The 72,089-nt window shown below is 36.4% G+C and overlaps 3 protein-coding genes and 1 pseudogene across 3 annotated transcripts; 3 read left to right on the top strand and 1 right to left on the bottom strand.

Moving 5' to 3' along the window:
* Positions 1 to 26,650: 26,650 nt before the first annotated feature.
* Positions 26,651 to 33,562, top strand: LOC125841330 (ankyrin repeat-containing protein At5g02620-like; annotated as a pseudogene).
* Positions 33,563 to 33,760: 198 nt separating this feature from the next.
* Positions 33,761 to 36,784, bottom strand: LOC125841329 (ankyrin repeat-containing protein NPR4-like). Its single transcript, XM_049520439.1, has 3 exons — positions 36,301 to 36,784; positions 35,137 to 35,558; positions 33,761 to 34,745 (listed from the first exon to the last, which is right to left on the bottom strand). The coding sequence occupies exons 1-3, from the start codon at positions 36,758 to 36,760 to the stop codon at positions 33,777 to 33,779; spliced, it is 1,851 nt and encodes a 616-aa protein (XP_049376396.1). The 5' UTR covers positions 36,761 to 36,784; the 3' UTR covers positions 33,761 to 33,776.
* A 26,834-nt stretch (positions 36,785 to 63,618) lies between these two features.
* On the top strand, positions 63,619 to 68,099 carry LOC125842103 (uncharacterized). The gene is made up of 8 exons (XM_049521308.1): positions 63,619 to 63,864; positions 65,170 to 65,314; positions 65,395 to 65,563; positions 65,794 to 66,064; positions 66,401 to 66,666; positions 66,770 to 66,985; positions 67,112 to 67,214; positions 67,650 to 68,099. Exons 1-8 carry the CDS (start codon positions 63,714 to 63,716, stop codon positions 67,709 to 67,711), a joined length of 1,383 nt encoding a protein of 460 aa, XP_049377265.1. The 5' UTR covers positions 63,619 to 63,713; the 3' UTR covers positions 67,712 to 68,099.
* A 2,630-nt stretch (positions 68,100 to 70,729) lies between these two features.
* On the top strand, positions 70,730 to 71,647 carry LOC125842629 (stellacyanin). The gene is made up of 2 exons (XM_049521949.1): positions 70,730 to 71,008; positions 71,124 to 71,647. Exons 1-2 carry the CDS (start codon positions 70,807 to 70,809, stop codon positions 71,522 to 71,524), a joined length of 603 nt encoding a protein of 200 aa, XP_049377906.1. The 5' UTR covers positions 70,730 to 70,806; the 3' UTR covers positions 71,525 to 71,647.
* Positions 71,648 to 72,089: the final 442 nt, after the last annotated feature.

The following is a 72,089-nucleotide window of genomic DNA, read 5'->3' as shown; positions in this document are numbered from 1 at the left end:
CCGTAGAGTCCTCACGGGGAGCTTGCACGCTGTTCTGGACATTCACCGGTTGTTCAACCTTCATAAGTGTGACTAGATGGCTCGAGACCCAGGGACATATAGCGAGGAAATTATGCGGGAATTCTACGCCTCCTATGTTGTCACTCTCAGAGGTTCAATTTACAAGCGATCAAAGCCCCTAGCTCACGATCCTCTCACTTCCACTTTGGTTCGAGGTTGTCCGGTGGACATATCACCTGCCACGATCAGTCGTTTTCTCTATGGTCCTACCACGGGTCACTCTTGGTCTCTCAACATAGCAGAGTTTGATTACAGATGGGACATTGTGCAGAGTGGCGCTTTCCAAAGGAACGCTGAGCAGCGAAAGGTTGATCTACTATGGTTGGCCAGGTACATTGCTGCAGATGGCGAGCGTGCGGAATGGGTCGCCGCTCCACGGTTGGGCATCTGAAAGGCCACATTAAATTTTGTGGCCAAGTTCTTCTGGCTGCTAGTACGGAACAGAGTATCGCCTACAAAAGCTGACAACCAAGTCACATGGGACATAGCGGTCATGGTTGCGACATTGGTAGCAAGAGTGAAGATTGACTTTGCCCGCATGCTGTTGGCAAAGATTCACGAGAGGGCATTCAAGACCTCCACTACTTACCCCTTACCATGCCTAATTTTTCAATTGTGTAGGGACTCTGGAGTGCCGATCTGGCATTGTGACAAGTTAGTCCACCCTACAGAGGCATTGGACATAGGCCTCATTCGAGATGAGGCAAATGTGGCAGCACCTCGCACAGAGCCTCAGGTTGAGGTACCTCTCATGGGTGCCGATCTTGCAGACACAGTGGGGTAGGTACAGGGCGGTGACCCCAACACCCCATATCATACCGATACTGTCCTGGGCTCCTCATCTTAGGCAGCTAGTATGGCTCTTAGCTCTTCCCGGTCCACACCACAGTTAGGAGCTACCGTTGTCCGTTGTCCCATTGGCCAGAGTACAGAAATTAGAGGCTCAGATGGCCACACTACTGCATCACATCCAGCTGTGGATGCAAAAGTCTATAGCCGAGTCCAAGGCTACAATGGAGCGCAGGATGGAGGGGATGATGGACCGGAAGGTCCAGGCTATTAATAATAGTCTTGATGCATTTAAATTGCGAGTCCTCGAGCGATCTACCCCGACCATAGATCTATTTGCTTTGCAGGCTGACTTAGCCAACCTCCGGACCGATGTTAATGTCATTCTTGCCGCCTCTTCAGTTGAGCATTAGGTTGCACCTACTGCACTGGCTGATGATACAGTGCTGGATGCTTTATTTAGTGGGACCACCGAGGAGGGGTTGCGCCTACACATGCCAAAGGCAAGCGACACCGTTCTCATCGCACTGAGGAGGAGAAAGCTCAAAAGAGACAGCGTAGGCAGGAGAAGGAGGCAAGGAGGGCTTCGATTTTAGACGAAGAGTAGCGCCAGCAAAGGGTACATAAGAGAGTTGCAGGGGCATCGAGCTCTGCCCCAGTTGTAGAGGTCCAACCTGTTTTGGGGGATATTGTGAGCACCACTGATGGTGCGGTGAGATTGATAGAGAGCACTACTGAGGGTGCTATGATTGCTGATGTAGGCACTACTGAGGGTGCCCCCACTATTGTTCCAGCGGGCTCCGAGAAACCGGACCCCCCTGTTTGTTGATGATTCACCGGCGCTTTGCGCCACAGGTTTGCTTTACCCATTCCATTTTTTTTACTGTTTCTGTATGCATTGGGGACAATCACATCTATTTTTGTTAGGGGTAGGGTAAATGGATTGTGAGTGATAGGGTGAAGTCTGAATAACCCAACTCATAAATCCTCTCTTGAGGTTTTCTTGCCTGTGTTCTTTTTCCTCAAGAGACTGTTTAATTTTTTTGTTGAACCGGCATGTCTTAGGATCGTATGTGTAGAAGCATGATAAACAAAGAAGCATGATGGCTTATGAAAAATGATACCCATCAGATTTTGGGATGTATGCTAGAATTTGTAGGCTACGATTAGTTGAAAGTGTTGGCTCTGAGTATGACATAATAACGAATCAATTCGATGGCATTACTTAAGCTGAAACTTGAACTGGGTAATCTGATAATCTGATAGTGAAACTATGTTCCAAGAGTGGGTGAGAATCGTTGAGTGTTCAAATAGTTTTTGTGCAAAACTAGAACTTGTCCGGTTAGTCCTGCTAAGACAATTCAATCTAGAGGTTAGGAAGTGATTATAGGTCATTGTTCTGAAAAGTCTGCAAATTGCCTAAAAGAAGGATCCAACCAAATGAAATAAATGCTCCCTTTGATCCAAAAACTTTGAGCCTAAAAATTAAACCATTTCTTTCTAAACCCCGAACTCACTTTCCCATAATCTACTATGTTGGCCCCCGGTCCTTCCTTGGACATGTGCACTTCGACTTAGGCGAAAAGCCTAAGTTGAGGGTGGCTAATGTAAAAAATAACTTCAATCTTGACCCTGACTCGACATCGGGTATTGTGAACCTCAACTAATTGAAAATCCATATGTTGAGAGTGGCTATGAAAGAAGAAACGGAAAGAAAAAATGGGCATAAAAAGCGTGATGTTGAAAAAAGCGTGATGGGGGTCTAAACGGCGGTATAGATCGCAATCGCCGACCTGGTCGGTGACTCGTCAATAATTTCCTAGTCTCGCCGAGTTTTACAGACTCTACTTTGAAATAGTCTTGAGTCCAACGACGGTCTGTGTCAGGGTCACCGACTTCTTCGACGATGCACTGACTTCTTCGACGATGCACCGACTAGACAATTTGCTCGCCAACCTATACTTTTCAATCACTTTCTGCACTTTGTCCTGCACAATCAATACACCATTATTTACCAAAACAAAATTAAAGCAATAAGGGTCTTGGGTTGCCTCTCAAGCAACGCCTTAGTTAACGTCATGGCATGACAGAAGTCCACCTTTAAACTTCATTCTTGGGGTTGACCATAGTGTCACTAGGCAACCCCCATTGCTGTCTCGGGTTTAGGTGAGACGAGATATGACCCATTTGGGTCTCCAACTGCTTGATCGACACTTAATGTGAGGTAACGGTCTGGCTAAGGGTCGACACGTCTTCTTTCATTTCTTTCAAGATCTTGTCTGACCTCTCAACTTTGTTGAGGATACGAGAAAGCATATCCTCAGACCTACAACTTTCTGAATCTTTCGGTTTTTGGTGCTTGTAGGGAAGCACATACCTATCTTTCTCCGCATCCTTCTAATTTGGATTACGGTCCCTCCATTCACGATCTCGATCTTTCCAACCTTCTTTCATACTCCAACATTGGTTACCAACCTGCCTCGGGTATTATGAACAATAACCACCCTCTTGGTTGGTTAGGAAATTCACCTCTTCATTATACAAGGCCTCAAACTTGGACTCATCCGGATTAGCACACCCGACACCCACGACATTGACACTTCGAGCACCAGCTCCCATGACATTTTTAGATAAAATGTCAAGTTATGTCATGTACTTGGCTATGTTCTGGTCCCTCTCTTGGTCCTTCTCCATCTGTTCCTTCGTCAACTTGAACGTGAGAGGGGAGACCTGGTCACAAGTGTACCACACCCTGTTTATGGTAGTCATGGCATCCAAGAGCTGAGCCGCTATCACATAAGGTTGCTGCATCAAACCTCTCGGAGAAAGTTAGTCAACAACACCCTAATTTACCGAGTCGAAACTCCGGTAAAAGTACTGCAGCAACACGTTATCAGGCAAGCCATGGGTTAGGCATTGAAGCACCAACTTTTTAAATCACAACCAAGTTTCATGAATGGGCTTGCCTTCTAGACTCTTGAAGCTCTGAATATTGTCCCAAAGAGTCATCATCTTCGAAGGAGAGAAAAATCGCACATTAAATGCGGTAACCAACTCCTCCGACAAAATAATTGATTCACGTGGAAATTCAGCTAGCCATTTGCATGTTTCTCCCATCAAAGCGAATAGGAACAACCTTAACCAGACCGATTCTTGGGAGATATTCTTGAAGGAGAATGGTCCGTACACATCCATGAAGTTTCTTATGTGCTCGTGAGGGTCCTTATGAGCCAAACCACTAAAAATCCCCTTTAGTTGCAAGAGTTGCAACATAGTACTCGTGATGTGAAACACGGCATTCCCTTCGGCTGGAGGCAAGCAAATGGCACCAATACTGCCCATGAGATGGGGGTCATTAGCATGAGGCTCGTTGACATCGTTGAGGTTTCCGATGTCATCTTGATGGCTTATTTGGTTGCCATTGTTGTTGTTCACGCTCATACTTCTTGTTTTAACACACAAACACACAAAACAAAACTAAAAATCAAGTAAGTACAACTATGACTGACAAGAACAAAAATTCAACGTAACTAAAAATTCTCAAGTAACACCACTCCCTGGCAACAATGCCATTTTGATAGAACGCTATCAAAGATGCTTCATCCAATACTAAGCATCAGCAATCATTCAGTAGTAATATAACTCAACTAGTGAGTTGGGGTCGAGTCCCGAGGGAGTGATTCGTAATTGAGAATCAATAGGCAAGTAAGAATATGCTCTAATCAATCATTACTAAAAACATTTACAAGGAAAAACATGGTTTAAATCATAGGTGACACAAGTGTCAAATATCAAAAGGGGTTTTGTATTCGATTATCAACTAAAATAGTAAATAACACAAAGATACGAATATAGAGACGAGATTCTTGGAATGTGATTTGATTATAGTCTAAGTTAAACATTCAGGTAATTGCAATTAATAGTAAACAACTGCAAATTAGTGAATAAGCTAGACTTTATTGGGGGTAAACTTTCTCTCAAACAATTTATCCCGAATCAAATTGGTTTCTCTTGAATACCAATAAGCAGCACTGAAGCACAACCTTCGGTTTAGTCCATTTACTCTCTCGAGCTAAATTTGTGGAAAAAGGTTTAGGATTCACTCTCTCGAGCTGAACCCATGACAACCCGATACCCACAAACCATCGATTCAGTAATCTTGGTTTTCAAACCTCTCTTTCGAGCAAGCCAAAAACACGAAGTTAAGACTGTATTGGCAACTACAACCTATTAAATTCAACCACAATTACTGAACGAAATCACTTTCAAACAACAAATACACTATCGATTATCAATACCCAGCAGTTAAATCAACCCATAATCACATAATCATACCCCAAAAATTGGGGTTTTAGCTAGACAGAGTATAAAGGTAAAAATCGTTACCAAGTTGTGTTTCCATCAACTAGGTAGAATTGATATAGTCTTTACAAAGGTCTAAGGTGAAGAATCTTCAACACCCACTTCCAATTTCTTAGAAATGGAAATCTTCAAATCTTCAAATCTTCAAAGCTAAGGAAAAATTGTCTCTCTGTTCAATTCTAAGCTTCTTACTAAAAAAATTGATACTAAAATTAATAGATTGAAAATTTCATACTAAACTAAAAATTCAAACATGTATTTATAGTTGTTAAAAAATGTGATGCGAAGGACCATTCGGCGCAATAAGTTGGGATCGCCGATCCACTCGGCGATATGCCCTTTGATCATTCCTATCGCCTTTTCGCTTTGGCCTTTAGCACTTCAAGCTCTGTAACTTTGGGCAATATGACACTGCATTGCAGAACCATTCGGCGACTCCCCGACTGCTCCTTTCTTTCGCCGACTTGATTTTCTCCTTCATGGCCTGGCACACTAGAACATTAGGCGAGACCAAGGCCATTCGGCAACTCACCCAATGGTTTAGGCGATCATCAGGCCTTCTTTTCTTCGTTCTTTAAGCTGCCTCGTTCCTTTTTGCTCAATAGCGTCCATGCTTTGTCTCTAAGTCCAAATACCTGAAATTCAAGGATTTACATCAGTTATTGAGACAAAATATGCATTCGAGGATACTAAATGTATTTAAAAAAAGCCCTAAATGAGTCCAAATAGTGGACTCATCATACGACCCTAAGTGACAATTATCATACTTTATGTGCATCATTTGAAGGATAAATATGCCAATTATGTGGACCTATTACTCTCTATAGATAGAAATTTATTAAAGAAATAAAAACTAACATTTTCTTGCAGGTAACTATAAGATTTTTTGATTGGTGGTTAACATGCCAAGGCGATAAAGAAGATTAGTGAAAAAAAAAACTAAATAACTTTGTACTTATTTCATTTTCAACATGTAATAGGAAATTTCAATGTATACATTTTATTTTCCATTTTATTGTAAAAGCTTAAGTTATGGAGAGTTTGAAATGATACATAAAAGACATGGTTGTCCTTCAAATATTCGTTAGGCCTACCTCTGGCTCAAAGAGGTCCCCTTGCATATAAAACACAATAATATGTTTATTCTATGTGTTACAACATGTTTATTTTGCAACATTATATCTTTATCACATACTAACTTGTGTTGATTTTTCTCTTTTCTTTTTTTCTTCTTTTTCATTTTTGTTATTTAAAAATATATTTTTCAAAATAAAAAAGGTTGACTTGTGCTAAAAGGGGAACTGGCGAAGCATTCATACTTCACACTATCCAAAGTCAAGAAATCAGTTGCAGACTCACTACTTATCACCTAGGCAACAAAAAGGATTCGTTCTAAACTGGAGCAAAATTTGACTAATGCAACCACTTCATCTGAGCCAATTCTTACTTTACCCATCACAGTGATCCCGCCACTTCAAAAGAATCAGAAACAACCCCAAATATCATTTCTCGTTTAGAGCAAAGAATTGTTGAATTGAGTCGTATGGTGATTTAGAAAAAGTCATTGTCTCAAACTCCACTAGTTATGACTCCATCTCCTGGTGTTCGTCAGAGTATGCCAATGCCACCTCTATTTCCAAATTTGGATGAGCTTAACCAAGTGAATTATTTTACCATTTCTCAACCCGTACAAAACACACCACCCATCCACCAAGTTACTCAAAATGCTCCTTATCTGTTCATTGTCGCTCCTTCAAAGGCTCAATACATATCGATGGCACATGATGCTACTAATCCACAACAAGTTCCACCGGTATATACTTATGCCGCAGCTCCACCTATGACACAGATTCATGAACTATGTCTTCCAGATGTTGATCATTATGTTGAAGCTGAAAAGAAGGCAAGGTCAGTTAGTGATGAATTGATAAACAAGAAGCTCAAGAATTTGGAAGATGCTATGAGAAGTTTGCGCGGGCTTGGTAGTAATCAAAGTGTAAGATATGAAGAGTTATGTGCTTTTCCTGAGGTGGAGTAGCCACCGGGTTACAAGATTCCCAAATTTGAAAAGTTTGATGGATCTGGAAATCCTTTCTTTCACTTGAAAGTCTATTTTGAAAAAGTTGATTGGTGTTGGGAAGAATGAAGGGATTAGGATTAAATTGTTCAATCAAAGCTTGAGTGGGAAAGCTTTAGAGTGGTACTCTAATTAAGATACAACAAAATGGCTTACTTGGGATGATTTGGAAAATTCTTTTGTGGATCAATATAGGGTTCATGTTGAGATTGCTCCTGACAGAATTTCAATCACAAAATTGAAGAAGAAATCAACTGAATTATTTTGAGAATATGCCATACGGTGGAGGGAAGAAGCATTTAGGGTACACCCACCCATGGAGGAAGTAGAAAAGATCACTTTTTTCATTCAGCCACAAGAACCAGAGTATTATGAACAAATCCTCGCAATGAGTGGAAAATCTTTTGCTGAAGTGATCAAAGCCGGTGACATGATCGAAGATGGCATCAACAGTGGAAGAATTACAAGTCTAGCAAGCATTACAGTTTACCAGTAAGGCCCTCCAAACTGGTGCTCTTGAAAGTGGAAAGAAAAAAGAGAAAGAAGTTATTACGGTAATGGCTCTGGGAGGTACTTCATATCACCATTAGCAACCTTCACAACATCAACATCGTGCTCCCCATTCACAACACCTCCAATATCTGCACCACATTCAAATAACCTTCCTGTAATTTTACACCATTAGGGGAACCACTGAGTGTTGTGTTTGCAAGGTTGCAAGCATCAGGCTTATTGTATCCCGTGGACGGTAGAATTCCAGATTGATTACCCAGAAGTTTTGATCCCTCTAAAACATGTGCATACCATTCGGGGGCTAAAGGACACTCTACTGATTGTTGTTATGCATTGAAGCACAGGGTTGAGGATTTCATTGAGACGAAGCAAATCACATTACGGAAACCGACACCAAATGTGAACAATAATCCACTCCCGAACCATAATGGTGCCTCGGTGAATATGATTGGAGTAGGTGACGGTGATGATGATCCAACAAAGTTTATAGTGTATGTGGAGAGCGTATAAAATTATACTGTTGTGGTTGTTACTTCTGCTGCTATAACGGTAAGAGGTTTAGTACCTATTAAGATATTAGGAGCACCAAGTTAGTCGTCTGTGTATAATACCATGGAATTATCAACAAGTTGTGATGGAATCTTGAGGAAAGGAAGCGGTCCCTGATAAGACTAAGACTTCAGGAATATGACAAAGTCTAGAGGTGATATACGCCTAAGGAACTCATTAGACTAAGGCAAAGTAAAGAGACCAACATGCCTCCCAAAAGAGTTGTGACAGAAGTTGAGGCAGAAGATTTTTAAGAAAAATTAAGGCAAGTGAATACTCAGTTGTGGTTCAATTAAATAAGACCAATGCCCAGGTCCCAATTCTCTCTTTGTTGTTGATCAGATGTACACAGAAATGCACTACTGCAGATTTTGAGTGGAGCATATGTTCCAAGTGAAACAACGAGTGAGGCGTTAGCTAGAATGATTGAGTGCGTGCTTGACAGTCATCGAATCAGCTTTGATAATAAAGAACTACCACCAGAAGGATATGCTCACAACAAAGCACTACATATAACTGTCAAATGTTGCAACATGTTTGTATCTAAAGTGTTGATTGATAGAGGCTCTGGACTTAATATTTGTCCCTTGTCAACTTTGAAGAAGCTAAGATACAATACCAATGAGCTCAAGACAAGTGATATAAATATTTGAGTTCAACATGACCTTCATATAAAAGTGTGGTTGAAATGTGGTGGAAGTCGATCCTCAACTTGATTCCAAAAAGTTCCACGTTGTGTTGTGTCCTTGTTGACATAGTCCACACCTATAGCTTAATTGAGAATTCATCCTCTTGGATGTTCTGAAAAAAAAAACAAAAATTAAACTCATTAGTAAAAAAGAACAAAGGTAGCATCTCTTACGATACGACGAATGAAGATGATCCATCGGGGTGGATATAAATGCATGTCCATTGGTAGGACGAATGAAGATGATCCATCGATAGGATCTGAATGTATGTCCTTCAACGCCAGCCTCCTCTTACTTCAACGTGAATAGACAAAGATGCACATCCTTCACCTCCGAATAGATGCGACTTAAATGCAAATATCTTTCAACGCAAGTCTCCTCCGACTTGAACATGGAATAGATATGGTGCACATCATTCACCTACGAATAGATGCGACTTAAATGTAAATATCTTCCAATGCAAGTCTCCTCCGACTTGAACGTGGAATAGATATGGTGCACATCTTTCACCTCCAATTAGATGCGACTTAAATGCAAATATTTTTCAACACAAGTCTCCTCCGACTTGAACGTGGAATAGACAGGGTGCACATACTTCACATTCGAATAGATGCGACTTAATTGCAACTATCTTTCAACGCAAGTTTCCACCGACTTGAACGCGGAATAGATAAGGTGCACATCTTTCACCTCCGAATAGATGCGACTTAAATGTAAATATCTTTCAACGCAAGTTCCTCCAACTTGAACGTGGAATAGATAAGATGCACATCCTTTACCTCCGAATAGATGCGACTTAAATGCAAATATCTTTTAATGCAAGTCTCTTCCGACTTGAACGTGGAATAGATATGGTGCATATCCTTCACCTCCGAATAGATGCGACTTAAATACAAGTATCTTTCAATACAAGTCTCCTTCGACTTGAACGTGAATAGATAGGTGCACACCATTCACCTACGAATAGATGCGACTTAAATGCAAATATCTTTCAACGCAAGTCTCCACCGACTTGAACGCGGAATAGATAAGGTGCACATCCTTCACCTCCGAATATATGCGACCTAAATGTAAATATCTTTCAATGCAAGTCTCCAACGACTTGAACGCAGTATAGATATAGTGCGCATCTTTCACCTCAGATTAGATGCGCTTAAATGCAAATATCTTTCAACGCAAGTCTGCACCGACTTGAACGTGGAATAGATAGGGTGCGCATTCTTCACCTACGAATATATGCGACTTAAATACAAATATCTTCCAACGCAAGTCTCCACTGACTTGAACGCGGAATAAATAGGGTTCGCATCTTTCACCTCCTAATTTATGTGACTTAAATGCAAATATCTTTCAATGCAAGTCTCTACCAACTTAAATGTGGATTAGATAGGATGCACATCCTTCACCTCCGAATAGATGCGACTTAAATGCAAATATCTTTCAAGGTAAGTCTCCACCGACTTGAACATGAAATAGATAGGGTGCACATCCTTCACCTCCGAATAGATGAGACTTAGATGCAAATATCTTTCAACGCAAGTCTCCACCGACTTGAACGTGAAATAGATAGGGTGCACATCATTCACCTCCAAATAGATGCGACTTAAATGCCAATATCTTTCAACGCAAGTCTCCACCGACTTGAACGTGGAATAGATAGGGTGCACATCCTTCTCCTTCGAATAAATGTGACTTAAATGCCAATATATTTCAATGCAAGTCTCCACCGACTTGAACGCGGAATAGATAAGGTGCACATCATTCAACTCCGAATAGATGCGACTTAAATGCCAATATCTTTCAACGCAAGTCTCCACCGACTTGAACATGGAATAGATAGGGTGCACACCATTCACCTCCAAATAGATATGACTTCAATGCAATGGCCTTTCGGCGAATGAAAATGCAATGGCCCTCTTTGGAAAATGAAAAATGCAATGTCTTTCTCGGCAAATGAAAAATGCAATGTCCCTCTCGGTAAATAAAAAAAATGCAATGGCCCTCTTGGTAAATGAAAAATGCAAATGATAGATGACTCCATGATTTTTCACTGTAACGAGGTGGAGGACTCGGTGATTGTCCAACTATAATGAGGTGGATTGCTCGATGATTGTCCACTGTAACGAGGTGGATGACTCGATTTGTCCACTGTAACGAGGAGGGTGACTCAATTTTCCAACTATAACGAGGTGGATGGCTCGGTGATTGTCCACTGTAACGAGGTAGATGGCTCGGTGATTGTCCAATGTAACGAGGTGGATGGCTCGATGATTTGTCTTGAAAGTGTCATCGCCTCAATTCTTCAACCTTTTCCTGTACTTAAAAAGGAACAATTAGTAGACACAATGTCGCCTTAGCTAGCGACTTAGTCAAGAAACCTTGAGAAAAGATACTTTAAAAGAGAATGTGTACAAAATGCCTGATCACTTTGATACATGTGAGCAAACAACATTTTACTCTTGACCTTTTTGTGTTTATTATGATTCATGTCTTATTGGAGATTTGTACGAGGAGTTGCTGGCTCACCATGACAATACTGGAGATTTGCAAGTTGACTTTGAACTACAAGCGATGATAGATCATTTGAAGTTGACTATCAAGCTTTTGACAGTACTTGTTGGAATTTTTTAGGTCTTCCTCAAAAATTCTATCCTAGTTAGAACTTTTGGCAAATCTCAAAATGATCTCCAACATTGACTTGCTGAAGTAGCACCTTTATTGTGAATTTTTGAGATATTCTGAAAAATTTTGCTCCAGTTTTTATTACAAGGAGAAAAGAAAATCACACTGGATAAATGACTGAGCTGTCGTGGCGCCTTCATATCCTGTTGAGCCAGGAATCCGGTCAAATGTAGTTCCAATCCTGTAGATGATGAATGCTGTAAAGAATCTGAGACAACATCATCAGTAGAAAATGTACAATATGAACATGATGAAATAGGAAAATGATATTTCTTGTGATATTCAAAGCCTAGAGATAAAACACATGTCACCTTTTTTAGACGGACAACCCAATGAAGTAAAATAGGCATCTCACACTTACGAGGTTAGCCTAATGTCATGATTTACAACGGACAACCCAAAAAGAAAATGGAATTTTTTTAATGGAATGAATCTAAAAAAAATAATGTTTTGGAAAATATTAAATAATGGATGCTTGCTCACCTTTTGTTTTCTTTTTTAGAAATAAAGAATGTGATGAGACAGTCAAATCTTGACTACAATTAGTACCAATAATTAAGATTGCAGGTAACTCTCTCTTTCTTATTTATTTTTTCTTTTCTAGCTACGATTGAATTCAAGGTAATTCATACAGCTTCAAGTGGTACCTCAAACATACTTCAGGATCAAGGAGATATGTTCGTCTTGCTTCAAACAAAGGTTTTGAAGTGTACCAATCCTCATGTTTCAATTGCCCTCTCATCAAGAAAAGTCATATTTCACACATATTTGAAGCATATTATTTGAGGACATTTTTCAAATTGCACTTACACTCACAAGAATGTTCAATGCATGCAATTGTGATTCCATATGCTTGACTCTTATGTAAATCTCCACTAATGTGAGAACATTTGGAATGAGATCATGTAGGGTTTGTCACTAGCATGTAATGTAAGCTTATGGGTGGGTATGATATATATTTGGGATAAGAGTGACTTAATTCCTTCTTGAGCATCACAGTGAATTTGTGAATTTGTGGTTTTGACGCTTGATACAACTTCGACGTCTGATCCTCTTCATTGTCTCCCTTTTTTCGACGTCTTTTGAATTCTAATTTTTTAGAGCTTTTCCTTTTTTCTCCCTTTGTTTCGACTTCTTCCAAGTCCTTATTTCTTGGAGCTTTTCTTTTATTTCACCCTTTATTTTGAATTGTTCTCCTCTTTTATTGGAGTATTTTCCTTCTCGTCTTTCATTGGCTTTGTAGGGGTGTTTTTATCTTTCTTTATTTCTTTCTTTCTTTTTTATTCTTTCACTAGAAGTCATTTTTGTTTCCTTGAATTTGGGAAACTTGATATATTTTGCCTTTGGCAACTTCAAACATGGATCTTCTCTTATAATTTGCATACTTTTAGTGCACTCAAGAATGTTAGGCCAAGAGAGGGATAGTGCATGTAAGCACTCAAAAGGGGTAGCGGCTAAGATATGGTAGTCCAAAGAAAGGCTTCAGGCTCAAAGTGGGAAAACTAGATATCAATGTCATTTGGTAGGTTTGAAAGGCGAAATTGGGTCAAAGAAGGCCTACAATCCTTTCCCAAATCAAGCATTACTCAGGATTTTGCTTCGATACCATTCAAACCAAGTTCTAGATCAACAGTGCAATGCAATTGAATTTTGATCTAAAAACTCACCACACAATGCACATGAAATATGAGGTTGGTTTTATTCTTACCTTGAATGCATGTTATCGAAGACCTTGACACAATCATCAGGAAAAATCTTTTCTCACATAACCATGATAACATCCTAAATCAACACTCGCTAAAATTAGAGGTGAACGGAACCAACCAACACACACTTATAATACCTAAACAATAAAAATTCTTATCAACATCTCCATCTCACAACATAAATTTCCATGAGCTTAAGTTATAAAATTTGATCTGTAGACAGCAAATACTCATCGAGGGATATGTCCAAGCATACAAACCCTCTAACAACACTATCGAAATGCTAGATTAGTAATTGTGATGGTAGATTACCCTTAAGAACAGTAGAATTGGACCCAATGATCCCCACATTCAGCCACACATAATCAATGCATGACCTCGATGACTAGATGAATAATAAGATTGTCGGACAACCATAAATACGCATGGTAGCTCTTCTATAAATTCTCACAAGTAAGGTGGTACATGTAGAACCACTGGAATACTTTAACAACTCCAAGACAACACCAATTGTGTCATCTGAATTAACCAAAGTGTTCCCAATCATCTCACTCAACCAAGAGAACATTGCAAGATCGATACATCTGATCCACCACTAGCCCACCCAGAGTTAAAACATACGTGAGCATAGCTAGTTAATCATACTCACCACCATGTACAAAATGAAATAGATGGTCACAAAATAATTACGAAATAAAGATCGAATAACATTAAAGGTTTTCCTCTGAAGAGTTGATACTAGCCACTTCCATTCAATTGACTCCACATAGTCTTCACATCATTTCAGTGATCCCACACTCTCAATACTAACCACCATCAAAAACACTCGGACCATTTACTTTACTCTAAACCAACACTTTTTAAATGAAAACCCTTCTTAGGTATTTCAACAATCAAAAGTAATAAACTTTACGACTCAAACCAGGTGTAAGTCCTTTCACATGCTCAATATCTGATACAATTGATCATTTCTCACATTGCAGTTTCATACCTTGGCTAAATATATCACCACGAATGTAGACTTACAATGAAAATTTTGAATTGTAAATTCAACCATATAATTATCTATCAACATTAGCTTGTACCTTGAAGATTTTTATGAATTCATGAATCTTCGCTTATCATTGATCGCATCTCCATCGATCTTACAATATCTTTCGCTAGAAATTCAATCGTATTCATTACCAAACTCAAAAATAAAAACAAAGCAATTATCATCACACTTGACATCATAAAGGTAATGCTGCTAGATCTTAAGAGCAAACACTACCGCTGCCAACTCCAAATCATGTACTGGGTAATTTCGCTCATGCACCTTCAATTGCCACGATGCATAAGCTATGACGTTCTTATCCTGCATCAACACAACACCCAAATTTGGATGTGAAGCATCACAATAAACAATGAAATCTTTACCTTCTACCGATAGTGCCAAAATAGGTGTTGTGGTTAAAAGAGTCTTGAGCTCTTGAAAGCTCTCATCGCATTTTTCAGTCCATTCGAAAGGTACCTCCTTAGCCCTTGCAATCAAATAAATTATTCTTTCTCTCGCCTCTCTCTAAAGGCTATACTACATCTCACTATTTTTTTCCTTCATTATGACTCTAACTCTTTTAAATTCTATTCGAGTGGTGTCCCACCATATCTTAAAACTATCCATCCAATCATGTTACTTACCAAATATTAGAAAACCACAACATTAGATACTCGCAAGTCGTAATTAATATACAAAATTCGCTTGACCAACAATCTTATTATATAGTTGCATCCCATCACAGCCCATCACGAACTCTTATTACCATTATGCTCAATTAACCTTAGCTATCACTACAAAGTCAACCTTTTAATCGACAGGACACCTCATACTCAGGTATACCCATCAAATTCAAAGGACTAACCAAATTTTATACGCACATTCTTACTAAAATCTTCAAATGCCTTCACCCAAGTATACTAAATGGGAATTTCTTTATCCATAAGCTCGTCATTCCGATATCAATCCACTCCCTTATGGCTTAAGATAAAATTACATGTCTTCATATTGCCATCCTTCTTCTTAACAAATAATATAGGAGCACCCCACGGGAAAGCACTATGACAGATGAACCTTTATCAAGAAGCTCTTAGATTTAAGCTTTAAGCTCTCTCAATCCTATCAGAGTCATGCGATAAAGAGGAATAGAAATGGAGCGAGTACCAAGTTCTAAGTCAATGCAGAAATATATATCTCTATCCGGAGGCATACCAGGCGAATCGTTAAGAAACACTTCCTTGAGTTCAGACACTATAGCAATAGACTCAATAGAGGGAGACTCAACATCAACATCCTGAATATGATCCAATTATGCCAAACACCCTTGCCCTACCAGTTTCCTAACTCATACGAAAAATATGACCTTAGCTGGCTTAGGCTTGTACACTCCTTCCCACTCTAACATTTCCCTACCCGGGATCTCTAGAGTTACCGACTTAGCATTACAATTAAGCACATCATAATAAGGGGACAATCAAGTCATGCCTAAGATTATATCAAAATCAGTCATATCCAGAATAACCAATTCAACCCAAGTCTGAAAATCCATAAACACAACCGGACAAACACGATATACATGGACGTCTTCTACCATTACTGGTACCACTGCTTTGACCTTTTGCTGCACAGAGTTAGACATGCGCGGATAGGGACAATCTCTCCTCATATGCCCAGGTTCTTCACAATTTTAACACACTTAATAACTTAACCAAGTAAGCATCGCTGCTATTGGAGCAATCGTATCATGACCCTCTTTGATATACAATCACTTCATGAAATCGTAGTATAGCTTCTAACCTCAATTGACATAACTTAATTTCATCATTCGCTAAACAACCCATACCTGTTATGACAATAATACTAAATGTATTTTCTAAAGTAATGGCGTTCATTATCTAGCCGTCCCTTACCAAAACTTCTTGAATGTTGTCACCTCTTACTTTGAATCTGCAAATCTGACCTTAACCCCTTCACAAAGCGACAAATTTACTCTTTTTGACTGAAGTAAAATGGAGTACCATATTTGGATGAAACATAAAATTTCACCTTATAGGCTGCAACAAATATATTATGTTGCTCTATATTTAGGAACTCATCTCTCTTCATATCCCTCAAAGTTCAAGGCATATACTTCTCCATTAAGAAAGCTACAAAATGTTTCCCAAATCATGAGTAGTGCATTTACTAATCGGCACTCAACATGAGACCACCACTACATACTGGTGTTTCCCTTGAACTGGTAAATCATAACCTCAACACCAAATCACTTTACCTTAACCCTTTTATGAAGCAGCTCATGACAATCAACCAAAAAATCATGTTGGTAACTAGTCATTACATGCCCACATTGACATGCTTATTTTCAAGGACACATCCTCTCTTGCTAGTGTTGGTGTTACCACTTATGTTGCTCTAGTTCGGACCATCGAGTGAAGGAAGAAATATACCAATTTGTATCACCCAGATACCAATTGGATTCAAGTAATAGCATGAAAGGAGTAGAAACAAAGAGATTTCTTAAAGTCATATAGCCTCTCGACGAAAAGTACAGACGTCTCTGTACTATTCTGCAAGACTCTACTAGACTCGTTTTGGTATAATGAGTTCAACAAACCTAGGGCTCTGATACTAAGTTTGTCACAACCAAGACTGTCATGAGTGACACTCACACTAACCCTTCGGTGGGAGAACCATAATTATAACCCAACTAACCAACTTAGCCAAAAACTAAACATTTAAAGCCATGAAAGCAGGTTTAAATGACTAAATAGATAATACGGAGTTCCCATAAACTCTGAAAGTTTTAACAAACAACTAATCAACTATTGCGGAAAACAACCCCTAGAACCTGAAAATCATTGTACCAAAACATCTAAAGTTCAACAAGTCTAAGGAAAAGGGGTATAACCCCAACCAAACATAAGCAAACTACTAAAACATGTCTAAGTCTGAAAATAATGGACTAAGAAAAATGAAGGACTCCATGGAAGCCTGAAAGAACTGGCTCATCCTTGAAATCCGGTCTCGATCACCAATCTCCTAGCTAAGGTCTATCAATAGTCGCTTAAAGATGCCTTGTACTCAACAAAGAACGAGCAAGTGCAGTATCAGTAAACAACCACAGTGTATTGGTAGGATCATGCAACTATTCTAGTAAACACAATATATATAAGCAGTCACAACATAGTAAACATGCACATACAAAATATATATACAGTTATCATTTCAGGAGCAATGTTCAATTCCGGATTCTCAACAACAGTTAGATATGACAACACAATGGTCCTCTCATGGAACGCATACCCAAACTAATAGTATGCCGAAATGTGACACTCGATCTCAATAAGTGTGTCAGAACGTGACACCCGATCTAATGTATGTGTCGAAATGTGACACCCGATCCCAATTAGTGTGTCGGAACGTGACACTCGATCCAATGCATGTGTCGGAATGTGACACCCGATCCAATCAACATAACCACAATCACAATCACACTCATAATGTACATTCTTATAATCATACAATCAATTCATGACATACAATGGTTTATTTAATCACATACATCCATGCATTACAATGAAGCAATTACTAACATACATCACACAAACATGAAATCAAACCATCATCTACCTCGAAACCAAGCTTAAATCCCCCTAAGGCACTTGAATCTTCCCTTTCCGGATTCGTTTCACTTGTTCTAGGTTTACAAACAATTAATATAATACAGGGATCAATAAATTAAGGTTTAATTATTCGGATTATAACAACCCAATAACCAAGACCAAACCCATGACCCTAAGATGCAGCTAGGGCTTTTTCCTACCATCAACTTTAGGCCAAAACGCTCCTTCAACGATAATTACCCATGAATTTACGTTCTACGGATCGAAAAATGGATTAGGGGAGTAAAATCCTTACCTTTAGCACCAAAAGTCATGGAAAACTGTAAAGAATTCGTCCTGGGTTGTCTCCTAACTCTTAAGAACGAAGTTTGCAGAAAAATAATGAAATTGGGGTTTTTCCCCGACTTAAGTCGCGACTGGCCCTCCACATCGAACCTCATCCCGCTACAGCGCCCCCGTCCTGGCAGCTTGCGCGGAGACAGAACGTTGGAATTAGAGTTTCAAACCCCCATTTCACAACACACCTTCAACCCATGACATTCAAAAACTACATGTTCACGCTAAGATCAGTTCGGGAATTCTATTCGCCCGAATTTGATTCTGTAAAGTCGTACGGTTTTCTCAACGTCTTGGCAATCCACTGATGTCATCAAATTCTTTATTATATCTCTCATTATTACCAAATTTCTCTGAACCTCACATGACTCAAGATTTCGTCCAAATCTGGACTAGGCTAGGAATTTCCAAGTCACTACTCAAAACTTTTCTGGACCCAATTCTTTCCCCATTGGTTTTTCCCTAATGACCAAATCAGGTCGTTACACTATTATTTTCTTCATGCTTGTTAGGTAGCAGAAGTTAGATACTTCGTTAGGATTAGTAAGGTAAGGCCTAGCCCCCATTGCTTGTACTTATCTCTATTGATATTTTTTATATTTAATAAAAGGTCGCTAGACACTATCTAGTGTTAAATTTGCTTTAAAAAAAAACTAATAGATTCCTTCTACAACTAAACAACTAGTTATTTTTATTTTTACCCAATACCATTAATGCAAATGATAACCTTGATCTGAGCTATCAACATCTGAGTTGCTACCATCCTCATGACTTTCTTTCTTCACCACTTCCATTTCTTCAACTCTACTTGTATTACTCTTTGGACTTTCCTCTTTCATCTTTTTATGATGTTCCTCTCTTTTTTTCTCTATTCACTCTTCCTTTTCCATTGTCTCACTAACAAAATCCCCAAACTTAGAAACACAGCCATAGTGCACCCTCCCCCTATGATCACAACTTCACCTAGCACCCAGTAATCCCCATTTCGTTATGGCAATATTCACCATATTGCAACTATATAAGCTGATGCCATAAATAATGTTGAAATCCACATTACTTTGTGTGTTGCCACCATTAGTTTCATCATCGTTCTTCTCTTGAATAGGATAACACTAACAAGGACATTAACAATTCCAACGGAAAGGAAAAGTTCCACAATGTTACATACCAAAAACACCTTAAACGCGGTTTTTTTTACCCAACAATGCTTTTCCATTTGCTTGATTAAATCCACCAGGAGGATTAACACCAGCAACAAATGTCATAGTTTCTATTAGTACTGCAACAATTGTTATCGGTTTTCTTGCATTTTTTAGACCTTCACTTTGCAGCTTGATATTTTTTGTCCTAGTACCGCGATAATTATTGATGTTGTGCTTCCTTTGATGATGATGATTATTATAATACGAATGTTGAGATGATGAGGACGGAGAGTGAAAACTACTAGGTTTTCTTCTTGTCCATGATGATCCCAAAATTGGTGATGCAACTACGTGTTGGATGTCTTGAAAATTTGGTGGTAATTGCTCATATCTTTTGGCACTAGCTTCTTGTAATGCAGGGAAAATTGTAATAACACCAGAGCTACTTGCATCTGCTTCAACTACATCTAATGTTGTATATCCTTTCCAATTCAAAGCATTTACTTCAATGCCAAGCTTAAGTAGATAAATAATCATCTGAAAAGAGAACAAGTCTGGTATAATTAGTTTTGAGCTTTTATATACAATACAAGTATATTCTTTGTGCTACTCTGTTTTGCAAATGAAGGTTATTGTCTCAATTTATGTGTTGTTACAGTTTGAATTTTGACAGCAAACTCAAACATCAAATCTTTGAAAGTGTGGCACTCGCAAAACCAAAGCCTTCTTTGATTTTGCAGAGCTCGCTTAAGCGAAGTGGCTCTCGCTTCTGTGAAGGTCGCAAAAGCAAGGCCGGCAGACACCAGCAAATATCGCAAGGACCCTCGAAATTCGTTCAGAATCCCGTACACATAATCAGATATGCAAGTCAATTACACTCGACATTCTGGACTCAACGGAACCGTCAAAACATGAATCCAAGCTCTCCTTGACATGACATCTGTGAAAACCATAAGAAATAAATTCAATGCCTAAAAGGCTAAAACAAGCTCAGGACCACTTAAAAAACAACCAAGATCTCACCTAAGCCTAAAATCATCATCTGAATCCAACAAAACTCTCGAAATTCCGATTCGAGCATCCGAACCCCTAATGTTGATCAAAGTCAATTTAAAGGCTAAATTTTTACATTTTCACAATATTTTGAGATTGATAGAATTGACGAAATTCCATTTCGACACTCAAAAATCCAAAAGACTCCAAAAACCACTTTCTTAACAATATTAAGTTTTCAAACTCAAAACTTACAAAATTCTCAACTTTTAACTCAAAGTTCAAAACCAACTTCTCAAACTCAATCATAAAAGATTTGGGATCGATCACGGGAGGAGCAAAACGGTCAATTCACGAAACTTTCTAAAAAATACCGACCGGATCATTACATTAATTGATATAAAATAAGACGGAGGGAGTAATAGTATCTCTAATGTATTAGTTGGAAAATACCTCATATTTTCATATATAGAGACATCATTATCTATCTAGACGACAATCTATATGGTTGTTTGCAACAAATTTTAAAGTGACAGAAAATAAATTGCAATCACAAAAAGATAAAAAGAAACATAACTTTATTGATAAATAGCGCGGGTACAATTTTGTTCCTCCCTTGATTCTACTCTCCTAAGATTTATCCATGATTCGAGGGCCGTTAGTTGCGTATTTCTCAAACTAGAATGATTTAGATTTGACCTCTATATGAATGTTCCATGACTTTTGTGGATTATTCGAGATCTTGATCTTTAAAAATATCCAAGAGTTTATGTGATATTTTGAGATGTCTTTTAAGGGATTTAGTACCCTTTATATAGGCATAAACTGGGGTTTAGGGTTGAGTGACCTCTAAGAATTCTAATTGAAATTGAACACACTTTCTAGAGTCCCAATTCAAATTGAACACGTCTTGTAGAGTCTACAAAATTCCAATGTCTACAAATGCCCCCTGCTTCAAGGCTTGTCGGAGTGTAGACTTGATGAAACTCAAAGACGAGACTTGAAGTACGCATTATTTCACCTTTGCAGCTTCATATTTTCATATTTGATTTAAGAGAAGAGATGAAGTGCAGATTTGGTCCCACTGGGCGTGCCAATTTGTTTGCAACAAATTTTAAAGTGACAGAAAATAAATTGCAATCACAATAAAATAAGAAGAAACATAACTTTATTGATAAATGGCGCGGGTACAATTCTGTTTCTCCCTTGATTCTACTCTCCTAAGATTTATCCATGATTCGAGGGCCGTTAGTGGCGTATTTCTCGAACTAAGATGATTTAGATTTGACCTCTATATGAATGTTCCATGACTTTTGTGGAATATTCGAGATCTTGATCTTTAAAAATACCCAAGATTTTATGAGATATTTTGAGATGTTTTTTAAGGGAATTTAGTACCCTTTATATAGGCATAAACTGGGGTTTAGGGTTGAGTGACCTCCAAGAATTTTAATTGAAATTGAACACACCTTCTAGAGTCTCAATTCAAATTGAACATGTCTTGTAGAGTCCGCAAAATGTCAATGTCTACAATGACTTCAGCTCTTGCATCAACATTTGTTCATTAGTAATATTTACTTTTGGTTACTCCAAGGTCGTCCATTACTTTTGTTTTATTTCACCCAAATCTTTTGAGACACCAAACAATCAAACTGACACATAATTTCGAAAAACTATTAGGTATAAATAGGAACTTTTGTTTGTTAGGTATAAACAGAAAAACACTTTTATATTAGCTTAACAAGTTGAAAAGAAGGTAAATTCTCGTGTCATCATTGTCATAATATTATGTTTGGTTTGAATAAAAATTATGATGAGATTAGTAACGATGGAATAAGTTATGCTGAGATTAGTTATGATGGGATAAGTTTTGTTTAGATTATTTATTATTAAGTGTTTGATTTGTTGTATTCAAAATAATATGCATTACCTAAAGTTTAAGAACAAGTTATTTGTTTACAAAAATGTCATTCATGAATGTGAAAAAGGAATATCTTTGTCATTTACTTATTTTATTTCGGAATAAGTTATTTCGGGATTACTATACCACCCAAGGAGAGGAATAACTTATTCCGGTACTAATTATTAATTTCGGAATAAGTTATCCCGATCTTACCAACCAAACAACAAATTAAGTGACACTATAATCCAATTTCAGGACTATTTGGTGTTATCCTTCACACAAACGAAAGCTTGCATTAATTTTGTGTTCGAATGTTGTCGGAGTTTGAAGTACTGTTATTCTTACAAAGGTATCAGATTTAACTTGGGAGGAAATAATTTTATACTTCAAATACGGTGAGAGAATTAAATTACTTGAGGACATATGAAAATGAATTTTGTGACTTCGGGATAATTTTTATTTTATTTTTTGTTTGAAAATTACTGTTTACTTTTTCTATCTATACCAAGTTCTGATTTTTATTTTCTGATTAAGAATAATGAACAAACCGTTTAAGGAATTTAATTTTATTATTTTATGTTACTATTTTATTTATGGAAACGAAAATCCTCATGATTATCTATAATCGTTTTGGATATTAAAATTATCGTGCTTCTACTCGTATAGAACAAAATCACTTATAAGACTGGTCTTTTTTTCTCTTTATGTATAAAACAAATACACTTTTACTTTACTATATTTCAATATTGTTAAACACTCTCCATGCCCAATTGCATCTCACCATTGGGTCATATAAACTCAACTCAAAATAAGTCCTTATAAGAGCCAATTATAAAGATAAAACATGACTACTAGGGCAATTTCTACTGTTAAATCATAAAGGAAAAACTAAGTAATGTCCTTTATTAGCAAATGAATATACACTCACAGGCGCTGAAAGGAATAACCATTTTGTGCAAACCAACGAGCCAAAGAGCTGCTGACTTGTTCAAGGAGTGTCATTAATAATATTTGTAGTTTTTTTTTTTTTTTTTCAATTTTTTGTATATGTATATATACTAAAAAATTTCAACGAAGCAGTGTCGATTGACACCCCTTGGTATAAGGTGGGTCCACCCCTGTGGACAACAAAAACGAATCTACAAATGGAAAGCAACAAACCAAACAGGCCACAAGCTAAGCATAGTGCAAAATTATTAGTGATAAGTTTCTCCCATAGATAAATGGCTCATTTGAAGTGTGTTAACTTTGAGGAGTGTAACACAACATGTTTCTGCACTAAAGAGCTATATGTTGCTTGGTGTTGTATTCTTGGTTTTGATGAATTAATAACTATGTTGCAAAGGGACCTGGTCTGCAGTGGAATCAAGCAGAGAACAAGTCAATGGTGTGCAGCTATAAAGTTGTAAGAACGGTAGTGGTTAATCAACACTGCAACAGATGTGTGGAAAGGACGTAGTCCTCAACCAAAGAAGTTTTTTTAGGAGATTAAGGGTATTAGACGATGCTATCCCACCCGTGGTTGAATCGTGTGACAATGCAAGCAGTACTTCAAGAACTATAACAGTCTCTCAATAAGGTATGGTTAAGACCTTTACTCTATCGACTATATCTTAGCATTTTTTTATGCAATAATCGTTTTATTATTTCAAAGTGCAAGTGTTACAATCTCAATGATTCCTCTGAATTCGCCTTTTCGAATATAAATTCAAGGGCTCTTGAACTTGAATCTTTGATGAACTTGGATTTTAACTTCATCTTGATCCTGATCTTGATCTCGAACTTGATCTTGACTTGAATTTATCTTGATATTGACTTTCTAGTTGAATTCAAGGGCTTCGAGCTTGATCTTTAATCCAGTGGTCTTGATCTTGATCGTTCTTGAATTTGATCTTGAATTCTTCAAATCTTGAACTTGAACACTTGAACTTGTAGCTTGTAGAGAAATTGTGGCTTTTGATCCACGAGTTTTCTCTAGCTTCTTGTTCAAACTCTTGGTCCTCTATTCTAAATTATGAGGACCCCTATTTATAGTTTTAGAATAGAGGAGTTGTGATAGGAATAGGATTCCCTTCGGCCAATCAGATTTAAGTGACATGGCATATGGGTTTTATGGAGCGGGCTTGTCATCCTCAACACATGTCATGATCCTATTGGCTTCTTGTTTGACTTAGCATGCCACGTCATTTGCCACGTGGCACTGAGAAAATGGGCCTCTAGGATGAGATGAAGTTAGGATTAGCAAACTGGGCTTGTTGTAGCCCCAATCAATTAATTTAGACTTTAATTAAATCTATATTTATTAGACTTAAATAATCAACCCAATTATATTAATCCATAATATTTATTTGGATTAATATATTCATAAATTTAATATAATTTGAATCATTTTATAAATTTATATTCAATAAATTTTAAATGATTACAAAATTATATGTCATTGTTTGGCGTCTCAAAGATTTGGGTGGAACAATACAAAAGTAATGGACGACCTTGGAGTCACCAAAAGTAAAGACTACTAATGAACAAATAATGTTGATGCAAGAGGTGAGGTCACATATATTGTCGTCTAGATTGATAATGATGTCTCCCTAGGTGAAGTTATGAGGTATTTTCTAAGTAATTCATTACACATTATAGATACTAATGGATTCACATTTATTTCCTACTTCACTTTGTTTACAACCACAACAATTTTAATATATTTAGAGTAATCTTACAAATAATTTGGAAGGATATATAAAGTATAAGTTGATTTTATCTCTATTTTAAAAGGTAGTTAAATTGTTTTGATAGACTCAATCAGCTCAAGTAAAAACATTTTAAAATAATTTGGAAAAAGAAATAGGAAGCGAAGAAGTCATAAAAGAAAATGGGAAATGAAGAAAGCATGACAAAGTAGTATGAAAAGAGAAGCTAGACAACATAATTATTTACTAACCTTCTACCTTAATATGTGTCATTTATTACCTCCTATATATAAGATAATATCCTCGATAAACTGAAGTTGAATCACCTCTCCCGAACAAAAAATATTGATTGCTTTAAAACAGATTATTCCGTACTTATAAACAAAACAAAAACAGATAATAAGTGTTGTACCTACAAAATTCCTAAATTATATATACTTAATTTTGACTAAAAGGTACTTTCAAACAATACTTAACTATGTTAATAAGTGTTGTACTCAATAAAGGAATAATGATATAGCCTTCACAAATGCGTGATTGTCAACTCTTCTTACAAGCAGATGTTTTAATTTAATTACTGTACGTTGTTATGATTATTGTTACTAATTTATTTGATCGTTGACTCATGACCTGAGTATTCCTTTAACATTATCCATGAACTATATCACTATTTAACAAGTTACATATTTATTATAAATTGATACGTTAAGGGACAATATACGAAAAATAAACAGAAAACATAAATTTATTAGACTTCATTCATAATCCTAAATAAAGTAGTAACAATAAGATTAAAACTTAAACTATATATCCAAAATGGTGTTTATATAAGCTAACTTTTTGGGTGACAGAATAATTAATAGAGACTTATGGGTTATCTAGCATTCCTTATAGGTGGATTCGATTCAATAATATTTTTTCAACAAATTATTAAAGTTAACCTGAATCGTTTTTTTTTTTTTTTTCTGAATCTAATCGAGTTGAGTCTGAGGTAAAATATAAATAAGTCGATCGAGTCAATCCCGAACCGATGACTTGGCCTAGTAACTCTATACACTGCCGACCTACCCATACAAAACTATTCCAAGTAATACTGACTTTCACCATTTTGCTAGAAGCTGAGCCGCCTGCCAATATATTTTATATATAGAGAAAATGACCTCATATATCTCTTAGGTTTGTCATTTAGAGTTGATATAACCTTTGTATGTGTGTGTGTTTGTTTGTTTTTTTGTTTTTCTATCTGGTTTTGGTACCCACATAGCTTTACTATAGAGTCCCTTTAATTTCGGGTGATCAAGTCTACCAAGAATTTTTTCATATTCTGGACTTGAACTTGAAATATCTGGTTAAGAAAGGAGCAGTTTCATCCAGTACACCACATCTTTTTTATGGTGTATATATATATATGTTTAATAAGAAAATGAAACGAAAAAGAGCACGCTATCCCTTAGCTAGGAATCTTCTTGGTTGCTGCAGTTGTGGAAAAAAATGACTTAATAGTTTGCATAAATAGTGAGTCCCCTGTGATAAACAAAAACTATACATACATATTGTGCAATCTGAAAGCTACATTTAATTTTCCATCACACACTTTTCACTGATTAAAAAAAAATGGAGCGGCGGGTGAATGAAGCAGTTTTCAGGGGAGATGTTGAAGCCATTCAAAAACTCATTGAAGAAGATTCCAACATAGTAAGACAAACCATTGAGGGTTCATTACAACACACCATATTGCACCTTGCAGCTAGACTTGGCCATGTTGAATTGGTTAGAGAGATTGTCAAGTTGTTCCCGGAGATGGTGTCCGCGGAGAATCGGGATCAGGAGACGCCCTTACATGAAGCATGTAGAGAAGGGAGAGTAGAAATTGTGAGAATTCTGGTTGAGAATGATCCATGGATTGCTTATAAGACAAATTTGTGGGATAAGAGTGTGCTTTATGTAGCATGTGAGAGAGGGAGGATTGAAGTGGTTAAACATTTCTTACATAATAATAATATCCACATGTTGTTGATGCTTGAAGTTGATATGTCCACTACTTCACTACATGTTGCAGCTTCATCAGGCCATACAGGTAAAATATTACATTCTGCGATTTTACATGTTCAAACTTCGAGTAATACTCTCTATAATGATGGTGTTCGGGTTAGCTATTGATCATAAGTACCATATACTTGTTACCTTCTATCTGAGGCGTAATTAACTTGGATTTTGAATTTATGAGTGTTGGATTCTAAATTTACTTATTTAGGTATATATAAATTGTACCCTCTTTTATTCTACGAAAATTCTTACTTATCTCTAATTAATAAGCATAGATAAAAGTTGTTCTTGACTAAAATCAGTTATTTATTACTTACACAAATAAATGATTTAGCAATAATTGTTTTAGCGTAATAATATAATATGGATATTTATAACTAGTATTCTATATAATTATTGTTAAAAACTTTAGCAACTTAGAATGCAATAACATTAATTCAATTACCACTAAATATTTTTATGACAATAAATATTATCGCTAAAAGGAAAATCTAGGTTTTTGTTGTGTGTATTATCAATGGCGTGTTGGATTTGAGTATGTGGTCGTAATTAATTAAAAGGGAATAGGACTCCTAATTAATGGTGCCGGTAGGAGCAAGTTTCATAGAATAGACAAATGTAGTTGACATATTAAAGTAAGTCGATATTAGTTTCATCAAAGTAGAAAAAATACTGATTGGAGATGAGAAAATAATCTTCATCATGTCAAAAGAGCACGTAAAATTGATTTTTTGGACACATTTAATTCTTATTATTTCGTAACACCTAACTTTGTATATGACGTTGACGGTTGTGGACAAAAAAAATTCCAATATTGCGATTTAGGTATTCAAGGGATGACGTGATAATACATACATCATGTCTTGAAGATGTTATTATTATTATTATTATATTTAAGGCCTAACCCATCGGTGGCTCCCTAAAGTTGACACCAACTTTCACTTAGAAAACTTAACTTGACTTTGTTCATTTTAGGCACCTCAGGTAAGTTTTCATTGTGTCATTTTGACACTTTTTGCATGCATGTCATAGATCAGAGAGTGTGATACACTCGTTTATTGCGCGTGAAGAACTTATTTAATCAATTTTTAATTATTTTTTCTTCTTCTTTTTCCCTATTTTCAGCCTCCATTTTTCAAGCTTAACTCCATCCATGGTGAATGTTTTTTAAAAACCTATTTCAAGATTTAAATATTGAAATAATCATGAAATTCTTTTTTGGAGGAATTTACTATTGTAATATGGAAGTGGATTTGATTTTTCCTCTTCCTTCACAAGCCTTCAAACTTAGCTTTTACGGTAAGTGCTCTCTTAATTATTTTTCTCCAGTTAATTTTAATGATTTCCGTTCAATTTAATTGTTTGTTATTGATTAAGAAGAATCTAAATCCATGATTTAGCTTTATTCTTTTATATAATTAAAGGGTTTGTGTATGATTGAGAAGGGCCGCTGGGGAGGGGATAGCGTTTCTACAAAAAAATTAGTATTTTGGAGAAGACACTGAGAAGACAGCAAAATAGTTTTTGTTAATTGGTTAAATATTTTTTTATTATGTGGGCAAAAAATGCCACATGTCATCGATTTATTGGCTAGTTTTTGTTTTTCTCAAAATTTATTATTTAAGAATGATTTTGGGCACAAATGACAAATGTCTTCATTTAATTGGACACTTTACACGTCATTCGCGAGTGTATTACACACACATTATATATTTTTGCTAATTGTAACGAAAGTGTCAAAATGACACAACAAGACCTTACATGAAGTGTTTAAAATGAACAAAGTCTAGTTAGAGTGTCTAAGTGAAAGTTAGTGCCAATTTTAGGGGGCCACCGATGGGTTAGCCCTATATTTAATAAGCATAATACATAAACATGACCCTTAACTTGACTTTATCGGACAACTATACCCTCCAACTTTAAGTGTGCACAAGTAGGCACTTAAACTTGTATAAAATTGAACAAGTAGACACACATGTCTCACATGACATAATACACATAGGACGCCACGTTGGACACAAAATTTCCACATAGGGTGCCATGTACGACGAATGTATCTATTTGTTCAATTTTATACAAATTTAAGGGTCTATATGTGCACACCCAAAATTAAAGGTCATAATTATCAGTTGACGCCAAGTTAAGGGTCATATTTATATATTATGTCTATTTAATACTATAACTTAAGAGTAAAGGCATGCATATATATATGCTAACTTGGATCATTGCTACTTTTTTAAACGAGTAAATTTTAGGAATAACAAACATAAAAATCATATTAGTGCTCTATGGCTATAGTTTTGCTATTTGCGCTTCATAGCAAATATAGTTTGCTATTATGTTTGTTATGGAATATTTGATTTGTATAAATCACGGTGATTTGTATAAATCGAGCTATCTGTGTCTATGAAAGTTGCGTTTGTATATATATATATATGTTCTTTGTGTTAGGCTAGAGTGGCGAGCGAGATTAGGAGGGATAGGATAGATGCGAGCGAGAGAGGGAGAGAGGTGAATTGTAAATGTATATTGGTTAGACAATTGTATATATGTAACTACTATGTATATGTATCAATGATTGTGTTTGTATAGCTGCATGAAATTTGAATTTGTATACAATTGAATCGAGTTAAAACATTTGTATTTGTCTATCGAATCTCTCTCTTGCTTTATACAAACACAAAGTGTACATTATATTTGTATAATTTGTGTTTGTATTAAGCGAGAGAGAAAGGCAAAAGAGAACTGGGCAGGGGAAGATTTGTATTAGTATTTTTATAAGTGTATAGGACGAAGAGATGTATTTGTATTTGTATATACACTCTCTCGCTTTATACAAACACAAACACAATTTATACATTTGTGTTTGTATAAAAGTAAGAGAGGCGAGGGAGAGAATTGAGAGTGGCGAGTGAGATTCAGGGGAGAGAGACGAGAATGACAATGTGTTTGCTACGAAATATAATTAAATGAAATTGTAGCTATAACATTTATTTTGAATTAATAGTTTGCTTTTCCCCTTTTTTTATATACATATACAATTTTGATCATTGCTACTTACTTAACTATTCTCACAACTCAAAATTGTCTAACTATATCGTAACATAATTTCGGTAAAAGTCCGATTAAAATTAGAGTAAATTTTAGGTTTAGCAAACATAAAAATCATATTAGTGCTCTATAGCTACAGTTTTGCTATTTGCGCTCCATAGCAAACTATGTTTGCTATGGAGCATCAAATCTGTATAAAAATCACAGACAACTTTGATTTGTATAAAATCGCTGGCATCTAATTTGTATAAATCGCAATGATTTGTATAAATCGGGTGTCTGTGTCTATGAAATTGCGTTTGCATATATGTATATGTTATTTGTGTTTGTATACTACATAAAATTTGAATTTGTAGACCATTGAATCGAGTTAAAACAGTTGTATTTGTATATCAAATCTTTATCTTGCTTTATACAAACACAAATTATACATTGTGTTTTGTATAATTTGTGTTTGTATAAAGCGAGGAAGAGAGAAAGACAAAAGAGAACTGGGCATGGGAAGATTTGTATTGTATAATTATAAGTGTATAGGACAAAAGAAATATGTATTTGTATTTGTATATACAGTTTTCTCTCACTTTATACAAACACAATTCATTCATTTGTGTTGTATAAAGTGAGAGACGCGAGGGAGAGTGGCAAGCGAGATTTCTGGGGAGAGAGGGGAATGATAAAGTGTTTGTTCCAAATTAGAATTAACTAAAACTGTGGTTATAACATTTAATTTGAATTAATAGTTTGTTACTTTATACAATTTTCCCTTAAACTTACATGCTAAACAATGGTCTACTCTTTTTTCGTTTCATTTTACTTGATCTTTATTAATTTTATATTATTTCCCTAAACTTATTTTATTAAATTGTTTTTATTAATTATATTTCAAAATTTTAATTCAACTATTATTATATTATATATATAGTTACTTAATATTAAGAATAATCATGATTTAAAAAATAATTAATTTATTTGAACTTATTAAAATAAACAAGTAAAGAATTATTTTAATATAAAAATCAAATAAAATAAAAATGCGAAAATAAAACTAAAAGGATGGTCTCTATTTTCAAATGTTCAGACGGCCAAAGTCTACGTCTGGGCGAAGTCCTCATTAAGAACGAGTCTCTTATCGTTAACCTCTTTTCTTTTTATTTAATTTGGGAAATTTGTGCTTTTATTCTATGAAAATATTTATAATTTTTAATTAGATTCTTGTGATAATAATCAGTTATACATATATAAACTTTCCATTAATAGAATTGTGCACTTTTGATCATTTTCTACGTGTGGATCTTTATAAATTTAATAAATTATTAATGACATAATACATAAATATGTCATTTAACTTGGCTTTAGTGTCCTCCAACTTTGGGTGCGCTTTCAAACTTTACAAAATTGAACAAGTGTGACAATTATCATGATCAAGTGATCCTTTATTTGTCAAAAAAAAAAAACACTAATTGCAGAAGTAGTGAAGGAATTGGTTAAAGTTCGACCTGATTTTGCTTGGAAAAAGGATGAGCTGATGAATGGTTGCAGTCCTTTACATATAGCATGCAGCAAAGGCCACTTAGATATAACAAGAGAATTGCTAAAGCTTGATATGGACCTTTCTGGTTTACAAGATAATGAAGGCAGAACTCCACTTCATTGGGCAGTCATTAAAGGAAGAGTGAATATTATTGCTGAGATACTCTCTGTGAGTCTTGAATCTGCTGAAATGATAACAAAACATGGAGAGACAATTCTTCATTTGGCTGTAAAGAACAATCACTTTGAAGTCCTCAGGTTCTTGATGGAGACTCTTGATGTTTCAAATCTCATGAATTTTCAAGATACTGATGGAAATACAATTCTACATTTGGCTACTGTTAGGAAACTCACCATTGTAAGTTTTCTTTATCCTGGACGTTTTATTTTATGTGAAAGTGTTTGATTGAACACACAGAGTTTAAGACATGGATGAATCTTTTCTAAAAGTGAACCCAACTTTTAACGGATGAAATAGATGAGACTTACTTAAAACCTCAACGGCATATTTGATCATTTTCCCTTAATTTGATAACTAATTATGATTGATGAAATTAGTTTCCTGGATTGCAGAATAGAGTTGCACTAATTGTATACAAAAGCTAAAAACTAATTATACATGACTTGTTCTTTCTTCAGATGATTATCTATATACTTAAGCTTGGTGTTGAAGTAAATGCTTTGAATCAAAAAGGACATACAGCATTAAATGTAGTTGAAGCAGATGCAAGTAACTCTGGTGTTCTTGCAATCATCCCTGCATTACTAGAAGCCGGTGCCAAAAGATGTGACCAATTACCACCAAATTTTCAAGACATTCAACAGGTAGATGCATCACCAATTTTGGGATCATCATGGCAAAGAAAAACTACTGGTTTTCACTCTCCGTCCTCATCATCTCAACATTCTTATTATAATAATCATCATCATCAAAGGAAGCATAATTATCGCGGTACTAGGACAAAAAAAATCAAGCTCCAAAGTGAAGGTCTAAGAAATGCAAGAAAAACAATAACAATTGTTGCAGTACTAATAGCAACTGTGACATTTGCTGCTGGTGTTAATCCTCCTGGTGGATTTAATCAAGGAAATGGAAAAGCATTATTGGGTGAGAGACCCGCGTTTAAGGTGTTTTTGGTATGTAACATTGTGGCACTTTTCCTTTCCCTTGGAATTGTTAATGTCCTTGTTAGTGTTATCCCATTCAAGAGAAGAACAATGATGAAATTAATGGTGGCAACACACAAAGTAATGTGGATTTCAACATTATTTATGGCATCGGCTTATATAGCTGCAGTATGGTCAATATTGCCACAAGGAAAGGGGGATCATTGGGTGTTAATTGAAGTTGTGATCATAGGAGGAGGGTGCACTATGGCTGTGTTTCTAAGTTTTTTTGTTAGTGAGACAATGTAAAAGGAAGAGTGATTGGAGAAAAAAAAGAGAGGATCATAAGAGGATGAAAGAGGGAAGTCCTAAAAGTAATACAAGTACAGTTCAAGAAATGAAAGTGGTGAAGAAAGAAAGTCATGAAGGTAGTACCAACTCAGACGTTGATAGCTCAGATCATGGTTACCATTTGTTTTAATTACCTGCATTCATAGATCTATTCTTGTAAGTCTTTAAAGTAGAAAATAATGTATTAGTTTCGGAAACAGCCTCTCTATCTCCACGAGGTAGTGGTAAGGTCTGCTTACATTCTACTACCTTATTTAGTGAGATTTCACTGGGTATGTTGTTGATATACTTTAAGTTTCTAATATGACAGATGCTATTAGTTGGGCTTTAGTGTTATTTTCTCCTCTATTCGTGATTACCTTAAACCAATACAGTTTAATTTATAAATGTGGTTGGTATTATGTTTTTTTGGAGAGATGCATGCAAGGAGAAAATATGAATGAAAAATGTTCTCATATATATAAATTTTAATAAACACAACTACACAAGCAAACTAGTAGACAACTCCTATTGTTAAAGCTATTTTAATTTTTACCCAATACAATTAATACAAATGATAACCTTGATCTGAGCTATCAACATCTGAGTTGCTACCATCTTCATGACTTTCTCTCTTCACCACTTTCATATCTTCAACTCTACTTGTATTACTCTTTGGACTTTCCTCTTTCATCTTCTTATGATGTTCCTCTCTTTTTTTTCTCCAATCACTCTTCCTTTTACATTGTCTCACTAACAAAATCCCCAAACTTAGAAACACAGCCATAGTGCACCCTCCCCCTATGATCACAACTTCACTTAGCACCCAATAATCCCCCTTTCCTTGTGGCAATATTGACCATATTGCAGCTATATAAGCGGATGCCATAAATAATGTAGAAATCCACATTACTTTGTGTGTTGCCACCATTAATTTCATCATTGTTCGTCTCTTGAATGGGATAACACTAACAAGGACATTAACAATTCCAAGGGAAAGGAAAAGTGCCACAATGTTACATACCAAAAACACCTTAAAGGCCGGTTTTTTACCCAATAACGCTTTTCCATTTCCTTGATTAAATCCACCAGGAGGATTAATACCAGCAGCAAATGTCACAGTTGCTATTAGTACGGCAACAATTGTTATTGTTTTTCTTGCATTTCTTAGACCTTCACTTTGGAGCTTGATTTTTTTTGTCCTAGTACCGCGATAATTATTGTTGTTGTGCTTCCTTTGATGATAATAATTATTATTATGATACGAATGCTGAGATGATGAGGACGGAGAGTGAAAACTAGTAGTTTTTCTTTGCCATGATGATCCCAAAATTGGTGATGCAACTACCTGTTGGATGTCTTGAAAAATTGGTGGTAATTGGTCACATCTTTTGGCACCAGCATCTAGTAATGCAGGGATGATTGCAAGAGCACCAGATTTACTTGCATCTGCTTCAACTACATCTAATGTTGTATATCCTTTTTGATTCAAAGCATTTACTTCAACACCAAATTTAAGTAGATAAATAATCATCTGAAAAGAGAACAAGTCATGTATAATTACTTATATACAAAAACAAGTTGTGCAACTCTGTTTTGCAATTCAGGAAACTAATTTCATTAATCATGAATAGTTATTTAATTAAGGAAAAAGCTCAAATATGTCATCCAACTTTTAATAAAGATTTATATTATTTATCTATCTTTAGATCCCTTGAGCTTTTATATACAAGTATATTCTTTATGCTACTCTGTTTTGCAAAGGAAGGTTATTATTCCTTTTGTTTCAATTTACGTATCACAGTTGTAAATTCAGATATTAAATATTAATTACCACAAAAACGTGATGAAGTCTATCTTGAACTTTGTGTGTTCAATCAAACACCTTTACATAAAATGAAACGTCTAGAGTAAAGAAAACTTACAGTGTTGAGTTTCCTAACAGTAGCCAAATGTAGAATGGTGTTTCCATCAGTATCTTGAAAATTCATGAGATTTGAAACATCAAGACTCTCCATCAAGAACTTGAGTACTTCAAAGTGATTGTTCTTGACAGCCAAATGAAGAATAGTCTCACCATGTTTTGTTGTCATTTTAGAAGATTCAAGACTCACAGAGAGTATCTCAGCAATAATATTCACTCTTCCTTTAATGACTGCCCAATGAAGTGGAGTTCTGCCTTCATTATCTTGTAAACCAGAAAGATCCATATCTAGCTTTAGCAATTCTCTTGTTATATCTAAGTGCCCTTTGCTGCATGCTATATGTAATGGACTGCAACCATTCATCAACTCATCCTTTTTCCAAGCAAAATCAGGTCGAACTTTAGCCAATTCCTTCACTACTTCTGCAATTAATTGTTTTCTGAGATCTGGTAGAAAATCACTTTTACGTTCTCTTTTGGCAGGGTGAAAGTTATTTTTGTTAGGGTTGTGCCCTGATTTTTCTATCTTATTGGAGCTTTTTCCGAAAGGAAAATATAATTATCTTTCATATTTGGTTTATTATTTCCTTAAAGGAACAACTTGAAATTCTATATATTGAAGACCATATTCTCATACCAAATAACACAATAACATCTACAGTGTAGTCGTTTATAAACTTTTGTTTATGGAAAAAATTTTCTCTACAATTTTAACGTTTTTATTAAGTTTTAATATGAAGCCCAGTTGGCCGAATTCCATATAATAATATTTTGATTTTTAGTATTAGTTTTTGTCATCTGATTTATCAATGTCATGATTTACAATTGTAAGCTTACGGTCGACGCCCTAATTACTTTCGAACCCAACAATTTACTCATCTTTCACAATTTTTCGATACATCTTCCGTGAAAATATAATTTATTTAAAATATGTTTTGGTGGATCAATGTTTTTGAAATATAACTTCATTATCATCCTTTACTAGAGTATAGTTTAATTGATAAGAAAGAGGCCTAATTTCAATAGCTTTTGTTCGGTGTTTATATTTAAAAAATAATTCGCTTGATAAATATAAATAACTACTTATTTAGAATTAACTCACTAAATCCATAAATTTAAAAATCTAACTGCATGCGCCGTCTAACTCAAAGTTTGAATAGTTTACCTGTATGGCCTGATGAAGCTGCAGCATGAAGTGAAGTAGTGGACATATCAACTTCAAGCATCAACAACATATGGATATTATTATTATGTAACAAATACTTAACCACTTCAATCCTCCCTCTCTCACATGCTACATAAAGCACACTCTTATCCCACAAATTTGTCTTGTAAGCAATCGATGGATCATTCTCAACCAGAATTCTCACAATTTCTACTCTCCCTTCTCTACATGCTTCATGTAAGGGCGTCTCCTGATCCCGATTCTCCGCGGACACCATCTCAGGGAACAACTTCACAATCTCCCTCACCAATTCAACATGACCAAGTCTAGCTGCTAGGTGCAATATGGTGTTTAGTGAACCCTCAATGCTTTGTTTTACTATGTTGGAATCTTCTTCAATGAATTTTTGAATGGCTTCAACATCTCCCCTCAAAACTGCTTCATTCACCCGCCTGTCCATTTTTTTAAATCAATTAAAAGTGTATGATGGAAAATTTAAGGAATAATTTAAATGTAATAACTTTCAGGTTGCAGATATATATAGTGTTTGTTTATCATGGTGGGTTGATCACTATTTATGCAAACTAAAGTCTTTTTTTGAATATTCCTAGCTAAAGGACTTGTACGTATAGCGTGTTCTTATTAAACATATATAGAGTATATATATATATATATATATATATATATATATATGGGGTGGTGGATGTGGCTGCCTCCTCCCTTAACAAGTTCAGAGATTTTGAATTCCTGTCTTGGGTATAAAAAAAGTTCTTGAGGGGGAGCACTTCCTTTGAATGGAGCTCTATGCAATATATGTGAATTCGAATTAGTTAGGCTCCAACGTAGCAAAATTTGTATGGGTAGGTCGGGACTCAGGAGTGTATAAAGTTACTAGGCCAAGTCACCGGCTCCAGATTGACTCGACTTATTTATATTTTAACTCGACTCGACTCAATTCGATTTGATTTAGAAAATAGACCGGTTCAGATTAACTTTAATTTGTTGGAAAATATTATTAAAGTCGGATCCACCCATAAGGAATGCTAGATGACCCATAAACCCAGTAATTTTTTCGCCAACCAAAACTTTAGCGCTAACCTATATAAACACCATTTTGGATATGTAGTTTAATTTGTGAGTTCAAATAATTATACTGGTGAAGAATTCTTATAGAAACTTTAGATCTAATTGTTACTACTACTTTATTTAGGATTTAAATGAAGTTTTAACAAATTTACTGCCTTCATTTATAACTTAAAACTAATTACTATTCGTTTCATATCGTATTCAAACTGTGTTTTCTTTTCTTATTATTGTCCCTTAACGTATCAATTTAATATGAATATAACTTGTTAAAGAGCTGAGTTGAGTACTCAGGTCATGAGTTAACTATAAAATAAATGAGTAATAATAATTATAACAACGTACGTAATTAAATTAAAACATATGCTTCTAAGAAGAGTTGACAATCACGCATTTATTGTGATGGCTCTATCATTTACAATGACATTACACCAAATTATGGTACGACAAATATTACTTTTTGTACAATTATTTGTTGTTGTGTTCGTTCCTATCTTGTTCACTTATAAAATAAAATTTGTCAGATGAAAGCACCTTTTAATCAAAATTAAGTATATGTTTTAGGAATTTTGTAGATTATTTCATAATCAAGTGTTAAATTTCCAAATCAATTAGATACATATGGTCCCAATGACCAAGACAAGAGGACAAATGATCTGCTCTTTCTAGTGGCATGATTAAGATATCTGTTTTTGTTTTGTTTATGAGTAGGGAGTAACATTTACTTTTGGTGACTCCAAGGTCGTCCATTACTTTTGTTTTATTCCATGCAACCAAACAATCAAATTGACACAATTTCTCATGAGCAACTTCTATTTATTTTTTTAGTTGGTGTGAATAGGATTTGAATCCATGACTTTTGAGTTAAATTATGAATAAAAAAAAGATGAAGGGATGTTGTTTATATTTTTTTTAATAAAATTATTAGGTATACATAGGGACTTTTGTTTGTTAGGTAGAAGAAACAGAAAAACACTTATATATTAGCTTTAAAAAGTTGAAAAGAAGGTAAATTCTCGTGTCATCATTGTTATAATATTATCGTTTGATTTGAATACAAATTATGATGAAATTAATTATGATAAGATAAGTTATGCTGAGATTAGTTATGATGGATAAATTATGTTGAGATTATGTATTGTATCAAGTGTTTGGTTTGTTATGCATTACATAAATTTTAAGAACAAGTTATTTGTTTACAAATATCCCCTTCATGAATGTGAAAAGTAATGGATAAAAAGGGTTTAAAGGGATATCTTTGTCATTTACTTATTTTATCCCGGAATAAGTTATTATGAGATTATTGTTGACACCCAATTTCGAACCTCCACAATATAGATTAATCATCGAGCTTCTTTAATTTCAAATGATTTCAAATAATTAGCTTTAGAAAATTAAAAAAAAAACAAAATAAAAATATTTTCAAGTCATTTTAAATAGTTTATCACTTATTTATAATTTTTAAATAATATAATGTTATGTATATAATTGGTACATTTTTTATAAACATTCGAAAATGGTCTCAAAAAGATTTTAGTTTTACTTAAATACTTTATTAAATTAATTTTGTCCAAATTAGTAGTTTATATTTTTGAGTCGTTAGTTCATTAGGCTAATTATTTTATTTCGTTAAAATTAAGAAGCTCGTTAATTAGCTATATTTATTCATTTCGTTTAAGCTCTAACCGAATTAATTGATTACCTCAATTTGTTGGAGTTGTATAACTTAATGGGCTAGATTTGATGTCCAATGGCCATTTTTTTTTTTTTGCAAGACCCATTTTGAGGCTTTCTATTTGCAATTGCAGCAGCCCACCCTTTTAATTCCCCAAACCCAACAAAATTAATAACAACAACGTACAACAACCAACACCAATACCCAACTGACCAACATCCCAACTCCCTCAATTCCCAGCCCATTCCCCTGACCCAACCCAAGCCCTTTTCCCCTTTTAATTTCAACGTGAACATCACAGCGTACAAGACCCAGAAACAGTCCAAAACGCTAACACACAGCAGCGAGGAACAGAGATAGGACGCTGCAATTTTGTCGTCTCCCTCTCGTCCCTGTCCGCATTAATATCACAACAGCAAGCAGCAAGCACACGATTTCTCCCCTTTCCTCTTCCGGAATGGGTTGAAATCGCAAGAAATAAAGGTGCCTTACCCGAATCATGAAAGTGTTTAGGGAGTTTTGAATTTCGAATTGGCCCTCTTCTTATTATTTTCTGTCCGTTTTCCCTCCATCCAGGAACCTTATAATCCCATATATATATTCTCTTCTTACTCACTGATGAGGGGGGAATTTTTTGGAGTTGGAAAATTTTGTATTGAAGAAAAAATATTGGGAAAAGCTCGAAAGAAAAGCAGAGAGAGGAATACCCAGAGAACAGCTCAAAGTATAATGATAGAACATACGAAACACGTCTGATAAAAGATAAAAGACAGCTAGTGTCGGTCGAAGGGTCACTCTTCTCTCTCAATTTGTTATCGTTGTCCAGCTTTCGTGAGTTCGAGATTCTGCCCGAATCACTTACTCACTGTTTGTATTTGAGCTTTCTTGTGGTGGAAGGTTGCTCTGCTGCTCGTCTTGCCCCAGATCGTTGCATTTAAGAAGGTAAACTCTGTTTCAATTCCAACTCTTTAGTGGATGTGTTGTTTTGACAAGTTATGGTTGTTTGATCGACACGCTAGCTTTTCTCTCCTTCTTGACTGCCTTCATTCTCCCCGTTTCATTACTGATTATGTGATAGACAAATGATTAGAGGGGAGTTAGCATCTCGGTTGTATGAAATGTGAGATGTGCTCTTACGAATGTTGTTCCTATGAGGTTAGTTGGCTAGCATGTTAAATGGTTTGTTTCCGTCCAATGAAATCTCGAGCATATATGTGATGTTGTTGGTTTGTCTCGTGTGTAGTTCTCTGTTCATTTTAATTTATGATGTTGTGCCTTAAGATCCTTGTCGAAATGTTTCGGTTTAGCTAAAAATCTCATTGCCTAGATATTAAAAATGGTTCTCTCATGTTGTCCAGTTCAAAGCATCCATTAGGAGTATACGTGTTCCTCAGTTTAGTTGGGTTTATCGATGCGATGTCATCTTCTTGAATATTTTGTTTATTTACATTTGTCTATGCTTGTATTTATCTTTGTACTCAACAGTGGAGAGATTTGTACGTTACTAAATTTTTGAGATATTTGGTGAAAGGTAGAGAGATTTGTGTATTGATGACATAATGGCCTTTGAAATAGAAAGGAGTTGTGCTTTTGTAGGTCATGTGGTGTGTGTATATAAAATTCGATATATTTAGATAGTTGTTTTTGTTCTGTGCTCTGGTAAGATACGAGTTGCCCCCATATATCCACTATCATACCATAGGAATGAAGATAGTAACAGATCTCTAACGTTGCTTTTGTACGGTGAACGGGATTCCCTAGAATTTTTTATTCGAACTCTGATGCGCCTCTTTGGATTGTCTGTAATAATAATACCCCATCCCACCAATTAGTGAGAATATTATAGATGGGACTGTAGCTTTATGTTTTGTTTCTGCCTAATCACTTTGCTTTTCAACATTTTGAGAAATTACCTCTGTAATTTTCTATTTGCTTCCCAAAATGACTATGAGACTTGTTGTTTGTTGATTTTAACATAAATCAAGTGTAGGATTTTCATGACAATATTTTCTGGCTGATTATCTCTCTCCCCAATATAGATTATGTGGTCATTATTTAAAGCATCTAATAGTTGGGTTTTTCTATTATCGCATTTCGATTTTGAAATGCCTTAATAACTTATATTTTTTTTAGTCATATCTTAATTACTTCTTCATTTCGTATGCTAATTCCTTGCTCTTTTTTTTTGCATGTGAAATCTGCCCGAGTTCTTCATGAACTCCTATATCCTTCCCTTGCATTTCGAGAGAGCCATAAAGACTCCAAATTACTTTATCGAGTCAACCGGCAAGCTATAAAAATTGACGAACAAGGGTTGGAGTTGAAAGAATATGCAGCAGATCGAGAAATTGAAAAGATTGGATCCACTCTTAATTTCAAAGAATTGTATTTTGTTACTTTGGGCCTAAGCCCTTTATCATTTTAATTGTTATTTATGTGTTAGTCTAGGACAGGTGAAAAAATTGGGCCTAAGGCCCAAAGAGAAAATATTTTTAGCATGTTAGAATAGGACAAGTACAAATGATTTTGATGGGCCTTTGGCCCTAAAACTGAAATTAGGTTCAAGTATTGGTCCAGACGGACAAAAAAAACCAAACTTGGGCCCAAGTTTCTTTCCCTCTTTGCTTTTGTTGTGTTTATTTACTTATCAATATCTGCTACTTAATCTTAATGTTTTAAAAATTCAAAGTCCCCAAGAGACACCCATTTTGAATTAATTACTTAACTAAACTATTCAGCTCTTTCTTGACTAAATAAATAAGTTTACAAAATACTTCATTTGAATAATATTTAAATATTTTTTCTTTTTTCTCTTAAAATGGTCCTAACTATAAATATTGTTCAATTCAAGTTAATTTAAAATATTTTAGCCAAATAATTAATTGTCGGATAACCGCATATTAGCGGGCATTTCGGGTGCTTTCAAACCTTTCCTGAAATGCTAATAAGAACCCCGAATCTCTTTTAAGCTTTCATTATATTTCTGTTTTAGTGTTTTGAAAACAATAATTTTCTTGATTTTTCTTAAAAATTAAGTGGCGACGCTAAAATTAGTCTAAAATATATTTTTCTAATAAAATAGAATGACGACTCTGCTGGGGATTTGAATAGTTCTAACTTTAAGATTAATTTGTTTGGCTACGTATTTTAACTGTCTAATGGTTTTATTTATCGCATATATTGAACTGTGGCATTCATGGCACCCGATTCCGCAAAATGACAAATAGATTGCATTAGAAAAAAAGGCAGTTACGTGGCTTACCACAGCTGTCCTTCAGAAAAAACACAAGTTGAATTCATTGAAAGTAATAAACGATTAGTTGGCTTGTGGTAATCCAACGTCATTTATTAGACTGCACCCCGTTGTTTGTCCGACTCGGGTAACCGTCATTTCTAAACCGATTCTAGTCAGCTTAGAGTAGAGCGAAACCAAATTCAAATCTAAGCATTAAACTAAGACGACTTAATACCCAAGGCGTATTAAGTCCATTAGTAAAACCGCCAAAAAATATGTCTAAGATCCACGAACTAACGACATATCATATTATTTGACGTTTGAAAGATGTTTGTGTGGAAACCTGATTTTTGCTTATTTGGGGGAGGGAATCTTAACCATACTTTATTTGTTGGTATGAATCAATTTCCTAAATTCGACATGGTAGTAGAAGCCCCAGTTTTGCTCAAGATGTGGTACAACGACCTCACTACAGTTCACAAAAGGGCCCTCAACAAATATATAGGGGCCTTAATAGAACTCATCAATATGGTCGGGCGGCCCGAGCTGATTGAAGTCCTCAAAGGTTATTGGGACAACGAGAAAATGGTGTTCCGATTTGAAACCATGGAAATCACCCCGACAATTGAGGAAATTTGGGACGGAATAGACACAGTCGGTATAGGGCTTGAAGGAAGAGTGAGAAAATGGGAGAACATCCTAATCCCTAACAAGCCTACCCTCGAGGATATTGTAAATTGGCTCGGATTAAGAAAGGATTGCGTCTACTGGGTCGAAGGTTCTAGCGTTTCTTTAATGGATCTCTATGTCAGATTCAAGCATGTGAGCTTCTATAAGAATTACAACCAAGAGTTCAGGGTCACTTTTAGAGAATGGGACGAGATCAGACCTTTGACATTTACTATCGCACTATTAGGCACCATGGTTTTCCCACACGGCCCGAGCCTCAGTATCAACACCCTGGTAATAATGCTCGCACACACTCTATTCCACGGACATATGAACCAAAGGCAAGTAAAGTATTATCATATCGCACCTGTCATCCTTTATGACATATACCGTGCTTTGGGAAAATGCAAGGAAATGCATCGTTACTTTCAGGGTTGCAACCTTCTCCTCCAATGGTGGATAATGAGTCACATGGTGAAGAGACACGGAACTCAAGAACTTCATACCCTTGATGAGCATAATGTTCTTAAGAGTTTGAATGGCATGTTGTTCTGGGTAGACTTAGAAAAAAAGAGAACCAGAGAAAGATGGGCTCAAATTTTCTATGAGTTGAAAGAAAAAAATATCCAGTGGATGTTCGGCCATTTTATCTCGAAAGATGCCATAGTACGGGGCGACAAACAACTTGTGCTTCATTTACCAAGTATTCGAGGTATCCGCCCGTATGCGCCCATCCGGGTCCTGAGGCAGTTTGAAAGAAGACAAACTACACGCCAGAAGCATACTATCGTATTAATGTGTTCGACATCGGGGATAATAGAGTGCCTAAGGCTTCAGAGATACTGAGTGTCACTCCCCGAGCTACCCCCGAGACGCGGACACGGAACCCAGGACCACAAGTGATCCCAAGCTAACCCTGCTGACATGATCATGAGCATACTAAAGATAATAAACTGATGCGGAAGCTAAATCTTAAATAAATCTGAAAAGATGAGGAATACCCATATACTATAACTGAGATATATCAAATCTGAGAGTTTAATACAAAAGAGATATCAAACTCAAAATACTAAGTTGAATCTAACTATGTCTGAATTAAGCCTCTAAACTGACTAGAAATGTTGGGACATGCCCCAACTAGATCTAGCAAAACTGAAACTAAAGACTAAAAGCAGTAAGGATAAACATGTCACTAGTCCTCGAAGAATGAGGACTCACCACTGATGTTGCTGAACTGGAGATCGAGAATCGATCTAAGCGTGATCTGGATGCTGAGAACCTGAACCTACATCACGAGAAGATGTAGCGCACGTATGCGTCAGTACTTGAAAGGTACTGAGCATGCAGGATAAAGTAAAGCTGAAATAACATATAACTGAACAAAGCAATAAAGCAATGAAATAATCTGAACATGAAATAAATACTGAAACTACTAATGAATACTGAGCTAACTGATGCAATGACCAAATGTATAACATGCTGAGACTGAATACTGACTGTACTGAAATATAGTCAATGCAAAAGAGTCTTACTGAACTGTGGGAGCTACTAATAACCGACATAAAACCACATGAGCTAAATGTGGAGTCCGATGTATATGCCCCATCGAGAGGACCCAATATACCCTGCCAGAGGTATAGAGGCATGCTGGCGTGATCACTAAACTGATGTTGCCCACAGAGGGAACTTACACCTACGTGGCTCATAGTTCTGGGACTATATGGGTACGCTGAACCCTAGTCCAACTCGGTATTATGCTACTCCCAATGAATTAAGTAGTTAACTGGTTATGACTGAATTTCTGTAAATACTGGATAGCTCAAAACTGAACATGCAAACTGAGAATGCAACAATTAATCTGATAATGATACATTCATGAACTGAGGCATGCATAACTGAATACTGAAATATCTGACCTAGCATGTGTAATTCAAGAACTAAAGAAATACATAGCTAGGGTTCTAAAATTCATGCGATAAACTAAGCAATAACATGATAATCTGATTTGGAACATTTAAATAATTAATTCATGATGATCTGTTCAAATTCTAGAAACCCTAGGTCTGTTCATAATCATGGAATCAAGAATCTGACTGAATTCTAGGGACCTAATGGGCGAAAAGAATCCACTAGTGAAATCCCACATACTTGGTGACGAATTCCACGGAGAAATATTTCGATTTCGGGGTTGGAACTGAAGAAACCTCGCTGCGTTCTTGAACTAGGGTTCTTGACCTTTTTCTCCTCTCTTTCTTCTAATTTTCTAAGTTTGATTAATGATTTTGACTAAGGTAAGTTCTAGTTATGTTTCTAGACTTAAACTGATTAAAATCTCATGATTTAGGGTCTAAACGACGTATCTTAGGGGTTCAATGAAATAGGAAAAGACCAAAAGACCCCTAAATTAACTGTTGTCGGAGTGACTGACGGAATGGACCTACGGTCCGTCAATCGATCGACGGTCCGTCGATTGGGTCGTAGGTCTAGTCTGCCCGACAGGGCTTCACTAAAACAGGAATAACGTTTTACTCAGAAGTCGTAATTTAGCAAACTCAGTGGCGTTGGAAAGATAATTCAATTATCTATCTAACCATAGGTCATGGGACACATAATTCATTTTTTGCTAAGAGTTATGACCATCTGAAGTTGACCCATCAATATTTTTCAACTAACTAGTTGATGACCCTCATCTACGGTCAGACCTACGGACCGTGGATCGAATGAAGGTCCGTGCTGGTCGACCGTAGTTTGTGTTAGAGGCTAGGTAAGGGAAGTCTCGATCCACGAACACAGATAACGGATCGTGGTCTGATCTACGGACCGTGGGTCTGTCCGTGAGTCGGGACTTAGCCAAATTTTCTGACTGAGTTTTGGGGAAGTTTTATGTCACGAACCACGGACCTGCAGGACGGACCGTGAGTCCATCTACGGTCTGTGGATGGTGTCCGTGAGTGCCACCTGTAACACCAGAAATTTGAAATCTCTATTTTCGGATACGAGGTGTTACACTGAGAGAATGGAAAAAAGAGGTGCGAATAAAAGAAGGCACCATCGTCGTGGACCGATTTAATGCTTGGTACGATGAAACTTACAAAGCTTGATTGAAGGGCAATATACAAGGTATCTCCTTCTCAGTTCTGAATATTTACCGCAGTGTGGAGGACAAAGAGTCCAAAGCTTTGATAGAACTAAGCGAGGTAAGAAGAGAAGCCCAGGACATGCACAATGAATTTCTCCGAAAGCAAGAAGAGGATAAATACGCCCTCGAGAGCGTAACTCAAGAATTGGAAAGCTTGAGAAGTGACTTGGAAAAGCTCAACCTATGGATTGGAGATAAGAAAAGTGGAATGTGTCTCGAAGACTGGGAAGAGAAAGGCCGCCGAGCGAAAGATACTTGCTAATGATTCAATATAGGCTTCAGCATCTCATGGTACAAAACAGAAGGAGCAGATCAGAGGCTGGGCCATCGGGAGTGTCTTAGAGGATTTCGCCCATGCGTTGGTTTTTCTATATGTACTTATTGTTATTTGCCCCTGCGTGGGCTTGCCTTTCTTGTATTTTGGTACTCTTTTCAAATGACCCCTATGTGGGCTGTCCTTTGAGTTTTTCATTTATTCCCTACTTCCCCTGCTTATTTTTGCTTCTTGAACATCATTTTATATGCGAAATTTGCTTTGGGCAAACAAAATGGTTCAATTCTACACATACATCTTTCAAATACGTTAGGCCTACCCTTGGCGCAAAAGGGGCCCCTACTTGTTTAGGACGCGCGATATATGCTTATGTGCTTTAACTGTTTATGAGATATTGTTGCTTTGAATGAGGACATTTTTAGCTCACTCTTTTTCAGATTTTCCCAAAAAATCCCTACAACACCAAATACAAGTCACTACCAAAATGTCCGACCAAAATTCCATGAGTCTTGAGTTTCTCAGCCATAAATAAAATCCCAATACCAAATCCTAAAACATTACTCCATTATCTCAGGAAAGGTAAAATTGCTGCTAAGATGGAAAAAGGCAAGGGTATCGACATAGAGCTAACTGAGGAGGATTTGAGGATGAAATTGCAGTTGCTCAAGCAAGAGATTCAAGAAACCAGAGAAAGGAGATTAGAAGTAGAGTTTGCCACCGCGGTCGCACGAGCAGCAAATGCGGCACTAGACGCAGAATTGGCAGCAAAGATGACAAAATGTGATGTTATAAATGAAGAGACAACAGTTGTGTGGAAAAAACACGATGCCTTTAGAGATATAACCATGATGCTTGAAAAGCCACATGAAAAGTACTCTTTCTTCAGCCAAGAGGCCACTAGCAGTGGTCCCGAAGGCACTTGACCTGAATTTGTTGAAAAGGAACTTGAGGAGGAAATTGTCCATAGGCCTCCTTTCCAGGGACGGTGGAAAGAAGGGGATGAGAAAATCGCCCCTGAAGCATACGAGTTTACCCCTCGTGATTAATGCGACAATCAGAAGAAGACGCTTTGATAAAGGCGCCATCTATCTTTTAGGAGCTTTATTGCATGTTTTCTTTTTACTTTCCTTGTAATCTTCAAGAAATGAATGAATGAAAATGAAAATTTCTTTGTATTTCAAACTACGTAGTGCCTGAATTCTCCTTGGAGATACGTAGGCAGCCTTTTAAGGCCCGGCCTCTATCTTTTAAAATTTTCTTTTCCCTTTCATTCTACAAGGAAACATTGAGTTCAGATCAACAGATGTCAGAAGATGCAGCAAGAAGACCTTAGCTCAACCCAATTTAACCTTTCTAAGTCACCAACCGCAACATAAAAACGAGCAAATTCCTGCTTGTTCAAAAGTCAGCCCCCATTATTCGTGGGTTAACATGTTCTCAAACAAAGCAACTTTTATGTGTTTACATGCTTTCTATATGATATTTTGCATTATTTGTCCCGAATAAAACTAACAGATTTGCCTTTGAGTTGTTTTCTTCTACAGGTAGTTAAGAACTGATCTGTGTTGATACACTGACCGATCATCCTTATTTCACTAGATCTAAAGGTCCTACAGATTCTTTCCCCAGTCAAAGTTCACAAAAGGGAAACACAGCAATGGGTGATAGCAACGAAGAACCCGACTTTACTGATGTCGTGGTGGCTCAGCCCGCCCTTGCTGATCAGAATGAACTGATCCTGCAATTGATGCAACAAATTACCGAGATGCAGAGAAAACAAGATTTGCCTCTTCCAATTTTTGTTGTCAACGCTCAACCAGACGGAAGACCTCCAGCTCAAATTCCCCCTCCTAACATGGAACAAGCTCAAAACCCGCCTTCAAGTCTTGCTCGTAATCCCTCCATCATTGACCTTACCACCCAAAACCCCCATTACGCCTCAACCTCTTATCAAACACCACCCCCTCCTCAAAATACCAACCTCCAAGCACCACTCCCTCCCTCCAATGCAAACCACCAAACTGGCTTACCCCCTCACAGCTAAAACGCTAATAACCCACGCACTTCCCTCCTTCACCAAAACAGTATACCAGGCCCCCAGACATTTCCCCAAAACTATCACGCCCTTTTAAATGGCCAGAGTCCCTCTATTGCTCCACCACTACCGCAAAAAGCCACTTTTAAAATACCAGTCCCCAACGAGCATGACGCCCATGGTTTGGATCTCGACCACTATGAGGAGAGGGAGAGAGAGTGGAGGTCAAAGGAAGAGACCGCCAAGATAGATATGAAGGAGGAAATTAGAAAAGTCATGAAGGAGTTGAACTGCATTCCTGAGGTCGCCGGGTTGAGTTGCGAAGACCTGTGCATTCATCCGAATTTGGACCTCCCGGAAGGGTTCAAGGTGACAAAATTCGACATCTTCGGAGGAAGCTGGAACCCCTTAGCACACCTGAGGGCCTACTGTGACCAACTCGTGGGAGTTGGGAGAGACGAAGCTTTGTTAATGTGGCTTTTTAGCCGAAGTCTAAGCGGAGAGGCTCTAGAATGGTTTACGTCTCATGAAACGAGACAGTGGTCTAGCTGGAACACTCTAGCTAAGGACTTCATCGAACGATTTGCCTACAATGTGGAGATCATTCCTGATCGTTACTCATTGGATAAGATGAAGCAGAAGTCGACCAAAAGTTACAGAGAATTCGCATATAGATGGTGAAAGGAGGCAGCTAGAGTTAGACCTCCTATGTCAGAAAAGGAAATTGTCGAAGTATTTATGCAGGTCCAAGAGCCTAAATATTATGATAGAATCATGTTGCTCGTTGAAGCAAGGTTTGCTGAGATAGTCAAAGTAGGTGAGACTATCGAAGATGGATTGAGAACCGGGAAGATTGCCCGTGTTGCTGCCTCGCCCAGATCCTTGGGCTTGTTGAAGAAGAAAAGAGAAGAAGACCCCTAGGAAATCCTTATCATACCAAGATCGTCCTCGACCTTCACAGAGTTCATACCCGACTTGCTATGCATAGGCTGATTACCAGATTACCCCTCCCCCCAATTACCAAAATACCCCTTCTCCCAGTTATCAAAATACTCCCCCTTCTAGCTACCAAACTCCCCCTACTATCTACCAAACTCCCCTTCCAGTTTACCAAACTCCATCTTATCACTACCGAAATGTCGCCCCCATCTGTGCCAACGTTCAGACAAATTACCAAACGCCTTCCCCAATGTACCAAACTCCAGCTCCACTTTACCAAAATGCCCCCTCGAACTACCAAGCTCCACAATCAAATTATCAAACCAACTCATATCCCAGCTATCAAGCCCCCCGTCCGAATGCTCCAAATTATCGCCAAACGCCTCCCCATCAACAAGGCAATTATGATCCCTCCCGTCCTAGATTTGAGAAAAGGCCTGCTAGAATTTTCACTCCGCTTATTAAAAGCTGAACAAAGGTGTTCGAGCGATTACCTGCGGCACGATATATTCATCCAGTGGGGCCCAAGCCGGTTGACACTAGCTCAAAGTTTTACAGACCTGATCGGAGGTGCGCGTATCACTCCAACAGTGTTGGACATGATACCGAGGACTGTATCAACCTGAAGCATAAGATCCAAGACCTGATTGACCAAAATATGGTCTTTCTTCAGACAGTTGCGCCTAATGTCAATAGTAATCCTTTGCCAAATCATGGAGGCGTCACTATCAATATGATAGAGACAGATGATGATTGGTGCATGACCAAGGCAATAGTTTTGATCGCTCCTGATGAGCTGGAAAGGGTTGTAGCTTCATTGAGCATTAGAGAGAAGAAAGAGTTTATGATTCTGACACCCGAGAAGGTTGTTGCCTTAGTGCCACGAGAAACTGTTACCCAACTAAAGTTTGTGATTGAAACGGTTGTTACCTAGGGTATGACCAGATCTGGCAGGTGCTACACACCGGAGGAGATAGCTCAAGGAGGGCAGAAGAGGACCAAACAAAAAGGCCGATCAGTGAAGCCGAGGCCGAGGAGTTCTATAGAAAAATGTAGCCAAAAGATTATTCAATTGTGAAGCATTTGGAGAAAACACTGGCTCAGATTTCTGTAAGGGCTTTGTTGATGAGTTCACAGTTGCATAGGCAGGCTCTAATGAAGGCTTTGGATGACATTTACATACACGTGGGCACCCAATAGTGACAATCTAGCAACCATAAAAAACCAAGTCATTCGAGGACACCGAATTAGTTTCTGTGACGATAAGCTGCCCTTTGAAGGCAGGATGCACTAACAAAGCTCTACATGTCACCATTATGTGTCGAGACAAAATAATAGATCGCGTCTTGGTGGATGACGGATCCGGTCTTAATATTTGCCTACTTTCAACTCTAAGGCAGCTGAAATTCGACCTGGGAAAGCTTCACCAGAACCAAGTCAATGTGAGGGCTTTTGATGGAGTGCAAAGAGACACACTGGGTGCGGTAAACTTAGATATTCAGGTGGGTCCTGCATAATTTAACGTGGAGTTCCAGGTGTTGGATATCAATACTAGTTACAATTCGCTTCTAGGAAGACCGTTTATCCACATGGTTGGGGCTGTGTCGTCTACCTTTCACCAACTAATGAAATTTGTTTGGAAGGACCAGGAATTGGTCATTTATGGTGAAATGAGCAATTCCAATGGGTATGCACCAATCGTTGATGATGTCTCTCGAGGTTGCGATTTTTACACGGTGGAGCTGGTAAATGCCACTGGTGATGACTTGGCCCCACAACCTCTTATGTCCGTTATGTACAAGATGATTGCTACCGTCATACTCCAGAATGGTTTCGAACCAGGTTTCGGGTTGGGGAAGCATTTCCAAGGAATTATCGAGCCTATTCAAGTTCCCGCCAGAGGAGAAAAGTTTGGTTTGGGATATGTCCCAACATGTGACGAAGTAGAGATGAAGAACAAAAATGTTGATCAAGCATTGGCCAGGCCAATTCCTCATCTGTACCAGTCATTTTCGGTACAAGATAATGGCAACGATGGTGGTCTTGGGAAAGGAATCTGGGGCCTTTTTTAGGAGATTGATGCGGTCATCGAGGAAGAGGTTGGGACATCAGGCATCCGTGATGCAGAACCTGAGAAGCAATTGCAGAACTGGACCTCCACACCACTCCTGATTTCCCGCTCATCTGAGTAGAAAAGACATGTGTCTTTGTTTATTTTAAAATCGGTGGTAGTTCGGAAGAGGCCCGAGACCCACCCTTTATGCAGTTTTATTAGTTTGAAGATTTTAAATTCCCTTGTGATGTTTAAAAAAGCATAATGGCCCTCGACCATGGCTAAAGTTTGTGCTTGTTTTTTCAATTCAAATAAAAGCCTCTATTATCAAAAAATTGTTTATTTATCTGTTTATATTTTACTTTTTTAACTTTATATGTTTATGATTTAGTAATAATAATTTAAAACCTACCAATGTCATGTTATGTCATGAATCGAGTGAACAAAATGAGGAGTGTGTCAGAGAAGTTAGAATTAGTGTCCATTTGACCGAAACTCAAAGAAGGGACCTAGTTCGTTTGCTTAGAAAATACATTGATGTATTTGCCTGGTCTTACAGAGATATGCCAGGGCTGAGTACGAATATGGTGCCCCACAAGCTGCCGATTAATCCAGATTTCAGTCCAGTAAAACAAAAGACTCAGAAGTTCAAACCTGTGTTGAGTTTAAAGATCAAAGAGAATATTACAAAGCAGATCGAATCCCAAGTAGTGGAAGTGACGCAGTATCCGACTTGGTTAGCTAATATTGTTCCGGTTGCCAAGAAAGACGTAAAAATCACAATTTGTGTTGACTACAGAGATCTCAACAAAGCTAGCCCAAAAGATAATTTTTCATTGTCAAACATTCACATCCTCATTGATAATTGTGCTAAGCATGAGATGTAGTCGTTTGTGAATTGTTATGCAGGTTATCACTAGATCCTAATGGATGAAGAAGATGCAGAAAAGACATTTTTCATCACGCCTTGGGGTGTATATCATTATCGAGTGATGCCTTTTGGTCTCAAGAATGCTGGTGCTACTTACATGAGGGCTATGACGACCATCTTTCACGATATGATTAACAATGAGATCGAGGAGTATGTAGATGATGTCATAGTCAAGTCCCGCGAGAATGCGGATCACTTGACTCACTTGAGGAAATTCTTTGATCGTCTACGCCGATACAATTTGAAGTTAAATCCCGCCAAATGTGTTTTTGGAGTGCCAGCTGGCAAGTTGTTGGGATTTATAGTCAGCAGGAGGGGCATTGAGCTTGACCCTTCCAAGATCGAAGCGATTCAAGAATTACCTCCTCCAAAGACCAAGAAAGAAGTGATGAGTTTTTTGGGAAGGTTGAACTACATGAGCCGGTTCATAGCTCAATCCACCGTGGTGTGTGAGCCTATCTTTAAGTTATTGAAAAAAGATGTCTCGACCAAGTGGACCAGAGAATGTCAAACTGTTTTTGATGCCATCAAGAACTATTTGTCCAATCCACTGGTGTTGGTCCCTCCGTGAGAAGGGAGTCCGTTATTGCTATATTTGTCGGTCTCAAATAACGCATTAGGATGCGTGCTTGGTCAACATGATGAAACAGGGAAGAAAGAGCGAGTCATCTATTATTTGAGCAAACAATTCACTCCCTATGAGGCTCGTTACACTCTGTTGGAGAGGACATGTTGTGCTTTGACTTGGATTGCTCAGAAGTTAAGACATTATTTGTATTCTTATACCACATACCTTATTTCTAGGATGGACCCGTTGAAGTACATTTTCCAGAAAGCAATGCCGACCGGGAAGTTGGCTAAATGGCAAATGTTTTTGAGTGAGTTTGACATTGTGTTTGTGACTCAAAAGGCGATAAAAGCACAAGCCTTAGCTGATCATCTTGCGGAGAATCCAGTTGATGAGGAGTATGAGACGCTCAAGACTTATTTTCCCGACGAGGAAGTTTCATTTGTGGGTGAAGATATTTCTAAAGCCTACCCTGGTTGGAGAGTATTCTTTGATGGAGCGGCGAATCACCAAGGGAAATGTATCAGAGCGGTCTTAGTATCAGAATCCGGTCAACACTATCATATGGCAACTAACCTTCGATTTGATTGCACGAACAATATGGCAGAATACGAAGCTTGTATCCTTGGTTTGAAGATGGCCATCAACATGAATGTTCATAAGCTTCTGGTTATTGGAGATTCAGATTTGTTGATTCATCAGGTTCAAGAAAAATGGGCCGTGAAGAACCCAAAGATCACACCGTATGTGCAGTATATACAGAAGTTGTGTAAGAGATTTCCTAAGATAGAGTTCAGGCACACTCCCAGGACACAAAATGATTTGGCCGATGCTCTTGCCACCATCGCATCAATGATTAAGCATCCAGATACAAGTTATATTGATCCAGTGGATATAGAGGTAAAAGAGCAGCTTGTCCATTGTTCGCATGTTGAAGCAGAACCAGATGGTTTACCTTGGTATTTTGACATCAAGAAGTATTTAGAGATCGGGACTTATCCGGAGAATGTAACGTTCAACCAGAAGATGTCGATATGTTGTATGGCCCTCAAGTTCTTTGCAAGTGGGGAAATCATTTATAGGAAGACTCCAGATTTAGGTTTTCTCAGATGTGTTGATGCTAGTGAAGCTGTAAAGCTTCTGGAACAAATACATGCCGAAGTTTGTGGTACTCACATGAATGGGCTCACTTTGGAAAGAAAGATCCTCCGAGCCGGTTATTTTTGGATGACTATGGAACATGATTGTTGCAAGTTTGTACAGAAATATCACAACGTCAGGTGCATTGCGATTTGATTCGAGTGCCCCCTCACAGACTCAATGCTATGAGTTCACCTTGGCCGTTTGTAGCTTGGGGCATGGATGTCATTGGTCCAATAGAGTCAGCCGCCTCTAACGGACACAGATTCATTTTGGTTGCCATTGACTACTTCACCAAGTGGGTAGAAGTAGCTTCGTATAAGTCGGTGACCAAGAAAGTCGTAGCTAACTTTGTTCGTAACAATTTGATATGTAGGTTTGGAGTACCGAAATCTATCATTACTGATAATGGAGAAAATTTCAATAGTCAATTGATGAGAGAGATATGTGAACAATTCAAGATTACTCACCGAAATTCTACTGCTTATCGTCCTCAAATGAATGGAGCTGTAAAAACCGCCAACAAGAACATAAAGAAGATTTTGAGGAAAATGATTGATAATCGCAGAGGTTGGCATGAGAAGCTGCCATATGCTTTGTTGGGTTACCGAACAACTGTCAGAACATCAGTTGGAGCTACTCCATATTTGCTAGTATATGGAACAGAGGCAGTTATACCTGCAGAAGTTGAAATATTTTCATTGAGAATCATCCAAGAAGCTGAATTGAGTGATGTTGAATGGGTTCGCAAGCGGATTGATCAGTTAACACTGATTGATGAGAAAAGAATGGTTGTCGTTTGTCATGGTCAACTGTATCGAAAGAGAATGATTCGTGTTTTCCACAAGAAAGTAAGACCCAGAATGTTTAAATTGGTCAGTTGGTTCTCAAACGCATTTTCTCTCATCATGATGAGTACAAAGGAAAATTTGCACCGAATTGGCAAGGACACTACATGGTATGCAAAGTGTTATCTGGAGGTGCCTTGGTCCTGTCGGAGATGGATGGCACCGAATGGACGAAACCGATCAACTCAGATGCTGTCAAGAGATATTATGTGTGAAGCTTCAATTTGTATTCCTATCATTTCCTTGTAATCGTTCTATTTGCTTGTAATCGCTTCGTTTAAATTTTTTATCCCTTTCGTAATGAACTAGGTCTTACTTGAATTTTCAAGAATGAGATACGTAGGCAGCCTATGTCGGCCTCAGTCACCCCTTTTATCCCATTTTAATGTTACCTTTTGTATTTTGAACTACGTTCGATCTGAATTCTCAAGAATGAGATATGTAGGCGGCCTATGTCGGCCTCGGTTGGTTTATGTGTAATTTTCTTATTTTTGTTAATCCTTGAGGGGGAACTACGTTTGACCTGATTCCTGCCTCAATGGGATACGTAGGCGCCACAAAGGCTCGGTCATATCTCGTAAGATTTCTATTTTTTCTTTACAATAGAAACTAGGACATAATTTTTGAGAGGGACTCAAAATCTCTCAAGAAAAAGATTTTCCCTAATAAGTCAAGACTGAAGTTACTTTGAGATTTGCAACTGGGACAGAATTTTTGAGAAGATCTCAAATATTATATGATTGATTCATTAAGTTCAAGATACGCCGAGACGATCAACTGGGACAAATTTTTTTAAGGATGGCCTCAAAATTTAAACAGGGTTTATCGGCAGTTTAAAGACACTTTGAATACATCCCAACAAGTAATCAGATAGACCTCGAAACACTAACTCCAAATGGCGTTCATTAAATTTGACGTAACATGACACTTGGCAGTGACCTTTTCCAAACATTATTTTTGAAAATCTATTTTTCCTTAAAAACTTTTCCCTCATGCTTCAATTATTTTTGCATAAAAATGTTTTGCCTTATCTATCAAGAAGCGAGAGATCAGAGAAATCAACCAGAGATAGCAAGACAAGAAGCAGACAACCGAAGAGATCGACACAGATCAGTTCATTTTTTTTAATTAACAATTTTTTTGTGGATGCAGGTCTATAGGTTTACCTCAAAATCAGCATATGCCACCATTCAATGAATATGGAGAAGCCAAAAGGGCGAAGAGCTCCCCAAAATTGACAATTTTTCTGTGGATGCAGAAAATATTTTATGCTTCTTATGTCAAAGATTGGGGAACATGAATAACATTATTTCATTCGATCCCCAACAAGGCGAAGTCCATAATGAACACGCAATTGCGTTCAGAGATGGAACAAATGAAAATCTCGAAGAGACCAATATTTTTATTTTTCAGCAACTAAAGATATCTAGAAAACGTTTATCTACATTATATTATCAGATATGATAATATTCTTACCCGGAGAGTCATTTATATCGTATTGTCAAATGAGATGATACCACTACTCCAAGAGTCATTTTTATTATATTGTCATTTAGGACGATACCGCCACCCAGAAGATACCCAAAATATCACATATGTTGTCTGGTGAGGCATTATCTTCGTTTGGTACCAGGGATGGCATCATCAGAGAAGGATTCATGCATCGCGAAAAAAAAGTCATGCATCACGGGAGAGAGATTTATGCATAGCAAGAAGAAGAAACCATGCATAGCAAGAGAAAAAGCCATGCATCGCGGGAAAGAGATTCATGCATAGCAAGAGAAGGATTCATGCATCGCGGAAAAGAAGTCATGCATAATGAGAAAGAGATTTATGCATAGCAAGAAGAAAAAATCATGCATAGCAACAGAAAAAGTTATGTATCGCGGGAAGGAAATTCATGCATAGCAAGAGAAGGATTCATGCATCGTGGAAAAGAAGTCATGCATCACGAGAAAGAGATTTATGCATAGTAAGAAGAAGAAACCATGTATGGCAAGAGAAAAGATTCATGCATCATGGAAAAGAAGTCATGCATCACGAGAAAGAGATTTATGCATAGCAAGAAGAAGAAACCATGTATAGCAAGAGAAAAGATTCATGCATCGCGAGAAAAGAGATTCGTGCATTGCAAGAGAAGATTCATGCATCGCGAGAAAAAAGGTTCATCCATTGCAAGAGAAGATTCATGCATCACGGGAAAAAGATTCATGCATCGCGGGAAAGGAATTCATACATCGCAAGAAAATGATTCATGCATAGCAAGAGAAGGAGTTATGCATCGCAAGAGAAAGATTTACCCATCACAAGAGAATCAACATCAACTGCATCATTTTCCTTTGCAAAGACTACATCAAGAGAACTATCAACATATTACATCAGCTTATTTTATTACTTTAACGTCAAAAGAAGAGTACATTGAAGATTATATTGCAAATATGAGACACAAACTTTATTTGCTTTACGTCAAACCCGATAGAGTTGACGTCAGATGTTCAAGGAGAGCAATTAAGTGTCAACACGGTAAAAGACATTGTCTCCCATTTGAATCGCCTTTTTTATGCTAATGAGTTTTATCTCAGTCTTTGTCGAGAGCATCTGAAAGGATGAATTCTCAAAGCAAACCACAGGTGCGGATGACATCAAAAAGGATGCAGCACAACGTGAAACTTTTTCTTAGCAGCGAACTGGGACATAGTCCAAGAGGAGTGTCAAACTCTTAGGACGCGAGCAGAGGAGCCACTTCCACCACAATCAAACCACACCCCTATCAGAAGGCATGTGGGTTTTTCTTTAGATTTCCTGGTTTCAGTTTCGCATCCGGAAATTCTTAGTCTCTGCCGAAAGTAGCTTTCCAATCTGAGTGACAATGCACCAAGAGCTTTGGAAATTATGTTCGCGTAAGTTTTAAATTATGGATGTGAAGAGTGCCATATTCATGGCTAAGAGGTTGCAAGCCTCCTTTTCATACTCAACTTACTTTGTCAATCCTTCTGAACCAAAGGATATTTTAGAATAAGAGATTTCTTTTTCAACCGATTGAGTCGAACTACAAGCAGCATGATTCCCTAAGTTAGGGGATATTCTCGAGCATTCTGGTCCCTCCATATTCGGTATCAGGATGACTTTGAATTCTTTCAAAATCGTGCGTGAAAATCAAGCGTATCGAACTACAAGTGACCTGAATTCTCATATAGCCTGAGATATGTAGGAAACCCACTTTTGGGGTTCGGCTATAATTCCTAAAGTCCATACCGAACCCCTTTCCATAAGACGAAGGTGTGGTCGGTCAAAATCAAATTTGTCAATTACATTTTCCTCGAATTTCTTGCATCAATCCAAGTAAAACGAGGAACAGTTGTTGACACCCAATTTCGAACCTCCACAATATAGATTAATCATCGAGCTTCTTTAATTTCGAACGATTTAAAAAATAATTAGCTTTAGAAAATTAAAAAAAAAACAAAATAAAAATATTTTCAAGTCATTTTAAATAGTTTATCACTTATTTATAATTTTTAAATAATATATGTGTTACGTATATAATTGGTACATTTTTTATAAACATTTGAAAATGGTCTCAAAAAGATTTTAGTTTTACTTAAATACTTTATTAAATTAATTTTGTCCAAATTAGTAGTTTATAGTTTTGAGTCGTTAGTTCATTAGGCTAATTATTTTATTTCGTTAAAATTAAGAAGCTCGTTAGTTAGCTATATTTATTCATTTCATTTAAGCTCTAACCGAATTAATTGATTACCTCAATTTGTTTGAGTTGTATAACTTAATGGGCTAGATTTGTTGTCCAATGGCCCTTTTTTTTTTTGCAAGACCCATTTTCAGGCTTTCTATTTGCAATTGCAGCAGCCCACCCTTTTAATTCCCCAAACCCAATAAAATTAATAACAACAACAACGTACAACAACCAACACCAATACCCAACTGACCAACAACCCAACTCCCTCAATTCCCAGCCAATTCCCCTGACCCGACCCAAGCCCTTTTCCCCTTTTAATTCCAGCGTGAACATCACAGCATACAAGACCCCAAAAACAGTCCAAAACGCTAACACACATCAGCGAGGAACAGAGAGAAGACGCTGCAATTTTGTCGTCTCCCTCCCGTCCTTGTCCGCATTAATATCACAGCAGCAGGCAGCAAGCACGTGATTTCTCCCCTTTCCTATTTCGGAATGGGTTGAAATCGCAAGAAAAAAGGTGTCTCACCCGAATCATGAAAGTGTTTGGGGAGTTTTAAATTTCGAATTGGCCCATTTCTTATCGTTTTCTGTCCGTTTTCCCTCCATCCAGGAACCCTATAATCCCTTATATATATTCTCTTCTTACTTAATGATGATGGGGGAATTTTTTGGAGTTGGAAAATTTTGTGTTGAAGAAAAAATATTGGGAAAAGCTCGGAAGAAAAGCAGAGAGAGGAATACCTAGAGAACAGCTCAAAGTATAATGATAGAACATACGAAACACGTTTGAGAAAAAATAAAAGACAGCTAGTGTCGGTTGGAGGGTCACTCTTCTCTCTCATTTTGTTATCGTTGTCCAGCTTTCGTGAGTCAGAGATTCTGCCCGAATCACTTACTCACTGTTTGTATTTGAGCTTTCTTGTGGTGGAAGGTTGCTCTACTGCTCGTCTTGCCCCAAATCGCTGCATTTAAGAAGATAAACTCTGTTTCAATTCCAACTCTTTAGTGGATGTGTTGTTTTGACAAGTTGTGGTTGTTTGATCGACACGCTAGCTTTTCTCTCTTTCTTGACTGCCTTCATTCTCCCTGTTTCATTACTGATTATGTGATAGACAAGTGATTAGAGAGGAGTTAGCATCTCGGTTGTATGAAATGTGAGATGTGCTCTTACGAATGTTGTTGTTCCTATGAGGTTAGTTGGCTAGCATGTTAAATGGTCTGTTTTCGTCCAATGAAATCTCGAGCATATATGTGATGCTGCTGGTTTGTCTCCTGTGTAGTTCTCTATTCATTTTAATTTTTGATGTTGTGCCTTAAGATCCTTGTCGAAATGTTTCGGTTTAGCTAAAACTCTCATTGCCTAGATATTAAAAATGGTTCACTCATGTTGTCCGGTTCAAAGCATCCATTAGGAGTATACTTGTTCCTCAGTTTAGTTGGGTTTATCGATGCGATGTCATCTTCTTGAATATTTTGTTTATTTACATTTGCCTATGCTTGTATTCATCTTTGTACTCAACAGTGGAGAGATTTGTACGTTACTAAATTTTTGAGATATTTGGTGAAAGGTAGAGAGATTTGTGTGTTGATGACATAATGGCCTTTGATACAAAAAGGAGTTGTGCTTTTGCAGGTCATGTGGTGTGTGTATATAAAATTCGATATATTTAGATAGTTGCTTTTGTTCTGTGCTCTGGTAAGATACGAGTTGCCCCCATATATCCACTACCATACCATAGGAATGAAGATAGTAACAGATCTCTAACGTTGCTTTTGTACAGTGAACGAGATTCCCTAGAATTTTTTATTCGAACTCCGATGCGCCTCTTTGGATTGTCTGTAATAATAATACCTCATCCCACCAATTAGTGAGAATATTATTGATGGGACTGTAGCTTTATGTTTTGTTTCTGCCTAATCACTTTGCTTTTCAACATTTTGAGGAATTACCTCTGTAATTTTCTATTTGCTTCCCAAAATGACTATGAGACTTGTTGTTTGTTGATTTTAACATAAACCAAGTGTAGAATTTTCATGACAATATTTTCTGGCTGACTACCTCTCTCCCCAATATAGATTATGTGGTCATTATTTAAAGCATCTAATAGTTGGGTTTTTCTATTATCGCATTTCGATTTTGAAATGCCTTAATAACTTATATTTTTTTTAGCCATATCTTAATTACTTCTTCATTTCGTATGCTAATTCCTTGCTTTTTTTTTCATGTGAAATCTTCCCGAGCTCTTCATGAACTCCTATCTCCTTCCCTTGCATTTCGAGAGAGCCATAAAGGCTCCAAATTCCTTTATCGAGTCAACCGGCCAGCTATAAAAATTGACGAACAGGTTTCGGAGTTGAAAGAATATGCAGCAGATCGATAAATTGAAAAGATTGGGCCAAAGGCCCACTCTTAATTCCAAAGAATTGTATTTTGTTACTTTGGGCCTAAGCCCTTTATGATTTTAATTGTTATTTATGTGTTAGTCTAGGACAGGTGGAAAAATTGGGCCTAAGGCCCAAAGAGAAAATATTTTTAGCATGTTAGAATAGGACAAGTACAAATGATTTTGATGGGCCAAAGGCCCAAAACTGAAATTAGGCCCAAGTATTGGTCCAGGCAGACAGAAAAAACCAAACTTGGGCCCAAGTCTCTTTCCCTCTTTGCTTTTGTTGTGTTTATTTACTTATCAATATCTGCTACTTAATTTTAATGTTTTAAAAATTCAAAGTCCCCAAGAGACACCCATTTTGAATTTATTACTTAACCAAACTATTCAGCTCATACTTGACCTAATAAATAAATAAATAAGTTTACAAAATAGTTCATTTGGATAATATTTTAATATTTTTTCTTTTTTCTCTTAAAATGGTCCTAACTATAAAAATTGTTCAATTCAAGTTAAGTTAAAATATTTTAGCCAAATAATTAATTGCCGGATAACTGCGTATTAGTGGGCATTTCGAGTGCTTTCAAACCCTTCCTAAAATGCTAATAAGAACCCCGAACCCCTTTTAAGTTTTCATTAGATTTCTGTTTTAGTCTTTTGAAAACAATAGTTTTCTTGATTTTTCTTAAAAATTAAGTGGCGACTCTAAAATCAGTCTAAAATATATTTTCCTAATAAAACAATTACTATACCACCCAAGGGGACGAATAACTTATCCCACTTCTAATTATTAATTTTGAGATAAGTTATCCCGGACTTGCCACCCAAAAAATAAATTAAGTGGCACTATAATTCAATCTCAGGACTATTTGGTGTTATCCTTCACACTAAACGAAAGCTTGCATTAATTTTTGTGTTCGAACGTTGTCGAAGTTTGAAGTACTGTTATTCTAACAAAGGTATCAGATTTATCTTGGGAGGAAAAAATTATGCACTTCAAATATTGTGAGAGGATTAAATTACTTAGGAACATATGACAATGAATTTATTTGTGACTTCGGAATAATTGTTTTTTTAAAATAAAATAAAATTACTATTTACTTTTTCTATCTATATCAAGATTTGATTTTTATTTTCTGATTAAGAATAATGAACAAGCAGTTTAAGGAATTTAATTTTAAAATTTTATGCTACTATTTTATTTTTGAAGACTAAAATCCTCGTGATTATCTATAATCATTTTGAGTATTAAAATCTTCATCGTTCTACCCGTATAGAACAAATACACTTTAAAGATTAGTTTTTCCTTCTCTTTATGTATAGAACAAATATTATTTACCCTACTATAGTTAATTGTTGTTAAACAACTCTCTATGCCCAATTGCCTCTCACCATTGAGTCATATAAACCTAACTAACTCAAAATCAGTCCTTAGTTATAAAAGCCAATTATGAACTTAACCCGATAAAACATGGCTACTAGGGTAATTTCTAATGTTAAATCATAATGGAAAAACTAAGTAAATGAATACACACTCGTACCCTTTTAGTTTGATACCCCTTCAGTAATTTATCAAAATGTCAGCATAATGTTAGCGATTCAATCAATCCTTTATTTTATTTTTCTCTTTTTTATTTTATTTTGGGAAAAGTTCAGTCTTCGTTTTCATTTGAAATGTTGTTCTCTATATTTTTTTTTGTTTTTCTTTTTAAAAAATAAAATAAAATTTACAAATAAATACAGTAGCTAACTTTTTTAGACTAATAAAATGTAGGAAAATTAAATAATTAGACTAAAATTAGAAGTAATTTAAAAGGTACTAAAATCACTAGCTTATTTATTAAAAACAAAATTAATAAAAAAATATTTTATATACTACTTTTATGCTTTTTATTTTTCCTTTTTTTTCTCTTTTATTTGTTCCTTTTATTTTTAAAATTTTTAAATTTTTTTTTCAATTTCGTTATTTCCTGATCCTTTCCTTTTCTTTTTTTTTACGATTACTTTTTTATTCTTTATTATTTTTCATTTTTTTTCCATTCATTTTTTCTCTAATCATAATATTTTTTTACTTTTTCACCATGTTTAATTTCATATATACTGTCATGGTAATTTATTTCACTCACATAACCTTTATTCTCATTTTATTTATGGTACCTCCAGTTTTACTTCACGGATAGTACCTTATTTATTTCATTCATGGTACTTTTCAATTAAATTTATTCTTTTTTATCATTTCAAAGTCAATTTGTTTATCATATCATGTCAATTTGTATAATATATATATAATAATAAAAAAAAATATTAAAAAGAGATTTATCCACAAATATAAGTTAAACCAGATTAAATATTAGTATATATTATTAATTACATGACGTAAATATTTTCTTTCAAAATACATAGATGTTTCCCTAATTATTTTATTTTAAAATAGCAAGATTGAAAAAAATAAAAAATAATAATACATATGTCTGCATATTTGGCTATATATATAAGCAAATAGTTTGAAAAAAGTGGCTATCTGTGCAATTCCTAGTACATCAAAATTTGGGCTGCTCATTTGAGTAGCACATGTCCGAAGTTTAGCCCGAAATCCGAATGTATAGGTGAGTGAAGTAGTCATTTTCTCTTATTATTGTTTTAGCTCTCTTTCTCTGTGAATAATAAATATAGTTCTTCCTTGTTCATCTGTTAATAATCCAGATCCATTTCTCTTTGATCTGAGAAAAAAAATAAAATGGAAGCTTTTTACTTTCTGGTGTTTGGGGCATTGTCAGCTGTAGTTGCTGCATTGGAGTTTAGCAAAACGAGCAAAGATCGAATAACTACCACACCTGCTTTCAATTCTTTCAAGAACAATTACATTCTTGTCTATTCTCTCATGATGGGTATTTCTCTTTTTCTTTCAAATCTCTCAATATAATGCATAATGCATTACCCACTTGTAAAAATTCGGCGCTTGATTTGGTAATTTTCATTAAAGATTGCATCTTTTGTTCTGATCCAACAATCCAATGTGATAATGTAGTTTGTTTTCTTGAATTCTTGACTCGGATATTTTTGTTGGGCAGAATTTAGATGTGCCCATTCAAAATGATGTTAGTGGTTTCAGAGAACAAGTAATCTGAAATTGGAGTAGCGGTCGTTGGGAAAGAAAAAAGGGATTGAATTTAGATGACTTACTCTTGAACATAAAGAATATAAGGTAAAAACTTTAAGCCATAGATTATAAAAGTAATTGCTTGGATTCTTCTGATGCTAATACAAACTACCTTGTAGACATATCTGATGGCACTAGTTGTAAATGTAGGAAAGTGAGATGCTGTTAATATGTCAAAGAAAAGCTTTTCCACCTTTACTCTCTGGAAACTTTGATGGTAAAAATAGGCAAGTGTTTTTGTTCAAAGTGACCCAGGATAGGTAAAAGGGCGTGCTTAGTGTATGGAAGGGAAGGGAAGGGGCAGAAGCGATGTGTCCGAGGGAGGGAGTTAGGTAGGGCAGAGTGGGAGGTGGATTAAGTGGGTTAGAGGAGGTGGAAACGGAGAATTACGTGGATGAGAGGAGGGGGTTGATGGTGTGAGTTGGGAAGGAACCACGGGTTTCTTCTGTTTCTCTTTTTTTGAGAATGCCATCATGAAGAAAAAGATAATATAAATTGTGAAATTAAGAAATAAAAGGAAAAAAGAAGCTAGCCATTGATTTAGAGGAACTAATATGATTATACTAAAAGTGCCAATGCCAACAAACTAAAGGTTTTCTTCTTATTTTTGGAGAAGATTTTATTAATAGTTGGGTTATAGAATGACTAAATTTGAAGATTGCATAGATCAAAAATAAAATTCTCGCTTTATTGTCTGTAATCTTATGTTTGTTCTACACTCTTTTGTGTCATTTCCCTTTTGATAACGTATGATAAGAAACTGTTATCTATACTAATTGTTTTTGGTAGTATAATTAGTCAGTGTCTAAGACTATACATTGAAGTGCGAAAATTCCACCAAATAGAGATGTACCTCTGAATATGTGTTCGCTTAATTGCTTATCTATATAGTACCTCTGTGTGCACATTACAATGCACTGTAGATCATCTAGAGGCTGCAACTTCTATCCCGTGTACATAAAGACTTGACTACTAAATTTTCCTCCTCCATATTGGTTCTCAACTAATATCTGATATCCTTTTCTCGCAATAGCTGGTGATTGGTTGCAGGGTCCTTATGTCTACTACCTTTACACAACATATGGATATGGGAAGGGTGATATTGGCCATCTCTTTATTGCTGGCTTTGGATCTTCCATGCTATTTGGGACAATTGTAGGATCCTTGGCAGACAAACAGTATGCCTGCTATATCTTGATGTTGAATGCTCTTCTTTTTAATTTTGATATGTTACATTCACACTCAAAACTTTTTTTAGGGGTCGAAAGCGGGCTTGTGTCACATACTGCATCACTTATATTTTGAGCTGTATTACCAAACATTCTCCTCAGTACAAAATCTTGATGGTGGGCCGTATATTAGGAGGAATTGCCACTTCTCTCCTATTCTCATCCTTTGAGTCTTGGCTTGTTGCAGAGCATAATAAGGTGCTTAAATTATTCTATTATGACTTCAAAGGTTCAAATTGCCTTGGTGTTCTATTAAGATCCTTACCTACGATATCGACACATTCTTCTATTAATTATTACAGTACTATTTTGCGGTTAAGGAGTTTTTTTTTAATAAAAAAGCTTTATTTTCATTCTTGGAAATAAATCAGCAATGTGTTCTTCCTTAACTTTATGTTCTTCCTTGATTTTTGAATCCTATCTTGCAGAGGGCCTTTGATCAACAATGGCTATCATTAACATTCTCAAAAGCAATATTTCTTGGCAATGGTCTTGTGGCTATTTTGGCCGGGCTTTTTGGAAATGTTCTTGTGGACACACTAAATCTGGGTCCTGTTTCTCCTTTTGATGCTGCTTCATGTTTCCTTGCTATTGGTATGGCCATTATACTGTCATCTTGGACTGAGAATTATGGTGATGCTTCTGAAAACAAAGACTTAATTACCCAATTCAAGGGTGCTGCTGTGGCAATTGCTTCTGGTAATTATCAAAGCTTTACCTTTGCTTCCTTCTAACATATTCATCTATGCAGAGAAGTAGATCATATTGAATGTTTTAGTAAAAGAAAAAATGGATTATAATACAAAACGGAGAGCTTTAATTATTCCTCATGTGCATGTTCTTAGTGCTGCAAAATTTCAATACAATGCAGTTTTTCCAAATTATCTGTCCCATCAGCAGTAGGCTATGGTTTTGTTCAAGTTTTTGTGTTATTCGAAGGTTTTCTAAATATAGATATTACAAATGGAATAACTTTTTTTTGCTTTTTAACATATTTGTGAGGCTTCTCTAACAGTTCTTCTCATATGTAATCAGATGAGAAAATCGCATTGTTGGGTGCTATACAGTCACTATTTGAGGGTTCAATGTATACTTTTGTGTTTCTCTGGACTCCTGCTTTGAGCCCTAATTCAGAGGAGATTCCTCATGGCTTCATCTTTGCGACTTTCATGTTATCTTCCATGTTGGGCAGCTCCCTTGCATCTCGATTACTAGCTCGCTCATCTCTCAAAGTCGAAAGTTATATGCAGATTGTTTTTGCAGTATCTGCTGTCTGTCTCTTTATCCCTGTCTTGACAAGTGTAAGGAAGAATCCTAGGGGTTGATTTTATCAAATGTGTAACTGTGCAGGTGTTGTAATTCTATTGTTTCTCACTAACTCCACTTATTTTTCACCTTAAACAGTTCTTGGTGACACCTTCTACTGAAAAAGGTGGAGGCATTACTTTCTCTGGCTGCATTCAGCTTCTTGGTTTTTGTGCATTTGAGGCTTGTGTCGGAGTATTTTGGCCTTCTATAATGAAAATGAGGTCCCAGTACATTCCTGAAGAGGCTAGAAGCACAATCATGAACTTTTTCCGCATTCCTCTCAATATCTTCGTATGCGTTGTGTTGTACAATGTGAGTTATCTTTCCCAATTGTTACACCAACCAAAGTAAGACTGGAGTATCAAATTTCACCAATGAACTGTGGGATCCAAGGAATTGCTCTTTTAATGTTTACTAATCAAATTTTCTCTTATTCAGGTCGACTCATTTCCAATTACTGTTATGTTCGGCATGTGCTCGATATTCCTCTTTCTGGCATCAATCTTGCAGAAACGCCTCTCTGCTGTTGTTGAAAAGTCAAGTAAGAATTGTTTCCCATTAATTTTTCAAGTCCTTACTCCGAGTTTGAGAGAAATGTTAGCCCAATGAATGATTCATCAGTGGAGATACGAGATCATGTGACAAATAGTTAACTCTGTTATGTTAATATAGTTTTGGAGTCCAATATTTTCTTCTGTGGAAAAGCCTCTTGCAGAACTACAAGGTAAGGCTTCGTACAATAGAGCCTTGTGGTCCAGCCCTTCCTTGGACCACGAGCATAGCAGGAGCTTAATGCATCATGCTGCCCCTTTAATATTTTCTCGTCTTCTTCTAAAATGATGGTAATTTGTTCTAGTAGGTTATATCCGTGCCCCGAGACTTGTTATAAGGCTCAACTCTGTCTTAGGTGCATTAAGCTAAAAAAATTGATAATTGACACAGATATAATATTTTCGTTTTGTTAATGCATTTGCAGGACCTCAAGATTGGACAACACACAAGGAGAGAGAAATGGAAACTGCACCTCTAAATGCCTGAGTTGATGAAGTTGCTGGGACGCGTTAATTCAGCGAGACCATGCAGCAGAGCACAACTATCAGTTTTCTATTCAAAATATCAATAGGTAAATAGAGTGCTATTTATGAACTATAATACAACACACCTGTGGTTATTTCTCATCAGAAGGATATGAAGAAGTTACCTTCATTGCAGCATGAAAATAGGGGTGGGTATCCTTCTATCAATATTTGAAAGCTGATGCAGAGTTGCTGCTACACTGCATGTTTTCTTGATAATGTAAACGCATATTTGCCATTTTTGGATTTTATTTTAATTAATTCATTTAGTATTAGTTTATCTCTCATATGTTGAGGACAACGTTTTTGCAGTCATATTATATTTACTATGAATAATACTCATTCTTTTTATATCTTGGTATAGTAATATTCCTGGCTAAAATTTTAAGCAAGATAGCCGTTTCATTTACAATAACAACATGCATATTTAGCGTAATCCCTCCCACAAGAATGAACTGTCTCAGAGAGGAGTGGAAAGACCGCTAGAAAGTTTGACGTATAAAGATATAGTGAGTGTGCGTGTGGGGTGTAGGTATACCACTTAGGAGAAAGAACCTCAAGTCAGTTAACCAAACACAAGTAACAAGTTTGTCAGTCCTTCCTCCGATGCTCCCGTTCATTCTTCTTCATTTCATCGACTCTAAAGAGAGGAGCAAGAAAGCAATATCTTGAGGAAAGGTTGGTCAACTGTCCACCTAGTAACGTGACGCATGTTGCTGGTGTGCTTTCTGCTTGCAAGGAAAGAAAGAAGAGTGACATGGTCCAGTTCAAGACTTAGAAAATCAGATGGCCTTTTAGATCTCATTTGTTATTCCAAGTCCGTTAGCAATCATATACGGTGGGTGGATAAGCAGAAGAGGATCTTGTGGCTAAGATTAATTGGCCGAGAAGGTTAGCAAGGTTCCTGCTAAAGATTTTTCACTCTAGTAGAAAGAAGACATGCTCCCCTTAAAAGAAATTAAAGAGAGTAATGAAGAAACTAAGAATAAGATTAAGTAAAGGTTTAGGTGAGTTTGTCGACTGAACGAGTTAACAATCTAAGATACTGAATATGAAACCAAAAAGTAGGGCCTTAAAGGCAGACCAAACTTTGCAACTTAACAAAAAAACAATCAATGATGCAGCAAAAAAATAATGGTAATGTGCTTTATTTTAAGATCAAATATATGTTGACTTTCACCTATGTTTAATTAGAACTGGCTCTTTGGGATCCCCAATAATAAAGGGTCTATGTAAAAATGGAACACAACATCCTATTCTTTTTCTTTTGGTTCTTGTGTTGACTGAGATAAGTTTACTCTAACTAAGAAAATAAAATGAAATAAATAATTGCAAGGGCACATGGTGACTTGTTGTATAAAATAAACTAAACTAAAAATATATATGCATACTGAAAATTAAAACCATTTGGTGGTCTAGTCCTCTCTAATCCCATGTTAAGCTGCATCCAATGCTTCTTTGTCCAACTGTCCATGTGACATTGTTGTTTATATAACAATTGACCCTACACAACCTCAAACTTTGTTCTTTTCCTTCAGATCCTCTTTTGCCCTTTTGACGGTGACCACCTTAATATGCAATTACATGTTATTATAAAAAAATTTAGATACATAAACAAAAATTTTATATAGATTTATCGGTCCAATAAATTAATAATAGTATTAACTAGCTATTATATGATAAATTCTTCAATGTGGTATGAATAAATTTTTCACGTCGAGCATGGATTTTTTTATATTTAAAAAAATTGAAATCATAATATGAAAATTGATCCTACGTTTTGAAGAATTTGGGAATTGAATCATAATTTGAAGTCGAAATTTTCTACAAACTAAGCGTTGATTTGAATCAAACTCTTAGCCTCCTTGATTTTACGTAACATTCTCGGCAACAGAGGCGTATCCAAGATTTCGGCTAGATGGGTGCACGATTACGAAAAAATGTATCTTAAATATAAATTTGATCGATTTGACTTTTAGTTCGTAATATGAACCATTAAAGTTTAAAAATTATAGGTCCAAAATATATAATACTACTAGTTTTAAATTTTAATATACACATTTGATTTAATTATATAAAAAAATTTACAATGCTAAATTTTTTAGGAATTCTCAATATAACACACTTGAAAATTTTGAAAGATTAAAGGAAAAAAAACAATAGAAAAATTAGTTGAAACGATAAAAGTGTAACTGATAACCACTTGGAAAAGTGTTACTCAAAGAGACAAGATAGATATAAGATTTAAATTTCTATCTCTCGCTTAGAGAAATGCACCCAATCATCATCGCATTATTATATGATACTTTAAACATGGGTTCACACATCTATATTTAAATATTTTTTAAAAAATATAACACCACTATATATGATCTAGAGAGGGGAGCATGGGTTCACGTGAACCCACGGCACCCCCTCTAGATACGCCTCTGCTCGGCAACATCTGGTTTGGTAGGTCGGTCGCCCTCTAGCCAGTGACTAGTCTAGCTATGGAACTAGGTTACACTGCCACATCGAGGCTCTCTTTCAAAAGTGAGATACCGACTTTCATAAGAGGGAAAGATCATTTCATCATGCAGTAGAGTAGTGTTCATCTAACTAAAAATTTCATAAGAGAAGAAAAATCATAGCGTTAGGATCAACATAAACAATCGATTAAAATAATCTAATGAAAAAGCATTTGTTTCCGTTCGTAATTGCAATAAGTTTTCTTTTCCTTATGATACACTAGCTTCTGCATCTTCTCTTTGACACACATTCTTGGCTTTGGAGTGCTTTCTCTCTTTTGTGTTAGCGAAGAAAGGATAAAAACAATCGATCGAATGATTGTTATTCCATTTACCGTTCCTCTATCGAAGTAGACTCCCAAATCCAATGTTCAAACGCCTATCAAGTAGGAGTATTATATTATGGAAAGGATAAAGGGCATTCTAGTAAATATACTCTGTGTTCTACTGTGTGAAACCTATCAGTATTATAGCTACCATTTCTCTCTTCTAATTAGTGACTCAATTTTGACAAAAGGCCAAAAAAAAAAAGCTAAAGAGAAGACAAGCCATGGCTACTCTTAGAATTCCAAGAAAATACCAATCTTTGATCATTCTTTTTCAGTTCTTTCTGTTAATACAAATCCAATTAGTTTTGTGTTATCAATACAAAGTTGGAGATTTAAATGCTTGGAATATACCCTCTTCTGCAAATAAAGATGTCTATCTCAAATGGTCCAAGAATCACCTCTTCAAGCTTGGAGATTCATTGTGTAAGTCTCCATTTCTTGCTCAGATCTTCAAGATTTTACCATTTTTTGATACCCTTTTAACAAATACTCAACCCCATCAATCTACTTTCTTGAATTTTTTTTATTTTTTTTGCAGTGTTTTTGTACCCACCAAGTGAAGATTCAGTAATACAGGTGACAAAACAGAATTACAACAGTTGCAACCTTAAAAATCCAATCTTGTACATGAACAATGGGAATTCTCTGTTTAACATTACAAGACCTGGGGAGTTTTACTTTACAAGTGGAGCAGAAGGGCATTGTGAGAAGTTGCAGAAACTTCATATTTCAATTGGAGGAGGAAATGGAACAAGTTATGATGAAGCAGATTCACCTGCTTTAGCTCCATCACCTTCTTACACTAATGTTTTTGGTTCAATTCCTGTCCAATCTTCTAATTCAACCTCTGCTTCATCTTCTGGGAAAGTGGAAATGTCTGTTTTTGCTGCTGTTGGGTTGCTCTTTCTTTCTCTGTTTATAGGAAGCACTATTCTTTAGAAAACAGGACAGGGCATTTTGGATTTTGGAGATTCCACTCATATCTTTTTGTGTATTGAGGCATTATTTATTTATACTTTTCATGTTGTTAAATTTGTGAAAGAGTTCATTCATGATGATTATGAGTTTCTTGATGGAGCTTACCAGTTTGTCTTTGAGCAAAAGTATTGAGTTTCTTGTATAATACTTTAGTAGTCACATCGTGTGTCATCCGATTCAGTATTTTCACTAATGTAATGTTAGGATTTGAACTTCAAACCTCGAAACAAATCTAATCATGTGTTGAGTGAATTCAAAATCTATATGTATACATAAAAAGTAAAAAAAAGTTTCCTTATATCTACCGAAAAATATTTTACCCCAGAGGTTCAGATAAACACCCTGGTGAAGGAGTTATTGTTCAATCAACATTCCACCAAATCAAAGTACAGTTTTGAAGATTGAGCAACAGCTGATAATTAAGGTAACATTTAAATCTGACTTTATCTTTTATTTCTTTTTTTCCTTTATTCTACTGAGTCACCCCAAAAAAAAACTAGAATAGAATAAAGTAAAGCACTCAATT

This window comes from Solanum stenotomum, chromosome 10, assembly GCF_019186545.1.
Source record: "Solanum stenotomum isolate F172 chromosome 10, ASM1918654v1, whole genome shotgun sequence".
Classification (NCBI taxonomy): domain Eukaryota; kingdom Viridiplantae; phylum Streptophyta; class Magnoliopsida; order Solanales; family Solanaceae; genus Solanum; species Solanum stenotomum.
Note: the sequence above shows the minus strand (reverse complement) of the source record. Positions and strands in the feature narration are given on the sequence as shown.

Coding starts and splice junctions, on each gene's coding strand:
- LOC125842629 (XM_049521949.1), top strand. CDS start 70,807: ATGGCTACTCTTAGAATTCCAAGAAAATACCAATCTTTGATCATTCTT. Junction 71,009..71,123: donor CAAGCTTGGAGATTCATTGT/GTAAGTCTCCAT, acceptor TTTTTTTTGCAG/TGTTTTTGTACCCACCAAGT.
- LOC125842103 (XM_049521308.1), top strand. CDS start 63,714: ATGGAAGCTTTTTACTTTCTGGTGTTTGGGGCATTGTCAGCTGTAGTT. Junction 63,865..65,169: donor TGTCTATTCTCTCATGATGG/GTATTTCTCTTT, acceptor TTCTCGCAATAG/CTGGTGATTGGTTGCAGGGT. Junction 65,315..65,394: donor GGATCCTTGGCAGACAAACA/GTATGCCTGCTA, acceptor AACTTTTTTTAG/GGGTCGAAAGCGGGCTTGTG.
- LOC125841329 (XM_049520439.1), bottom strand. CDS start 36,760: ATGGACAGGCGGGTGAATGAAGCAGTTTTGAGGGGAGATGTTGAAGCC. Junction 35,559..36,300: donor AGCTTCATCAGGCCATACAG/GTAAACTATTCA, acceptor AATTAATTGCAG/AAGTAGTGAAGGAATTGGCT. Junction 34,746..35,136: donor CTGTTAGGAAACTCAACACT/GTAAGTTTTCTT, acceptor TTCTCTTTTCAG/ATGATTATTTATCTACTTAA.